The 71,007-nt window shown below is 50.7% G+C and overlaps 2 long non-coding RNA genes across 2 annotated transcripts; both read left to right on the forward strand.

Annotated features, from left to right (window-relative positions):
* Nucleotides 1–250: 250 nt before the first annotated feature.
* Nucleotides 251–36,015, forward strand: LOC121233732. The gene is made up of 3 exons (XR_005933790.1): nucleotides 251–891; nucleotides 21,530–21,599; nucleotides 35,935–36,015. It is a non-coding gene; the product is annotated as an uncharacterized LOC121233732 (long non-coding RNA).
* A 32-nt stretch (nucleotides 36,016–36,047) lies between these two features.
* Nucleotides 36,048–44,850, forward strand: LOC115350493. The gene is made up of 4 exons (XR_003926460.1): nucleotides 36,048–36,374; nucleotides 38,719–38,803; nucleotides 42,556–42,736; nucleotides 43,326–44,850. It is a non-coding gene; the product is annotated as an uncharacterized LOC115350493 (long non-coding RNA).
* The last annotated feature ends 26,157 nt before the right edge of the window (nucleotides 44,851–71,007 follow it).

Consider the following 71,007-nt stretch of genomic DNA (forward strand, 5'->3'; position numbering starts at 1 on the left):
CCTCAGTCATCTGCTGATGTTCCTCGGTCTGAAGCTGATGGAGGCTGGGGTATGTGAGTCACCGGCCTCTGCTGGCCTTTGTCCACGTGCTCCATTTGGTGCTGCTTTGTGTGTGAGAGCGCACTCCCCTCTCCCAGCTGTGCGTGCCTGCCTGCCAGCGCGCGGCTGATCGAATTTGCAGCTGTGCTGGTTTTCGCCTCTCTTCTAGCTCTGAGAGTCTTGTTCATGGATTAGGGGGAAAGAAGGAGGAGGAAGAGGAGGAGGGAGGGAAAATGAAAAATAAATTCATAAACCAACAGAGGGAGAGATGCCTAGTAGAAAGGGATGTCCGCTTTCAGAGCTGTTTTCCTCCCGGGCAGCATGGTGTGCCATCATCCCCACTGTGCCTTCACCACCAGCAAGCAGAAGATGCCACATTCCCACACCTTCCTGGAAGATGAACTGGGGTCCCGGTTGGAAGTCCCCCTGCTTTGCCTGGGGGCTGCTAGCTCCTCTGGGCACCACGTTGATTCCCAAGAAAAATAAAGCCACTGTCTCAAGGCTTTGCACCCAGTTCTGCTGCTTCTGGGGCTGCTTCCGCTCTCTCCATGTGGTAAGGGGGCCACCCATCCTGCAGGTAGACGGACTGGACCTTCCTCAGTAGGCACCATCAGCTCTTGACCACAGTGTACGGCCCGTAGAGCACAGAGGTGGCAAATACAGAGCTGGACAGCCCCTCCAGTGGGAGCTGGCTGGCAGCTGCAGAGCTAGGACACACAACTTCACAACCCTATGCCCGACAGCCTTCTTCACTGCAGTAGGTCCACAGGAGGTCTCCAGCTGTGGCACCTTGCAGGGGAACCATGAGACATCCCAATGGGGAGAGTCCCACGTGTCAGGAGATGTTTGGAGGTAAGTTCTGCTCTTTGCAAAAGGTCGGGGAGGGCCTCAGGGTGGACTGCCCAGGATCCCGATTCCTGTGGCATCCTGCAGACAGCATAACCCCCAGAGGGGTGGGTCAGGAGGTGAACTAAGAGACATTTTTGAGAGCTTGAGTGCCATCCTCCTCTCCCCACTGGGGTGCTGGAGACTTGGGTATGTCAGTCTGAAGCTTTGTTCTGCATATCACAGAAGTCTTTGCCGAGTGATCTGTATGCTAGTGTGCCCCCCAAAAACCTGCAATGGGTCATGGCACCCATCACATGGGGTCTTCTGAGGATGAGCAGGACTATGAGAAAAGGTGTGGACCAGCCAAAACGGTATGGGTTGTGCTGCACACTGTCTTGCTTCCCTGTGTTTTACGGTTGATTTGACGAAGACTCCACAGCCTTCAAAACCTTGTTCCCCCTCCCAAGCCTTTCCTGAAGCAGGCCCAGTTTCTGACAGGGGCCATTTGGATTTCTCATCACTTGGCCCTGTTAATCCTGTCTTTTCCCAGGGAAAAGCGATGGCCTAAAGCTTGATTGTGCTTTAGCTGGCATGGATGCAGATCTCTGGACTCCAAGGGTTCCCCACCTGTGGGACACCTGTGCAAACGAGATTAGACAAGGCCCTGGGGATGTGGGTCAAATCAGGACAGAGCAGTGGCTTCCCAGCGAGGAGCCGGGAGGGCTATAACTTCCTCTGCAGCTGCGAGCCTGCAGATACCATGGGGAAGGCGCTCAAGGGGTCTGGGCCGGTGTTTAAGCAGCCTGGAGCGGAACCAGGCTGACTTTACAGTTTACAGACAAGGTGTACGCTGCAGACAGAGGAAGGTATTTTCCCAGTCTTTCTGGCGGTGCCCACTCACAGCTGGAGAAACACTTTGGACGTGGGAGTCTCCCGGTGAGACGTCAAGCCCATGCACTCTGTGGGCTGTGCTGGGCAGGGGCTCGGGCATGAGGGAGCTGCAGCCGCAGCAAAGACCCCCTCATCTTTCACCGATGTGTCCCAGGCTGGGCGGGAGGGACCTCTCGTGCCCTGGTTCCTAGGTTAATCCCCCACCCCCAACCCAACCCTGCTCATCTTGTAATCCATGGACTTTCCCTGGCTTGCAAAGACCGGGGGTGATTGTGGCAGACCTTCTCTAATCAGGGACTTTGCCTCCCAGTCCGGGTGCAGGAGGTAATGTGGTACTATCCGCCAGCACAAGGCTCTCCCTGGCCTGGAGAGGCTGACATGTGGGGTGGCCCCCACCCTGGCACTGGGGGCAGGCAAGGAGGGGCAGGTTTTTATTGCTTGCAGCATGTCTTGCTGTGTTGTGGAGTAGGGCGAGGAGCGTGGGCCCCATGGCACCAGCCCGGGAACTTGTGTGTGGGTGAAGGAGGGGTAGCTGCTCTGTTGGTGGGGATGGTGGAAGTGGGGAAGGAGTGGTTGGCGAGAGGCGACCCCTGTGCTCTGAGGTGCTCGGCTTCAGAGGGGGATGCTGAGTGTCTCACAAGACAAGCCCTCGAAATCCCAGGGGGCCTTACTTCCCCTCAGGTGCTGCATCCTCTGCCATTGTCCTGGAGGCAGCAGTCTGGGGGCACCTCCGATAGGGACCTTGGGCAGGAGCATCCTTCCCCCTCTCCTGCCCCATCAGAGATGGCTGCCAGGGGGGTGCAGGAGGAGGGTGCCAGCTGGGACGAGAGGCGAGGGCAGCAGCTACCAGAGGTGGCTGGGCAGGAGGCACAGGGAGGGGACAGGGGCACAGCAGCAGGCAGATGCCCCTGCAGGCTGGCAGCACCTCGGTGTGCACAGAGGCCAGAGCTGCAGTCATGGGAATGGAGGGGGACATTGTAGCCCTTGTCCCACCCCCCCACGCTGTTCAGAGGGAGGCAGGGGGGTGGGAGATAGGTCCTCGCCTTCCCTTGCCCCTGTTTTGAGGGATGAGAGAGAGCGCATGGTACCCCACGGGGAGGGGGGTGCAGCTGGCACCCCAGCTCAAGAAGCAAGACTGGGTGCTAGGTAAGGAGCTGCTCTCCCGCAGCCCCTGCTGCTGGGAGGACAGGCAGGAGTAGGAGCCCCCGGGCAGCCCCTGCTGCCTCTTCCCTTGGGCTGCCTCCCTTTAGGCAGAGCCGAAAGCGGGGCACCGCAGCAGGCGCCCAGATTTGCCCTCCCTGTTTGGCAGCCTGGCAGTGGGGAAATCGAGGCAACGCCTAACCTGGCACTCCTCCTAAAGCGCTCCTCCAACACAGCCCCTGACGCTTGGTATTTCCCCTGCCACCTGCAGCTGAGCCCACTGCTCCGCCGCCCCCCCCCCGCCCCGCCGTCCCCATCCTGCGTGGGTGTGGGAGGCACCTTCCTCCCTTCTGCAGATCCTCCGGCAGCCCCTCCTCCCCACCTGGGAAACAGGCTTGCTTCTCTTCCCGGCCCGCTGTGCAGACACCCGGCTTTGCACGTAGCAAATGGAGGCGATTTCCTCCTTAGCAGCAGCACATGGAAAGAATTGAGCCGTGTGTGGTTTTTTTTTTTTTTTTCTTCTCTCCTTCTCCTTTCTTTTTTTTTTTTTCCTTCCCTTGCCCAACACGCTGTCAGCATGCTGTTGGATGCGGTGTTAGATCTCCCACTCTTCTCTGCTCGTGTACATCTGCTCTTGGTCGTCCTGCGCAGTGCCCAATGTCAGGAAATGACTGAATCATACAGCAAGCACAGCTGGACTGACCCAGCAGGGGCAGGGATGGAGCGCGGGACATTGGTGGAGGTACTGGGAAGCAGGGGGCAAGAAGGAGATTTTTTTGGGAGCCGTGGCTTGGCTGAGATCTCTTGTGCTGCTTCTCTCCCAGTGGGAGGAGCTGTGGGGGTCCCCTGTGTGTCTCCCCTCCAGCCTGGTCGGTGTCTTTGGGGTCGGTTTGCTCACAGAGGGGACAGGGGTACTTATTCCTTTACGTTTCCAATGGAATATTATTTCCCGGTAACCAAGGAGGATGAAACCACCAGGCAAACCCTGGAGAGGAGCCCTTTGCCCATCCTGCTCACAACCTGGGGCCAGAACACAAGTACACTGTGTGTATTGATTGTCTGAGATGCCCATCAGCCGGTGGGGCTGGGATGGCCAAGAAAACCTTGTACTGACTGGGAGGGGGTCTCTAAATACCCAGTGCCTGGTGTAGTCTGCCCTGACAAGGAAAACAAAATGCCAGGGACCCAGAAAAGACAGGCGCTATGGGTCATGAACTGAGTGTGTCAGCCAGTGCTTGTGGGCTGCGTTATGAGGACTTCTGCCATCATCATTGTCTTAGGACAGAGTCATTGTCCCCACAGACTGGCTGCAGCACCAGGGAAGGGAGAGCACAAGGCAAGGGCAGGCAACAAGCCAGTGCGAAGGGGCAGGACCTGTGCATGGCACTGGTGGCAGAGCCTAAGGGCTGTTTGTGGAGGGGGTGACTTTGCTCTAGGAAAGGACAGCAGCTAGGTAGACATAGAACATATATAGACACCTCTGAGCTAGCGGTGCCAATAGTTAGTCACCACGAGGACATGGTCCAGGGTCCGTGCTGGGGGTAAATGACTCATATTGAAGTCTGTGGGACCAGAGCTTCGTTGCTCTTGGCACTCAAGCCAGCTAGATTTAATGCTAGATTGGGTATATCCTTCAGGACTGGTAGAGAGGCCTTTGCAGCACGCTGTGCCATTTGCAAGGACAGCACATATGCTCTGTGGAACAAACATCCTATGAGCCCAAGAGCCCGTCCTCTTCATCAGTACCCGGCTGTGTGTTTGAGGGAGATACCAATGGAGTAAAAAAATTTGCTGTAAATTCTTACAGAGTGGGGAGAAGCAGGGCTGGAATTTTTGCACCGGGCAGCTCACCAGCTTGTCTCAGTCCCTGTGCCTTGTCTCCACTCCTCATATTGCACACTGTCCGGGCTGCCTGCTGCGGCTGTGCTGAGTCCACATGCAGACATCACTGGAGGGCAAGGGGCACGTGGTGGGCAGGGTGTTTTAGGACATGTTCACAAGGTGGGTGCCTGGGCTGCTGCTATGTTTTATTAGCCAGCGCATCGAGGAGCTCCCCCATTTCTGTTGATCTGAGCTGAGCAGGTGGAGCAAATCCCTTCCTCCTTGCAGGAACCTGCGGTACGTGAGGGCCAGAGCAGTGTTTCAGGAGAGGAGGTGGTGGCCCTGCTCTCCACCTGACTGTCTGGTGTTTGTCCTCTGGACCGTTTCCTTCCTCTAAGTAAGCGCCCATCTGACTCATGTTTGAATCCCTTCCCTGCTACTGCTCCAAGAGCTTACTGCACGCAGGAATTGCTGTATGTGTGCAGACCTTGCACTGTGCCATCCCTTGGAGCATGCTCCCTGTCCTCCCATGAGCTGCTCTCCCTGAGCTGGTTACAAGCTTTCTCTCTTCCTTGGAGTATTTTACATCCAAGCCTGGTTTTTTGTGTCCCAAGATTTTAACACTGTCCAAGCTCTCCTTAAGATCCGAGCCCTCTTCTTCTGCAAGCTGCAGTCTCAGTGTGGTCGGTGCTTGCAGAAGTTCATAGGCATGCAGAGCATGAGGTGTTTCAGAAAGCCGTGGGGCTCTTTAGCCAGAAGACATCGGCGATGTACTAGCTTCTCATTGTTTCGGTACTGACCTAACCCCTCAGTGGGGTGCTAGGATGCTGTCTGCTAAACAAGCTGCAAAAAGTGGCTGCATCTTGCTTACAAGCCAGAGGGATTTTGCTCTCAGAGCGTGTGGGGGATCTTTGGGCAGTGGTACGGGGTTTTCTTTGTTTCCAGCTCCTCAGTAGCATCCCCAGATGGAACAACCTAGGACAGGCTGATCCGAACAACTCCGATGGGCTCAGCTCTTGGTGACCAATGGTGGAAAAGGCAACCGTGGGGTGACAGGAGATGCAGCCCATCAGGAGCCAGGGGAGGGCCCAGGAGATGGGGCTAGCCTGGGGGAGGTACCCTGCATCACGGGAGGTCTGGGCTGGTTCCCCCACCCCTCACCACCTCCACTGCTGCAAGTGCACAGTCCTGTTCTGGCACCCACGTGCCAGCTCTGCTGTGGGCTCAGGGATGTACTGAAGTGGGACTAAAGGCTTTGGAGGGAGGGAGCTTCCCACAGTGTGGCCCTGGCAGCCGGAGCAGAGTGAACACACCCTGACTTCCAAGCATCCATGTCCCTCAGGATGCGACTGCAGGCCTGTCCCAATACCCAGCATGCAATGCCACTGCTTGGTCCTTGGGGTCCCTCCTTGCTTTGCCCTCCATCTGAGAAGGGCTGATCCAGGTCCTCTCTCCTACACATCACCCCCTGAGGCCCCACTGTCACCCAAGCCCTCAGCAACTACTGTCCCGCTCCTGGAAGCTAACCAGCACTGCCCCAGCACCCCAGCATCCCCAGCTCTGCTCAGCCCCATTAGCCAGCGAGCTGCATCCCCGATGGTCGCCTGCAAGGAGCTGGCACCAGCCCAGAGCAGGGCCCACGGGCACAGGTGAGAGGCACAAGTGGGTGGCTGCCACCGTCCCGCCTGGCTTGCTCCATGGCTCTGCCCTGCCTGCCAGTCTGAGGAGTGAGCACCCAGCCCAGCGGGGCTGGAGGCAGCCGGGGTGTGGAGATGGGAGCGTGCTGCCTGGGATCCCTTGGCAAGCCTTAGTCAGAGCCCTGGTACTGTACGTGCAGCCTGGCACTGAGATGGGGTGTGAGCCTCTGTGAGAGGCAGGGAGGGAGAGCAGTGATAGACGAGCCCGGGTAATTAATTTCCACTCCTGATGCATGTTTGCTCTCCAAAATGTGTGTGTTGGCATGATCCCAGGCTGGGCTTGGCCCTGCATCCAACAGACACCTTATTTTATCTCGGTTATTTCATCAAATCTGCTAATTGTATCTATCTATCTCAAGCCCTGGGCTCAGGATGGAGATTTCACATCAAACAGTGACGGCTCATAAAGTGGATCCTAGCCGGGCCCTGAGCTCAGCTCTGAGGCTGCAAAGAGTAAGAGACCTCCCAGACTGTGACTTCATCCCAGGCCCTCTGCAAACATCCTCCTTGCCCTGCTGGGGCAGATGGGGTCTGCAGAAAGCTGTCAAACCCTGCCTTTGGCAGGCTAGGCAGGGAAGGAGTTTACCCACTGATGACCTCTGCTAAAGGATGTCCCAGCGCTGCTGGTGGCAGTCAGGAAAAAGTGGCCACCTAAAGCTTGGAAACATGTCACATCTGCAGTGGTTTGAAGTTGGGAGCAAGTAAACTCTGTAAAATCCTTATCTGGAAGTCAGGCAGTGAGGCTTATCCCAAAATATATGGGCTTGCTGCCAAAGCTCCTTGCATAGCACTGACACAAGGGTATTACATATGATGTCCCTCTTGCCGGAGCTGGCCACCCAGCTCCAGGAGGCTCCCAAAGCTTTCAGCCTGTCCTGCACATGCCCTGCAGACAGCTCATTAATTTCCATTCCACAGCACAATCTCTTCTTCCGCTGACACAATTACTTAAAAGTTTCTTTGCAGCCCTCCAGGCGTCCCACCCTCTCCCTGGCTTCCCTTTTCACAGCTCTCTCCAGCTCATCTCCACAGGACTTTGCCCTGAGCTTCCCTTCAGAAGAGCTTCATAGCTGGGCCCAGGGTAGAGCTGTACGGGAAGACCATGGGGGTCTTCCTTGCCTTATATCCCAGACCTGTAGCTTCAGGCAAAGAAGTGAGAAGCCCCTAAAAGGGGGCAATGCCTTGTTCCCAGGAGAAAACAGTTCTGGTCTGTGCTTAGAAAGGGCAGCATCTCAGAAACCCTCCCAGGGCTGCTTTTGGATGGGAGGCTTCAGGCCAATGAGCCAGGTCAGCAAACACAGGCTTGCTTCTGTTCTGGAGTGCTTGTCTCTTGGTGACATGAATGATAATAAAAGGCTTTCCTGCCTTTGGTGTCCCGCACCCCTGGGCCATACCTTGTGTCTGGAGTGTAGGAGCTGATGGGGCCATTTTTGACCAAGCACTCCTCGTGCAAGCAGAGTCCCTGGGGTGCTGCTGGGTCCTGCTGAGCTACAAAACTATGAAAGATGGCTCCTTCTCAAGGATGTACATATCCCAGAGCAGCCAGCCAAACAGCACCCCCAGCCACCAGCCATCAGGGAGGTGGGGAGCACTAGGGAATCTAGTGGGACAAGTTCCCAGCTGGGGATAAAGCAAGTAGCTGGGCTCCCTATGCTCTCCAGCACCACAGTGGAGAAAGTGGTTTGGAGGAGGTGTGTGGGAAGCCTCCCCCAGGCACAAGTGGGTGAGAAGGGAGGGAGCATGCAGGCACTTGTTGGGAAAGCAGGCAAGCAGGCAATATTGATCGCCTGGTAGGGCTGGCAGAGTGGAGGCAGGACCTGCTCTCTCCCAGGAGGATAAGAAGGTGGGGAGGGACCACGCAGATTCTGGAAGTGGAGGTGCTGCGTGTGATGGGCGGGGAGGAAGGTTGGCATCTTGCAAAGCTGTAACCACTTGCTATTGTGAGATAGCCCACAGGACATCCACGGCTATCCCACAGGCTCATAAAGCACTTATCAGCTGGCCAGTGCTTGAATCACTCCAGCAGTGCAGCAATATTCTGCGCAGCTTCGTTTCTTCCCTACCCAAACGGGGGCCATTCCCTTCTCCCATCTGCCCTTCCCACACTTGCCAGAGGAGAAGCTGGCCCTTTAATTCCAATCACAAATTCTGGAAATGATTAGCGGGCTGTCATCACTCAGCCCCACCGGATATCAGGCACGGGGCATTTCCGTCCCCTGTAATTAATGGTGTGCAGGGCTGCCCGGCTCTGCAGCGGGCAGGGGAGAAGCAAGTGAGAGGTGGGTGTAGTGCTCCCCCCGCCTGCCTCTCTCACTGCCCGGCTGGGAAAACCGCTGGACCAAAAAGCGAGGCAAAGAATAAATTCATTCATGGCTAAAGGTAAGGACAAGGCAAAAGGGTTCACCAGAGTATTGGGCCACTCCTGTCTGGGAAAAGAAATGGAAAATAGTGTGGTTGGGGTGGGGGGAACAACGCTGGGGCAGCCCCCTTCACTGATGTGCAGAACTGCACTTTGTGTGACTGCTGTCATATCCCCCAAGGGGCCTGGGAACTCAGCGGCCCGTTCGTCTCCTGTCCCTTCCTGGGTACCCAGAGGCAGCTGCCAGCTCCTGCCTGATGGAGAGGATGTCAGCATCACACCCGCAGCCTCTCCGCAGTCACCCGGCAGCCTTTGTTTCCCTCTCTGCCTGCCCCTTTCCCAGGGCGCTCTCTGGCTCTCGGGAGCTGCCTGTTTGCCAGCTGCCTAGCGAGAGCTGCTATCTGCCCCGTGTGAATGTTGTGCATCCATCCAGCAGCCTCCCAGCCTTCCACTGAAACGCCTCATTGTGCAGCTGGCCGGACTACGTGAGCCTGGCTACGTGGAGCATGTTTCGCTTTGAAGCTAACTCTTCCTTTTGAGTCAACAGAGCTGTGTGGTGCAATTGTAAAATTTCCCTTCATTGGCCAACCTCCTGATGTTAACAAAAGCTCCCTGCTATGTAAACAGGCCAGATGCTGCAGGATGCTGTCTGCAGGCTCACGTACCCTCCTCGTGCTGTGGGAGGTGCTGGACTCGCACCTGCAGGCTCCCTGAGCAGGGAAGAGAGGTTCGAGCCGCGTGCCCTCCGACCACGGCGGAGACACCAGTTCACTTGTCCTTTCACCAGTGACCTCAGATGAGTTTCTCCTTTCCTTTCGGATTAACTGGCTCTGCTGAAATCCTGACTGAAACGGTCTCAGATGTGGTAGTAATTATCTTACGAAGAAGGGGTGAGGTTCCAGATGACTAGGGAAAAAAGGCAGAGGGATAGTACCTGTTCTTAAACGAGAGGAAATGGAGCCATGGGACTGCGGACCTACCAGGCTGCCTTCAGTGCTGGCAAGGGCCCTGGAGCGGATGCCCTATTTGTAAGATTGACCATGACAGCAAGGTGAGACGTAATAGCCAACACAGATTTGGCAAGGGCCTAATGTCCTTCTACAGCAGGGTTGGAGGGCAAGGAGATGAGGAAGATGTGTCCTGGCTCTAATGCTATGATCTACTTGCATGATCAGCCTGGGTGTTGGTTTCAAAGATGCATATTACATTTGCTGCCGATGATTGGCCACGTGGTTGTTGCAGGCACTTTGGAGATCAGAATGGGAGTTCAAGCAGATTGTGACATTGGTGAAATGGATATAAACAGGATGCAATTCATAAGGGCAAATGCAAGCCACAGGTCTTAGCAGGAATATCTGCTGTACACATGTATAAGGGGCCAACAAGGCCTTCAGAAAAGGACACAGGTGTTATTGTGGTGACAGGTGTCATTACTGAGTGACTTGACAACACACAGATGTGAAGAAAAGCAAACGTCCCTACTAGGCTATATAAACAATAGTGCTGCATGCACCATGTGTGCTGCAATCATTCCACTTTATGTGGCATTAGGAAAGTCTCATACTTTCTGAATATATCCAGCTTTGGGCAATGCAGTTCAAGAAAGGCTTACACCTATTAGAGTCCATGGAAGATGATCAACAGCTTAGTAACTATGACCTATGAGTAAATGTTGAAAGAACTGCATTTGTTTAGTCTGCTTAGAAGAAGAGGAAAGGGGAAAAAAACCCAACCTTCAGATTTGTAAAAAGTATCTGAAAAAGGAACAGAATGGATTGTTCTCCATCTCCAGAAGACACAAAGTTAGACATCCAGAAAAACTTTTCAGCAATTTAAGTCCTTAAGGGCTCCTGTCCTCTTAAGACAGACTGCCTTGCAGAGACCACATGATCTCCTTCTCTAGAAATTTCCAAAACCAAGGTGTTACAAATACCTGTCAGGCCCGGTTAGATAGCAGTATCCCTCCTCGGGCAGAGAGATATCTAGATGATGTTTCAGGAGCCCTGTTTTTGGTCATGCACCATTACGTGGTAAGGCACAGCCATGCAGTTCCAGCAGTGAGTTGGTCTTTGCAGGGTGATGCAAATGGCATTGCTGAAAATCAATGAACATGTTGCCATGTTGTCCAGACATCACACCACGTTCCCTGTTTCAAAAAGTGGATAGCCTTGCAGGATACATGACAACACCAGCAAGCTGGAAGTTGCCCAGGTGAAGCTTAACCCACTGTTCAGACAACCCTACCCTTCAGCTGACGGAGGACAGGCTGCTATCACTTCCTGCTGGGAAATGCAGTGGTTCAGTTGCACCACGGAGGCTGCTAACTCTGCAGAACTGGCGTTCAACCAGAAAGGCTCATTACATCATTCCTGTCTACAAGAATCAGTTGAGAAGACTTCTCGAATGGGTCCCTCATCCGGTGCTGGCTAGATAACAAGTAAAGATTTAGAGAAGTGGTGGATAAAGCCTACCCTTTATTGTGGCTGAAGCTAAACCACTAATTCAGGGTAAGCATGGAGTAAACATCTATCCTTGAATGAGCTTTCATGATGGCAGGAGAAAGAGGGCCTAGTCTCCACTAGACCTCACAGCAGTCCTTCAGGAGGAGAACATGCTGAAGCTGGTGAGTCCTCCAGGGAGTCAGTGGGAAAGCAAACCCACAGGAGTCCTTCAGAGCCATGCCAGACTTCTGCAGAAGGCTGTTCAAGGCGGACCTGAGCTGCCTTCCTTTTCACACAGACCTGATGCTATAGTCTGTATGGGAAATCCTCTTATGGCTGTGCTGGTTCAGCCCCATGCTGCAGCGTACAAACCGCCCCTTCAAACTCAAATGCTCTGTGAAGGTTGGCTCAAGCAAATGGGTGCCTCTGCCAGAGGGTAAGCATGTTCACAGAGGCTGGGTGGAGGCCACATGGAAAAACTAGATCCTAAGCTTTGTTGACACTGAAAAGCCAACCCACCACATGCATTAGAGGAGGCATTGGCAATGAAAGGGCTGACCATTGCCTGGCTTACAGCACTGAGATGAGAGAGGCCACTGTGGTATAAACATCTGTCAAGAGCAGATGGGGGCTGGAGCAGAGACATTCCCCACAGGTTTATGTGATTTTCAAGGACCTGAGGCCAAAGATCCATTTTCTGCTCCTCGGTGATTTCACAGATGAGTGACCTCAGCAATCTTATGACTCTTTAATAAATAATTCTTCCAAACTCCTTGGCTGAATTGCCCCTGTGTTAACAGTGCAGGATGAAACCAAGGGGAATAGCTTCCTCCAAGACTTCATATTGCAGCTCGAGAGCATTTGATAAGGCCATCCCACAGGGAGTACAAAATCCCCCATGCTTGGAAGGGAGGAGAAAGGGGTTACAGTGGATAACACAGCTGGGATCTTGGAAAGTACCTTCTCTGGCAGTCCTGCTCGGACAAGATGAAACTGCCCCAGCAATTGGTTCAGTTCTGCTGGATGAAGAGGTACATGACCATCCCAGCAACCCTCAGAAGCTACAACTGGCCTTCTAGAAGTTCCCAGCTTTCACTGGAAACCAAAGGGGATTGCATCTACTCTATTGACTTCTACCAGCCAGCACAGCTTTGCTGCTCGAGGACGTGAAGCAGGGAGACCAGCCACACCAGCCAAACATCTCATAACATCTCATTTTGGTATCTGGCAAGTTTGTTCCAGGGGCTGAGCTTGGAGGAGTACCACGACCTCCTCCCCTCCATGTCTGACTGTGGTGTTTGGGAGAGTGAGTCATCCATTTTTCATGTGGAACTCCCCATCGTTCCAAGGGAAAAGGCTGTGCTTCCGGCATCCCTTGGCATGTGGGTTTCCATTCATCTGTTGATGGCCAGGCAACATGCCATCCGCAGGACAAAATGGCTGCTGCTTAGTTCCTCTGCTATTAGTGCATCCCTTAGGATTCTGCTAAATTTCTCCAAGATCTCCAAGTCTTTTTGGAAAGCTGTCTAAGCGGAGAGAGCTCAGCATCTGGAGGTTTTGGTGTCAATCCTTCAATATGCTGTGGCCAAGTCAGAAAGGTTGCCTCTTCTTTTCCCTTGATTTCTGCAAGTCCTGCACAGGGCAGGAGTGAATTGGACCTTTTGTCACTGCAGCTCCGTGTTTTCAGGCAGCAGAGGTGCATCTGTCCTTGTGGCCTGTCAACAGGCTCTGTTAGCAGGAGACCCTCAGGAAAAGGCTGGCGAACACAGTATCCCCTCTTGTCTCCTGGTGGGGGGAATATTAGATGAATAAATATCCCCAGGCAGGTCAGCCAAATAAGGCCCTCCTGATTTGGACAAATCAACCAAAGCAGACCACGTGGTCATCAAGCAGTCCCCTCACTTTCGGGAGCATGTAACACACAGCTTCTTGGTGGGATCAGCCAGCTTTCTCCTTGGTGTGGACAAAACTCCCCTGTTTCATAGGAGGTGATAAACAAGCCCTGGACCTCATCCCTTGGCTCCAGGGCACACAGTTGCAAAGCTCCTCTGATCGGTGTGGGAGGAAGTGCCTCCACCCTCTTTATGGCTGCCTGGTAATGAGCCCCAGCTGTAAGCCTCTCCCTTCCATGCCTGGAAGCCCAGGCTGGCCTCGAGGGGTGGGGCACAGGCTGTTTAACCCATTCCCTGGACAGACAGATGGACAGATGGACGGATGCACGGACAGATGCTCCCCAGCTGCTGCTGAAGCACTGGGAGCCTCTCTCTGCTGGGTTGGCTGGCTGCGTTGCCAGAAAGGTGCCGAAAGGCTGGGGGTGCAGCAGCGTGCGGGTCGTGCAGCGGGGGGAACAGTGATGGTTTTGCTCGCTCCTAGCTCGAAGGCGCACCAGGGAGCGACCTCTTCCCTGGGCTCCTGGCTCTGCTGGTGCCCGAGCATGGCCAGGAGGTGTGGGGCTTGGCAGGGGGACAGGTTGTCCCCAACACCTTCTTCACAGGGCTGTTCCTGGTGGCTCCTGCCACCACCATCAGGCTGGGGACGTCCATCCCACGGGTGCGCGGGTTTGTGGGTTACTGCAGGTTGCCCTCTCCTTCCGCAGCCCAGCATCCCAGCAGCACCTGGGGCTTTGGCTCCTTTTCTTGAAGCAGCTTTTGTCCCTTAGAGAAAGTCGGCGGCAAGGAACCATCTCCGGCTGGCTCTCTTGTCCAGGCGCAGGCGAGTGGCCAGGCAGCCGCTGGTGTGATGCCTACGTAGCACCGCGCCACGGAGACAGGGCAGGGGATTCCTGAGGTGACGGGGCTGAAGTGCGAGAGCGGAGCTGCGCTGGATGGTGAGAGGCTTTCTCTGCTCACATAGCTAATAGACTAATTAGCAAGGAGCTTGAAACTTGGCTGTGTTTGTTGTCAAATGCAGGCCCCTTTCCAAGTGGTGTTAACAGCCTTCCCTTTTCACTCTGGGTGCATTGTACAGCCGGGGCTTTTCTGCTGCTTCACAGAGGATTCTTCATTTAGTAATAGATATAGGCTGAATAGCTGTTGCAGCTATAGGTAACAGGAGGGTCAGGAGCAAGGGGTGGCCGGGAGGAGGCAGGAAGGGGGCAGGGTCCTTGGGCTGGGAGAGCAGCAGGAGGCTGGGAGAGGGGATGGAGGGGGCACTGACCCAGCCATGCATAACACGCAGCTGGGCTGAGGGCAGCGGGGGACTGCGGGCACACTGCGGGCTGCCAGCGTGGATTGAGGGGCTCGGCCAGCTGAGGTCGTTGGGGACTTGGTGGCAGAGGGGGATGCCTATAGGCAAGAGAGGAGCGCATGGGCAAAGGTGTGCTTCTGAGCCAAAGGTATGGCTCCTTGTGCCATTTGCCCACTTCTAATTAAGATGCCAATGTTGAAATGATTCCTTTGAAAAATGCTCCCCTTTCACATGAGAGACAAAAAGTTCACACAGGCGAAAGGCTGCCGGCACGGGCAGGACGCTGGCAGCATGCGGGCAAGGGGTGGGCGAGCTTCCCCACCACCCTGCTGCCAATGCAAATCTCCCAGCGCAGCTGAGCCGAGCCCAGGGGAAAGCGGGAGGGTTTCTGCCGAGTTCCCACAAGCGCAAGAGCGGAGGCTGTGCCTGCAATCACGTCTGCCCACAGGCAGCGAGCGGCCTTTGTAGGCGGCCTGGATAATGGTTATTCACTGCCGGCAGGAGCGGGGACTCTCGTGCCCGCGGGGCCACCCCTCCATCCGGACACCTGGCATTTCAGTCCCCTCCAGCGTCCCAGCTGGTGTGCTCCTGACTCTCCAAATTCAGCTCCTCCTCAGGAGCATCATCCCTTGGTTCCCCCTGCGGTGCCTGAGAACAAAGTGGCCAGGAGCTTCTGAAGCTACCCTGTCCCCCCAGCCTGGTGCTTTTTGCAGAGAGGGCAAGGTAGGGAGGCGAGGGCTTTGCAGGAGATTGCCTGCAACCAAGGCTGGAGGCAGGGGAGATGCCTGCAGCCCTGGCTGTCCCTCAAGTGCTCTGCAGTGCCTGAAATGGTATAATTCACACCTTCACCACACACTCAAATACCGCCCCAGCCAGAGTGAGGTGAGCACCTGCCAGCCACACACAAATATTATCTGGGTGTCACGGCAAATATTAGGCACAGGGCCTGGAGCGTGCCCAGCCTCACCTGGAGCTCCACGAAGGCTGCTCGCCCGCGGCAGGCCTGGCTTTCCCGCAGATGCTTGCAATGGCATGGCAGCGCTGCTGCTGTTTTCTTTGGATTGGGGCCAACTGCTTATGGAAGAGCAGCCGAAGCAGCGCGGATGGCAGGTAGTGCAGCGCCGGGGTGGGGGGGTGCCCTGCCGATGCAATGGCTCACATCCCCAGCATGGCGCAGTGGAAGTCGCCCAAAACCTCAGAAGTAGGATGGTGGTTTGGCAGAGTCATGACTCCGTGACAAAAGCCATGACTGAAAGTGTTTGACATATCCACACTCATTTATGCGATGCTCGAAGCCAGAAATGGCTTCCAAAAACATGTCCCCTCCTGCTGCCAGAGATCCAGGAGGAATTAACTCCCTTTAATAGCAGCCAGGAGACCTAATATCAAACCAGGTATTATTTGAGCCCTCTTACGCCCTTGCCACTTACTGCCAGGCTTTGGCCCCTGTAAAATCTCTTTGAAGACCATCTAATGAGCACGCCATGCATACCCAACGTTAGCCAGCCCACGAGCTGCCTGGGAGCTGGTCACAGTGTGTGGAGTGCGACTAGCCACCTAGTCACACTGGCTGTGCTCCTCTTCCCCAACTGAGCCACCAGCCAGGCTGCAACAAGGCCAAAGAGACTTCTGAGATTGCTGTGTAGCCTGCCGAGGTGTTGAACCCCGGCACTGACAAGCTGGGGATCTCACTATTTGGACCTCGGGGCCGAAGTTTTCCATGAACGTCAGCTTCTAGTCTGGAAAATAAGTTTGGCGACAGGGTCAGGTTTCCAGCTGAGAAAAATGAATGATCTCACTACCAAGCGGGCTATTTCCAGAGCGGCATTTCCCAAACGGAGTGCTCCGGTGCTAAGCTCCCCCGAAGCAGCACTGGTGGTACATGGCGGGACCAGGCTGTTTCCCAGTGTGCCAGCTTGGTTTCATCATTTCCTTCGCTTTCCCTCTTTGTGTTAGGGATTTCAGTGCAGAGGCCTGGCTGCTTTTGCATTTCCTGCTTTTTTCTATGTTTGCCTTTCTGGGTCTGGATGTCTCCTCAGTTTTCCGAATGCTGGTAATTCCCACCCATTCACCTCCCTTCTAAGCTCTGAGTTCACACATCTATTAATTCGTTGCTCATTTGGGATCCAGGCCTAGAGGCTGGGCAACCATGGAGGCAGTCTCTGTCCTAGGTAGTTCTTGGTTTAAACAACCCCTGTAATTCCCTTTGAGTGACCTCTTCCCTTCTAGTCCTTATACTTTATCCCTTAACTTGGCTCCTTCCTTCTGCCCCTTCCCCTATCTGATCCCGTCACTTCTTTCGCTTTTCATCCCTGATTTCGACTGATCCCAACTCCTCCCTCTGCTACTTCTTGGCCCCTCTTCTTCCTCTCCCCCAGTGACCTGCTTGCTTCTCTGGAGGAGACAGGGAAGAGGCACGGGGGTCCTCACTGTGCTTGTGCCTCTGTGACGAAGGGGTGAATTCAGAGGTGTAGCATCCTGAAATTGGCAGCAGAGGGACAAACGTGGGCTGAGACGGGAGAAGCTTTCAAGGCATTTGGAGAGACAGCTCCAGTAAGTAGCCTCAGCCTAATACACCCTGCTATTCCCGCAGGCAGCTATCTTGCTGTTTGGGGCGGTGCTGGTAGGAAGGTGAGGAACAGGTGGAGGACGGGTGGGAAGCCTGCCGGTGGCACAAAGCTCCACTGCCACAGGATTCAGCCATCCCCACCTTTGCCCAGAGTGGGGCCCTGGGGGGAATCACTGGGTCCCAGGGGGCTGGGGGTGGGAAATGCCCTGGCAGAGCTGAGGGCCCCTGGGGAAAGCAGGAAAATGGCCAGGCACCCTGGCTGAGGTCTCTACACTGACACAGTCAGAGAAGCTGCTGCTCCCATTTCCTACAGCAAAGAGCAGCCTCCCAGCAGCACTGCCTCAGGAAAGGTCTGCTAAAGGGCTGCTGACGTAGGGGAAGCTGCAACAGCTGACAGCAGGTGGGGATCTGCCCTTGTCACCTGGCTGGACCGACAAGCTTGGCATCTTTTGCATCTCCTTTTTCTGTCGTCAGCAAGATCCAGATTTCCTCACCTGCCTTCAGGTGTAATGCTCCCAGCAGAGTTATGTCTGGCTGGTTTCCAAAGGCAGAAAGGGAGAACTGAACCTCCTCTGACATCCACTTGGTGTAAGCACCCACCTTTTCTGCTGTGAATGGCAGAAAGCACAAAACTGTCAAACAAACAGATCTTGGAGAACATGGGAAGGCAGGTTCTCCGCAGTCCCACTTTCCTGTCTCAGCAGTGCCCCACTGAATTTGCTCCACAGACACCAGAAACAAGTCTCTGCAGTGGCCAGCCTTGCCCACATGCCACAGGCTCTCGCAAATTGGAGTGGGAACTTCCTGCTTCCTCTGCTGCTGCTTGCACAGGCTCTGAGCTCATCTGGTCATGCCATTCGCGATGAAGAACCTGAGGAAGGAAATGCTGGTGGTGTCCATCTTTGACAGCTTGGGCAAGGAAGGGAGGGGGTGTCCTGGGCATGGAGCTGGAAAGCTATCTGCACCAGCCGGCACCTGACACGGGATGGGCAGAGCTGTACAGGAGAGCAGGGCCTTTCCCTTAGCCCCGTGGTGGCAAAGAGGTTGTCACATCACCCCAGTGCTGTGCCCAGTGGTCTGAAATGAAGTCCAACATGCTTTTGTTGGACCTTGCCATGCCTCGGCCAACAGGCCAAGAAGCCTTTCCACCAGAAGCACAACACTGAACAGCCCCCGTGTTTGGAGAGCTCTCTAGGGTTGGTTTGGGCTTGCACTTTGTTTGCATCTCTACCCATCTTAGCTGCTCAGCTCAGGCCACCTGGATCAAAGGCTCACCCTTCCTCACTGAACACTGCAAAGGCAGTTTGCAGGGTGGGGTGAGTGAAGGATGTGATTAGATCTGCCTCATTTGCCTCCTTTGTTTAAAGGAACGTGATGGCAGCCCATCACCAATCTAGCTTTGTCCAGTTTTATAGATACGTAATTACTCATCTGCTTCAAGAAACCTGGATTATTATTTGGAACCCCATACAGAGAAAATTAATACTTTGCTGGGACTGGGAGTATAAATTACTCCCAGTAATGTGTCCTTCAGGCATGCTGCAGGGCAGGAGCAAGGGACAGGGGCAGAGCCAGGGGTCTGGGGCTGGCCAGGACAGTAAGGACATGAAGATGAAAAGTGCTGTCTTCATGCAGCAGTTGTTACATGTCAGACCTGCTCATACACTTAAAGCTCTTTAATGCTTTTGCCCTCTGATAGCCAGAGGCTAGATAGTGGGCTGCTACAGTGAATAACTGAGAAATGAATAAAATATTTACAAGCATAACTGGTGTGAGCTCAAAAGCTGGTGGTTCTGCCTCCCCATGTCATTTGCCTCTCCCTGCCCACGGCCTTTTTCATGTTTCCCATGCAAAGAGCCAGGGCTCTGCCGCAATGCCCCACTGGGCTGTTCTGCAAGTGACACCCAGCAAAGGAGGTAACCTGCTGACCAGGAGCATCTCAGTACCCTGAAAAGGCATCAGCCACCCCCCCCAACACCACGCGCTACCATTTCCGCTTGGGTTTGTCTGCTGCAGGGTGACCATCTTTCTCAGAGTATTTCAGTGGGTCTGCTTTACTCTGAGGAGTAGTTGAAGTAGGTTGGATATACCAAAAGTGAGCAAACACAGGTGCAGATGGCAGTGAAACGCAGCTGACAGCCACTGGCATGACAGCCGTGACCCACAGAGACTGCTGCAGGCTCTATCCCTGCATAGCTGTGCTGCTACTACCTCCCCAGAGAGCTGAAGTAATACGTGCTCTTTGGGACGTAGGGACACTTTGGTTGTGGTGTTGATATATTCTTAGTTGCGCCAAGGATGGGTTTAAGTAGCCAAGTTACTACGTGCCTATTGTCCGGTGCGTGATATTACAGGGACTTTCCTACCCCAGCGGTGTGACCCACGTGTGTGTAACCGTTACTGACAGCTGCTGACTCATGGGTTCAGCACACCTCCGGCTCTGGAGACTGCTCTCCAGCCTCCAAAATAGCTGGAAACCTTGTTCATTTTCAGGAGATGAGGAGGAGAAGGAGACTAACACTTAGTTAACTCCCAGCTGGCCCATGACATAATGCACAGAGGTGCACATGAAGAAACCACATCTTATAAAATGCTCCACTGTGTCTGCTTCTTCCCTTCCCTTCCCTTCCCTTCCCTTCCCTTCCCTTCCCTTCCCTTCCCTTCCCTTCCCTTCCCTTCCCTTCCCTTCCCTTCCCTTCCCTTCCCTTCCCTTCCCTTCCCTTCTTCCCTTCCCTTCCCCTTTGTGTGAGTTTGATATGAATGTAGGGGAAATTGTGCTTGAGTGTGGAATATGAATTTTGGGTGCATTTGGGGAGACATTTTTCAGTGGGGGGTGCAAGTGAGACCTCTTTTTTTCTCCTGAGTTGGTGGGTGAGAAGCAGGAGCAGGACAGGATGCTCCCAAAGAGGGGTGCAGGAGCGCGGCCAGGCTGCAGGGGGTTGAGCGGAGGGAGGAGCCTCACTGCTCTGCGGACTCCTCAAGGGCGCGGGAGCCTTGCTGGGCTGGGAACCGCTCCAAAACTGCTGACACAGGCAGAAGGGAGCAGCAGCAGCGTGATCCCCAGCGCGGCATCGCCCGCGGGCCAGCGGGAGGAGGCACGTGGCCTTGGGACGGAGGAGGTCACCATTTCTCTTTCTTTGGTCAAAAATGGCAGGTGGGCTGGTGTGATAGAAAAGCACACCCGCCTGCTTGGAAACTTGTGATCACCTGGATGGCACCAGCCGGCGGCGGGGGGCCGGAGGGGCCGCCGGGGATGTGCGTGGTGGCACGTGCTGCCCTTGGGGCAGGTGCAGCCCCCGTCGGAGCTGGCTGGGCGCAGGGGGGGGGCCAGGGATGAGCAGTCAGTCACCGGTCACCCGCCCCGCTGCTTGCCAGCTGATGGGGGCTGCGTGCAGGGAGCCTCAGCTGACGGGCACGCCGGCTGCCAGCCCAGGCCTTTTGGCACAGCAGCGCGTGCCTCCCGGCCCCGGCACACACACCGGCTTGCACGTTGCTGACCGCACGTACATGCCCCGCAGCCCAGAAGGCCCTGGCAGCGTCCACGCGTCCCGGGCTCCCAGCCGCCCCTGCCGCGCTCCTTGTCTGCCTGCCAGCCAGTGCCCCAGATCCGCTTCCTCCCTCTCTCTCTCTCTCTCTTTCTCTTCCTTCTTTTTTCCTCTCTCCCAGTTGCAGAAGGAGAGGCCGGAGGGGGGAGAAAGGGGATACTAGAAGTGAATGGGGGGCAAGAGGGGATGCCTGAAGGACCAGGGGCATCACTGCTCCGCCTGTCTGGAAAGGGATGGGTGCTCATCCCGCCACCACAATCGCTTCCAGAGAAGTCACTTCCTTCCCTCCCTCCGGTCTTTGTTTCATGCCACAAAGGAGGAGAGGACGGTCTCAGTGTCAGGTGGGGAGCGTGTCCCCTATGGGGAGGCGAGCAGCTGCTGTGCCTGGGATTGTGTCTTGGTCCCTGCTTCTGCTGCCCAAAGCAGAGGGGTAATGCTGCCAGGTGGGCCTGGGACCCCTGGGCCTCTCCCAGCATGGACTAAGCCATCACTTCCCCTTCTTCCCTGTGTCACCTCAGGGACCTGCTGTGACACACACGGCTGGGTGGCCTGGCCCAGGCTTTGGAGTAGGTGGTGAGCCCATCAGGAAGCTGTACAAAACACAGCAGAAACACTGTCAAATGAAGCTTTCAAGGCCTCTACAATGTCTACTGGGGACAGCTTGAAGGATGCCTGGAGGATAAAAAGGGACACACCAGGACCCTTCTGGATATTAGCAGTGTGCTGGGGGTTGCTTGCATTCATGTTTGTCAGTGTTCCCTGTGACGTCCAAGATGATGTCCATCTCCCCACTGTTCCTTCAGATCCCTGGCTCTTTTCCAGCTTGCACCAAGCCCTTTCTCCCCCAGCTTTCTAACCCAGAGCTTTTCCAGCCTGAGGTCTTTGCACTGATATCAGGGAAACCTCCTCCTGTATTGTCATAGCCCCAGAAAGGCAAAGGTCCTACGGCAGATTCTTGCCCATACTGGTATGCAAAGCCCTCTGATGCATTTTTCTCCATCTCTCCTTGGTAGGTGGCCCAGGGCAGAAGGCAACCAGGTAGGCTCTGACTCCAGGTTTGAGGGACATCTATAGAGTGACAAGGTGAGTGTTGCTTTCATTGACCTGTGAATCCTGCTCACAGCAACAGCACATTTGGCACTGTATTTTTTTCTCTTTTTTCTTTTTTTTTTTCCCTTCCTTTTTTTTCACTTCCAAAAAGTCTGTCCTCTTGAGGTCTCTGACCGGGAACAGTGAACTCTTCCCTCATCCAGGCAGGCTCCAGGTTCTCGTGGTCACTGCCCTAGACTTCCCAATCATCCTACTGTTCATAGTCAGTCCCTCCCTGTTAGTAAGAGGAAGGGCCAACGGCATGATTTTTCCTTTGGACCCTCTCATGGTGAACGTGCCTGTCTGACTGTGCCACATGGCATAACCTTTACCCACCGCGAGAATGTCTGCTCACATCCACATGCCCAGAGATGTCGGGGGGCAACTTGCCTCAGTGACACCTCATGCCAGCAGCGCTTTCTCGTGCCAGCAGCCTCAGTGCACCCAAGGGACTCACTCCACAAGCATGTCCTCCCCAGCAGGTTTGTCCTGGCCACGCTTACAGTGCTGGCTCCTGCAGTGAGCCACATGCTGTGGTCACCTCCCCTGGTGCATGTCTGCAGGAGCTGGTTAGTGACCCTGCCCATTTTATTCCTAATTTGCTTAGAAATCTGAATGACTGTGTTTCCCCAGACACATTGCCTTGTGCTGGCACGCCAGCACTTGTGGGCGCTGTTGGATATAGCCATGTGTCCTCAACGTGGAGGTGTGTCTCCCTTCCCTCACCCATGTTTCTCCTTTGGCATTTACCCCTTGGTTCTTTACCCCTAAGGATTTTCCCCCTGAGCTCTTTGCTGTTGATCCGCCACCCCCCAAGCATTATCAGCCCCCTCTGACTATCTTGTCCATGGAGATAGTGACCAGCTAGGCCACAGGGGTGACTGAGTGATTGTCACAGATGACAATGGGCTCCACCTCATTTTCTCCTGTGTGTGTGCCGACGGGCCTTTTCGATTCCCACCAGTCTCTCATTTCAGAGAAATCTGCCCAGTAACTCCCAGGACTTGAGAGCACAGTTGTGTATGCTTGTATAGCTTGAAGGATACCTAGCCAGCCCTGCCAGTCTTGAAGGTAAGTGTTTTTCATCTTTTCATCCAATCGCTTCCTGTAAGAAAAGACAAGTCCATCCTCATTGAGTCCAAAATCTCACATGTGCCAGCACTGCCTTTCTTCTGTCCTCATTCCTGGAGGAGATGCTGCACATACCTTTGGCTCTCCAAAATCATATTTGAATGTAGAAAATCTTCCTTCAGCAGAAAATTTGTGCTTTCTTAGCAAAAGGAAATCTCTGAATTTGTTGATGTTCTTGGGAGACTTCTCCAAGACTTTTCCCTTGGTACTGCAAGGGCAGTGTGGACAGTGCTGATTTCTTTATGTGACCCCAGAGTATCTCAAGCCATGCTTCTGGCTGCAGGTCGGTAATGAGGCCAGTCATTTGTTCGGGCTTCTGTGGATAACTATGTCGGGGCCAAGCATTGTGCCAGTGAGCTTCTTTTAAGGACTGATTTTCTTCTGCACAGTCAAGACTCAGGCAGCTTATTATTAACCTCAAAGCTTGATGGCTTGCTTTGCATTGACATTTTAGTCTGCATTTTCACTGACTCCAACACACAGCTGCTGCACTTCCACACACCCCTATTGTCTCCTTGCACTTGCTTTGAGCTCCACCTTACCAGACCACCTTTCCCAATGTCACACCTCAGTGAAACTTGTCATGTCCTTCACCCATGCACAGAGAAGAGGCCCTGTGAGGACAACGTTGAGTATTCAATCAGCCTGCCCCAATTACTTGTCCCAGCAACCCAGTGGAGTAGGGAAATACAGCCTTGCTCTTCTAGACGGGCAAAGTGATATGACAGCAGCAAGTGGGAAGCCAGTAGCAGAGACATCACTTGAATGCAAAGCTCCAGAGTGCCAGGCGTAGGTCAGGACAAATGTCACCATCCTGAAGGACAATAGCAGGCAAAAACATGTATTTTGCCCACACCCAAGCAGCTGACACTGACAGCAGGAAAGAATGAGAGGAGATTTGCTAAAAAGGACTAATTATGAGGCTGTGCCTGAGCTCAGACCTCCTGCTTAAAAAGTCCCTCTGCATGTGAGTGAGCATACAGCGGTGACCTTAGCGGGGCAAACCTCGGAGACCGCGGGAGGTCTGAGGGTGCCAGGCAAAAGAAAGGATGAACCTATGCCAGCCCATCTCTGTGGAGAGGTGAAGCAGGAGTCCAAAAATAGCCCCCCACTCTGCTGCCAAGAGCAGCAAGCCTTTGATAAACAGTTTAAAAATAACCTCAGCGGGAAAGACATCGCAGCTCCCTCCATCAGAATTGGATTTGTGTTGTGTTTGCCTTCCCATGCCCCTGCCAGCTCGCCGCTGAGCATGTTGCTCACGTGATGCCTGCTGCCTGTGGATGCTGGCCCTGGCTAGGATTTGGGTAACCATGAGGGACTGTGAAGATGCTCAGCTATATTTTGCTGCTGCAGCAAGAGTTTGTCCTGGCCGGGAGCAGGAGTGGGGAGGTAGCCTGGCAGGGTTGTGCCTGGTCGGGGCTACAAAGTGCTTTTCGTGTTGCAGCTTCCCACCCTCCTGTTGACACAAGGGAACGGATTGTGAGGGTGTCAAGCGGAGAGGGGAAAGCGCGGGGAGGTCTGCTGCAGGAAACTGGAGCCAGACACGTTGAGGGCCAGCATGTCCTGGAGAACCCTTCCCGGGGAAGGGGGGCAGCAGGGGCCCTCAGCTCCACGTGCTCTCACCCAGCGCTGGGACAGAGAGCGGGGGCAGAAAGTAGCCCTCCGTGCCTCCCCTCCACACCCCCGGGATAACAGTGCAGGCCATAGCCAGGAGATCACACTGGGATGCAACTCCATTCCTGTCTGGCTGCCCCAGTACAGCAGCACCTCTCCCTAGAGAAAGTGGGATTTTGTGGGCTGAATCACCCGGGATGCTGGTTCTGCATGGGGGACCTCAAAGCTCTGGTCACCTGCATAGGCAGCCCTGGCAAGCAGCAGAGCAGCAGGGCTCATTGCACCGACACAGGGTCTTGGGCAAGATGGTCTCAGTGCTATATGAAGGGACAACTCTTGTATCCCCCTCAGCCCAGTGCCACTGTGCACCCGCTCCTCCACATTTGGGACACAGACTCTGCACTGCTCCCCTGCTCCGGCTGCCTGGCAAAGCCCCATCCAGAGAAGCAGGGAGCAGGGCCTGGAAAGAAAAAGTCATACACGGACAGAAAAATCTCATACTTTGGAAGGTTATTGTATTGCTCTTGTGGGTGGGGAAGAGTGGGAGGGAGGTGGGGCAACGCAGGGGCAGGCAATCCTTCTCCAGACGTTGTCACTCCAGCACAGTGATCCTTGGAGAGCCCTTGCCATACTGCTGCCAGCAGGCAGGAGCCAATTAAGGGCAATTAGGGTGGAAGCAGAGAAGGCGCCCCTTTAGCTGCCGCCAGAGCGGCCGCTGGGAGCACTGGCAGGGCTCCACACTGTAAGGTTATTAGAGTTCTCCCCCATATTGTCCTTGGAAGAGATGCTTCAGAAGCCGTCTGCTCAGAGCAGCAAGATGAAAGGGAGACCTCCTTTGATGTGCTCGCCCAGGGCCTCTGCTGTGGTGCATGTAATCAACCTTAGCACTCCTCCAGCACCTTCCACTGCTGTTAATTACCTAGGCCGGTTACCCCAATATCTGAGGTCTCCCAGGCAGAACAGGACCCCCCAGGGCACAGACGTGGCCTCTGCCCCACACAGTGAATCCTTTTCCATGAAACAAGATGCAGCAAGCAAGGGCAGAGAACAGTAATGAGGAGAGAGGATCTGGGGCAGAGGGCTAGCCAGTCTCCATTAGGAGAGGAAGAGAGGCACAGCCGAAGATGAGTGAGCTCGCTCACAGCCACACAGGCTGTGGCACGGACCCAGGGCTCTTCCTGGGGGCCCACACGCTCAACAGCTGGATACAGATGATCTCAAAGCCTCCCTCCTATCTGCACGTACTGCCACAGGACACCAAACCATATGGAATAACAGTGGCTGAGCTTGCAACAGCTTTGTTGCTTATTTTGTCCCAACATTTACAAAATCCCCTTCCTTGGCCACCCCTTCCTCCCCTACAGCTCCGGCAGCTGAGGAACAGCAGAGGCACGAGATGGGGCAGCTCTGTTATGTGTCATGAGGATGTCCCCTTGGCCCACTGGAGAGATGCTCTCTCCAATCCCTGTTCTACAAGCCTGAGTACTAAGTGCCTCTGGGCAGCAGTGTCCTGCCAAAACAGAGATCTCCCCACGGCACAGAGTTTCCTAATATGTTGCCCACAACACCCTTATTCCTTTCCCCCTCCCCGTCCTGCTTCTTGGACAGTCCCTCTCCCTCCCTGCGGGTCACACCTCCCCATCTTTATTGTCATGCTTTGCTGCTCCCAATGTCACTGTGCCCATCCTGTGTTGCTCCCCCAACACAGACCTTAGCATGCTGTCCTGCATTATTCTCAGTGCCAGAGGACTGCAGCGGGGGTGAAGCTGGAAGAGGAAAGAAGTGCAGCTTTTACCGTTGGGCATGGGTTGTGATGGGATGGGAAGACAGTCCATGGTAACTTGCCATCCTCCTAGAATCTGTATTTTTCCTGCATCCAGGAGCTGCTGCTGGATGGACTTCAACTTTGTCTTGACGTGGAGGAGAGCAGGAATGCCATCAACTCTAGACATCAGTCCTTCTGTCTCCAGACTCTGGGCATTGTTGGTTTGGGCCAAGTTCCCCACAGTCCTTTGCAAACCAAGTGGCCCTACCTAGGTGATCTGTTGGGCCTGTCCATTGCCCTGCCACCCTCCCTCTTCAGCTGGATGGCTCCTTGCGTTTCCCAGCCAGGCAAGCCTGCTGACTAAAGCTGCCATCTCCAGCACTGTACACAGCAGCACGGTGGGAACGGCAGGCTCTGAGCATGCTGTCTCACAGTCTCCAAAGCAAAGGTGGACCCAGGGCACTTCCATGGGTTTTCCATCCACAGATGCCACCACCCATTTGGAAGGAAGCAGCCAGCCTTGTTTTGAGCAGCTTCCTTGTAAATGCACCCTCTCTGAGCAGCACACAGCTGCCTGACCGGACAAAGCAACCTGTGGTCTCAGGAAGTGAAATACAGCATTGAAAACTCACAGTGCTGCACACAGCCAGAGAGACCAATGCTCTCCACCAGCTCTTGTGACAACTGCTTTTCTGCTTTTCAGTCTCTGTCAGGAACAGGAATGATCTCAATAGTTTCCTTTCCTGCCTACTGATGCTCTTGCAACTGCTGCAGAACAGAAATGCAAGCAGACAGATGCAGACCTTGGTACGCTTCATGAAAATACTTCTAGTGCCGTCAGGTTTGGTGAAGGGCTTTCATTTACAAATGCTACCCACTGACCCCAAAGCACCTAAGATCCCCTCAGAATTTTTACCAGCATCCATGATGCTTTTGTGTAGCTCCGAACAGGAAATAATGCTCTTGGAAAAGCTCCTAGCAGCTCCAGAATGGGTCCCTGGAAACTTGGTGGGGTAGTTGCAATGCAGAGCTCAGAAGTGCTCTTCCCACGCTTGCTACCTCTTGGAAGCCAAGGAGGGATTCCTAGGGCCAGGAAGAGAGAGTGGATGCCACCATGTGGCAGCAGATTCCCAAGTGTGGAGCTCAGGAGAGCTTCAGGCAGGCCAGGCTCATTGCTCAGGCTGGAGGATGGCCTGGCCCTCCACATTCCACTTCAGCGAGGAATTATGACCTTCTGTGGACTGATAGGGAGGTGCTGTACCGGCACCCTGTACCTTCCCCAAAGACACCAGCCACCCACTCAATGGAGATAAGATTTATTCTTCAATTCAGCAGCCCTGAAATTTACCATGGAAGCCAATATTTGTCCGAGAATTGTGTTCCAGCACCAAAGACCCATTATTCACAGTGACAGCCTGAAGAACTGAAAACAAACAAAGAACAAAGTCAAATCAAGTAGCTTTGGACATAAACCACCCTGCCTCAAGGCAGAAGACAACTTCTAAGCAAGAGAGACAACTTCTAAGGGAGAAACTCTTTTGGCAAGCGCAATATCCCACTGCTGCAAAGCCTCTTGCCTTTCTCTCAGAAGCAACAAAAACCAGCCCGCCAGAAAAAATTGGGCTAGATGAAGGCTTAATTTGATCCAGGCTGGCCATTCTTATCTTCTACATTTTCACTACGAAAAAAAGAAAAAAAAAAAAGAAAGAAGAAAAGTTTTGAGTCTTTCTGGCAATGAAGAGAGCCCTAAATATTTGAAGCTAATACAAAAAGATGCAACCGCTTTGTTTGTGGTCTGAAGTATGCTGCAACAAGGGCTCTGAACTGTCATTCATATCAAGAGGCTGTTAACTCTAAAGTCAGCAATGGCAACTCAAGCCTTAGTTTTCTTCACTACTGCATGTTAGCTGAGAATGTTCTTATCCCCTAGGCTCTTTACTGCCCTCCTAGCCATCAAAATGCCAATTTCTGCCTCCTCTACAGCTCTTCCAGGGTGTTGCATGTAACTGCTGTACTGTATTCTGTAGATATAGCACTGTCAGCTTAAAATACATTTGAATATCAAAAAGAATAGCATGGGGACAACTACCTGGTTGGGTTACTTACTTGCATATTTCATCCTGTAAGTGCTGCACTTTAATTTGAAGGTGTGAATGAAGCTATTGACAAGTCTGAGGTCTTTTGCCCTAGAGATCTAGATAGTCCAAAGCACCCCATTCCCACAGAACTTGGAGTAAACCTGCCTTGAGCAGCTGGGTCCATGCAAGCTACTGGTATATAAAGGTTTAGTTGAGTTTGGTTGCTGGGCCCTGACCATCCTAGGTGTTGCCCCAATTCTCCAATTCCTTGCTCTTCAGAGCAAACGAGGCTAAGCAGTTAGACAATGCCAGCAGACCTCCAAGGCCCTGAGCTGATTTACCCTGGTGGAGACTCCAACCTGTTGTTGCTGTCTGGGAAGACCTTGGGAAGAGCACATAGAAGATCAAAGTGTGGACTGGGGCAAAATGGAGCAGATCTACTGCTTCTGCTTCTTTCTGTGCTTGTGCAGGGTAGAGCAAAGCATCGGCTCAGAAGGCAGGGTGAACCTGTGGGAACCAGCTGCAGCACAGAGGAGGAGGAAGGACCGGGAATCTGCAGTATCATAGGATGGGAAGAGGGGACCCCAACTTGCAAAGGGTACAGAGTTGGGCTCACACCAAGGGTATTTATGTGGTAGAAAAGCAGCTATAATCATGCTAGGGTGCTGGCTGGAGCTAGGGTGCTCCAGCTATTTTGTAGTGAGTCTGGACATGCCTGTTGCCTGGAGTGCTATGCTCCCACCATGCTGCCCACCAGTTGCATGGGAGCAGAGCTTGTCACCATGGGTCACCAGGGACGGTCACCTTAATTGACTTAAACCACATCTTGACTGAGGCCCCCAGCTGTGCCACCCACCCCAAGGGAAGGTCTCTGAAACAGAGCGACTGCCATGCAAATTCCTCCTGTGGTCACTTTCATAAACCCCTACTCAGCTTGGAGAGGGATGGGGAAAGCAGTTAGTGGCATTCTGCCTTTAAAGAGCAGCCATGTTCCAGCTGTGATTCATGCATCTGGGGATTTGGCCTGTTTTGATAATTTGCAGAAAGCCCGTTCAGCAGAATTGCTAACCAGCTGTTTGCTGATGCTGCTGGTCTGATGTGAGGTTGTCGCGCCCCCCCCCCCCCCCCCCCCCCAACCTGGGAGACCTGGGGAGTGCTATTGCCAACACAGAGAGGAGCACAGCATCAGGCTTGAGTGAAGCCTTCTGGCCATGTCCTGGTCCCATTATTTCCTTCATAATGTCCGTGGAGATGTGCAGAGATGGGGACCACTCATCTCTGCAGGGCTAGACCAGCCTGGTGTTTCTTGGCCTTTCTTTCTTTGAAAGAGCAACAAACACCTTTGGACCTCCCCACGGAAGGTTGAGTTGTAGCACATTACCCTCACTTTGCCTTCTACTCCCACTGCCCTGTTGTCTTTGCCCCTTTTCTGGCCTGTGTGAGGATAGAGGTGTCTGTCCCCCAAAATTGTCTGCAGTCATTCTGCAGTCCCTTTGACATCTGACAGACCACTTGTGGCCCACAGACCACAGGCTGAGAAACACTGGATGGGGTGATGTCTCTCCAGTTGCCTCCCAGCCCTTCTCTCAGGTTCTCTGAAACATAGAAAGAAGCAGTCCCTGCCCTGAAAAAAGCATCGCATTGGGCAGATAGGCATGGGGGACGCAAGGACAGAGATACCCCAACCACCCAGCTGGGCTGGAGGCCCATCTCTGACCTCCAGCCCAGGGACCTGACTATCCAGAGATGCTGCCTGAGCAGCCCAGCCGAAGACTTAGGGGATCCCACTTGCAGTTGTGCTGTGACATGGGAAGGGGATGCTGACAAAAGGCAGGCAGGTAAGGGAGGTGCAGCATGGGTCTGTGGTGGGAGGGAGCAGAGGGGGAGGAGAGAGCTCTCACCAGCCCCACCACACTCCAGCAATCAAAGCCCAGCCTCTGTAATTAATACTATTTAGCCCAGGTTAGTGGCAGAGGAAAATGTCTCTTGTCAGCCTGGCTTTGCCCACTGGCCCTGATTTAGCAACATGAAAGCATTTTTTCTGATTAACTGTTCACTGAAGGAGATAAAAGAGATGACCATGAAATGTTTTCTTTAATGTGATGAATGTAAAGGGACTGGTAGAGCTGGGAAGGGTGAGAAGAGAGAAGAGAGAGTGCTCCGACAGCAGATGGGGCTGGGATGGGAAAAGGGTGGAGGGCAGAGCGGGGGGGCTGGGATGGAGGGGACTGTGAGGCAGGAACAGAGCTGGAGGGGCCCGGGGCTGGGCTGGTGGGGGCCACCGGACAGGAATGAGTGGGCATCCAGGAGGAAGGTTAGTAACTGAAACATTTCTGAAAAGAGTGACTATGTGACCAACTGTAATTGTTACAGATGTATATATATATGTATGAGATTTTTAAAAGGCTTTTATGAAGTTGCAGTTCGAATGCCAAATTTCACTGCTCATCTCTACTAGTAAGCTAAAAAAATTGTTGGTAGCTAGGAAACAAAGTGAAGTAGTAAAGCTCCGTTTCTAACATGATGTGGTTAGGATATTTTGGGGAACAGTGACGCTGCCTCTACTTTGTAAAACCATACCAGGGAGTTAAAAAGCTATATTTAAAAGCTAAACACAGTTTCCTACCAGCCCTTAAAAGACATTTTGCTGGCGGGTAGTCCAAACTGGCCTTCAATGGCTTCCAATGTGCTTTTAACTATGCATTCTTGATAGCTTAGATTTTAAACTTTTCTCAAGATGGACAATGAAATTGGCCTGACCCTCTTAAGATTAATTTCTGGTTCCCATGTATTATCAAGTAGTGATTGGGGAATTGGATGGGTTCTTGCCAAAATGAAAAAATACTGATTTAGAAGAGAGAGGGAGAAAATCCAATGATCATCCCCAGTCAAGTTAGTTTTTGCAGTTGTTTGCAGAACGGATTTTGCCCTAATGTTTTTATGTACTCCAGGAAAGAAAGGGAAAGTGTATAAAATACAATGGTTTTAGTTAAGAGTATGCTATTGAAAGGTAATTGGGCACAAGGTAGAAGATGAAAGTCCTTATAGATAAGTACCAAGTCACCCAAACTGACATGTCTTGTACAAGCTGATCGTGCCAAATGGGATGTAACTTTACAGGCAAGCAAGCAATCATGCTATCTTCCCAGGATGTGCAGTGAGAAGCTCAGACATGCACAAAAGCATTGGCTGTGTTCAACATTAGGTCGGCTGGTCCGTAAGCAGATCGGATGTCCTCTCACCAAGCCCCCCTTTTGAGTCAGCTCAGCTCCTCTCCCTTAGGTCAGAGGAGACATAGGAAAGGTCCCCGAGCAGGCAATGGAAACACTGAAAGGGAGGTGAGGCTTGAATGCAGATAAGAGGAGTGAAAACTAATTGATCTGAAAAAGCACTGTGATTGTGGGGTATAAAATAATGACTGGGAAGTCCCTTTTGTTTACTGTGAGGCAATAATAGCAGAGGGCAGATGATAACAGTGAATGGGTGACATTTTAGGGCTCTTTAATTTAGCAGAGAGAGGCATAACAAGCAGCAGGGATTGCAATTTAAAGCCAGGCAAATGTAAATAAGAAATGAGGCACATTGCACAGAGGGTGCTGGCACACATCAAAACAGAGCGGGAGGGGTGTGGGGCTCCCCATCTCTTAACGGCTTTGTGTCCAGGCAGGCTGATTTTCTGGGAGATAAAAGCAAGGTACTGAGCTCAACTGCAGTGATGGCTGAAATTCAGCTGCCGGTGATGTATGGCAAAGCATTAGTCAGGCTAAGAATTCCTGCCTTTTCTTCATTCAGGCAGACGCTTGACGGAAAAATACGCTGTTCACCCAAACAAGGTGAACAGGGACCGTCCCAGGGTGGTGGCGAGCACAGTCGCCTTCAAAACAGGCTGTGATGTTTGCATGGCCGAGAAGTGTGCATCTTTTTATCACCTGGGGGAAAGTGGGGTTAGTCTGTGTGGAAGCAGCTGCAGGCAACGGTCTTCGACTGGAGGCCTGGGGCCAGAAGTCATCATGGTGTCTGCCGGAACATGCCTGCTGCTCACACACATCGACCTGGCACCAACCACCGTGAGAGCCATACTGGGTGATCCCTCCTGTCCGTGACAACCTGACCTCCTGGAAAAACAAAATGCTTGAGCCTTTGCACCCCACAAGTGCTTCCAGCAGCTCATGTCGGGGCTGCTCAGAGGCACCGTCCCTGCTGCATGCGAAGCCTTTCCGTGATGACTCTGTGGCTGTTTCAGGACAAGCCTCTGCCTTGGCATCCTTTCTTTCCCCTGCTCAGAAATTTTTCCAAGGATCATTCATAGTGTCTGTGCATGTTTCCCTCGATGGGCCTTTTGGGGTCCCTTCTTGTTGTGCACGCCCAAGGACAGAGTCCTCCCTGTGCTCCCCTTGTCTAACCATGCCATGTGTTCCCAAAACTTTCATTTCTGGGAAATGCCCTAAGCATCCTGTAAGCTCAGCTAATGTGCTGTGACCCCTCCTGCTAATCTTCAGGCAGCTGCTCAGGCTGCCAGCACATGGCAAGGGTTTGGGGTAAGGGGAGTCTGTGCCAAAAGTCCTACCTTGCCTCTGGCATGCGGAGTGGGGCAAGTACTGCACAGCAGGTAGGAAAAACACCTGCAAGTGATCATTAAGTGGTAATGTTTTCCCAGAAAGCAGCAAATCTGTCAGCCTGGAGTTTATAAATGTAAACAGTTTTTATTTTAAAAACAAACAAATAAACAGGTGAAAGTCTCCCAGTAGCAGGTGCTGCCTCCACGCTAAGCCCAGCCTTGCAGCCCATAATTCGCAGTTATCTGTTTATTCTATGCGCTATTTATAGCTGGTCAAATCTCTCCATCCCACCTCATGTTTCCTACTTGCTCTATCTTCCTAATTAAAGTATTTACTGTGAGTATTTTAATAAAACAAAAAAAAATATTTGAATGAAAAATATAGCCTGTGGCCAAGGTGCTGCTGATGTGAGGTGTTTGCAAAGGCACAGGCCAGCCTGGGAGGCTTGTGCCATGATGGAGGTTGAAGAAATGGTGAGGTGGGAAAGAAGGTGGCATGCAGATAAAGCAAGGGACAGAGCTCAAGAATAATGGGGCAGGGTCTCTCCCCGTGGTATGAAACACAGTATTTTCACTGGCTTCACTGGAACCACTACCCATGTCGTGCCAGCTGTGGAGGTTGACCCAGATCCCAGTTAGAGCAGCCCCTGTCCTAGCTGCAGGAGGTTGGCTCCTGGCTGGGTATGGAGGGACAGGCGTGGGAAAACTGATGTTGTGTCAGTCCAAAGGGGAAGCTCTTTAATGAAGAGACTGGCCATGGATTTGGAGGAGTTTGGCTGTGATGCAGATGCTGCAGTTGATTGCAGGCTGGCAGCCTCAGCTGTCACTCTGCAGCCGAAACCACTCTGAAACCCTGGGGCAGAGAAGAGCCCTGAAACCTCTTGGGAGATGAGACACCAGTCAACATGGAATAAATGGACTGAACAAACCGTGTATGAAAAAACACCCACGTACCACTGAACCTTACTTGGTCCTCCACTCCTTTGCAGATGTCCTTCTTACTACACGTCGGCTTCCACTGGCTACATGAGCTAAGACTGCAGCCACCTTGCTGTGTCAGCTTCGCTTTTTCTTCAGTAGGCTTATATTTCTTTATGTATGTGCAAGTTTAAGCATTGCATTATAGCCTCAAGCAGACACCAACCATGTCTCTCCCTTATTTAAATTAATTTTACCTGCCAACACAGCACAAGGTTCTGTAATGTATGGGTATAACTGAGCCCTTGTTTTGTTGGGAGGTGTTTTGTTCTGTGTTATGAACTATATAACCCTCATGGGTCTTAAAATACAAAAATTTATCACACTCACTGCCACTGCCTTTCTGAAAAGGGCAGTATCTTACATTTCATATTGGGTCATTTAGGCAGCAAGCTCTAAACCAGAAACTTGCTTCTCTTTCATGTGTAGTCCATGATAAACACTTGTTCTGGATTTTTGAACAAGTGTGTTTTGCACCCCTTTGTGGAGGGAGTGTAGTCCACCTGGTTATTGCCTGAGTGGATATTTTCTCATTTTAGAGAAGACGGTACTGTGATCCCACTGCTCAGCAGGAGGGCCAGGTCCACATCCCAGCATGATCCCCTGAATGACTGCAGAGATGCCTCTCTCCTCCCCAGCAATCTCCATGTCTGGAAAGTGGAGAGAGCCTTGCAGTGAAATGATGAAAGTGGTGCTATCTGATGGGGTATGCCTGTGCTCACAGAAAAACCTAGGCAGCTAAGTGAATTGGGTATAAAGTGTAGATAGAGAAAGCTCAGTGAGTTTTCCTTTTTTAAGTGGTTCTCTACCCGGGATGCAAATTCTGAACCCTTAAAAGGGCCAGTTATAACTACTTGTTTATAAAAATAATGCAGCTGATCTTAAGAGGAGGTTTAGGGTGTGTTTTGTTACTCTTAGGAGGTCTGCACTAAATTAGTTTATTACATTTTTTTACACTGGATAAGTTTCAGGCTGTTTTTTTTACAGGGCTGCTAATGTAACAATAGGATGCAACCGAACTGTTAGCAGCCTCAGGCAGTGTCCAGTGATTCACCAAAGCATTTCACTTGTACCACAGCTGATATTTGTGTGTCGTTCAGCATGCCAGACTGGAACATTCAATATTTGGGACTCGGATTCCTCCCAGACAGAAAGGCGCTTGGGAGGGGCTGCAGCCTATCTCTGGGCTTCTTCCTTTAACAAAAAAAAAAAAAAATCTGATTAAGTTAATTATGTTTTTGGGAAAAAAAAAGAATAGAAAAAACAACTTATGAAATGTCGGGAAAAAGAAATAGAAAAAGCTTTCTGAGAAAATGGCTTGAAACAATGGATTTCTGCCATCTTAGCTGTCTCACCTTTCCTACTGGCTTGGCTGTGATTTCCATTTCTATTGATGAAACAACGATCCTGATGTGAAACAGCTCTGCAAATAACCAGAGCAAAATCCGTGCATCCCTTCACAATATTCCAGCTCAATATTTTAGTGGAATGAAAAATAGAAGAAAGGGATTTTTTTTTTTTTTTTTTAATTGACATTTGCTTTGGAAACTGGGCAACAGGATGATCTCTTCTGGAATTGCCTTGGCAGATGTAGTAGCACATGGACTGAACGCTCCAGGACGTGAGGGCAGGCTCTTTCCGTAAAACACCACCCTGCATTCCAGCTTTCTCACCTAAGCAATTTTTTTAATGCCAAATACTTTTTCTGACAAGATTTACAGGGGTCTTAAAGAGTCTTATCAAAAATCAGATTGGAAAAAGGTCTAATGGCCCTTCCTGGCTGGTACAGAAGGGAGTTAACAGCATAACGATGTAAGAACGTTTAGCAGTTTATGTGATTGCACAAATATTTCTTTTATTCCTAGAAATGGGTCCCAAAAAAAGGATTTTATGAGTTTGACAGATTCCTCCATTCTACACTGTCAGTTGCTTTTTTTCACCTCCAGCGATACAGAGCTGCAACATGTTTGGTGTGCCTGTGAGCCCAAATCAAAGCAGTGAACATGTCCCTAAATATTTCTCTAACAAAACCTGCTCAAGTAGACTAGATTATCTACAGAAGGAGTCCTACAGGAAGCACCTGCACTTGGGTATTTAGTTCAGCATTATGTTACCTAATGCTGCTTACCTGTTCTGTGATCTTGAAAAAAAAAAGCTTTCTTTTTGTTTCCTCTCTGATCCCATCACTCTTTTGTCTCCTTACAGGCTGAGTGCTTCATGGCAGAATCTGCCTGTCCCCTTTGTTTGTAGGAGGCTCTGTGCGGCTCAGTCTAAGCCTATAAAGAGCAATGTTGTATGAATAGTGCCAGTCACCTGGGCAGAACAGCGAAGAGATCTGTCTCTTTTGCCCCCTTGTGTGTTGTGGCACAGTACTATTTTATGGTGTTGTGCAAGCTGGTGACATGGGTAGAGAGATAAGACCTCACCTTTGGATGCTGCTGCAGTTCCTGGTTGCTGGCACAGTAATGCAGCAATGCAGAATTTCCTGCTCTTGCCTGCCTGAACTAGGTGCAATATAAAGCAGCTTAAAGGAAGATTTGTTCAATTCCAACTTCAAAGCAGACCTGAGGATATTTTCGTTGGAAGAGGAACACCAGCATGGTCTCCTGTAAAGCTGCAGCTCCTGCTCTGAGACATGAGCTTGGGTAAGTGAAGTCTGTCAGGAGCAGCAGAGTTATTGAAGCCTAGCTTTCAATGACTGGGTTGCAATGCTGTAACTCCCTTCCTGTGTCTCCCATACTTACTCTTACAATACCCTCCAGTCCACTTGAAATCCTCTACCTACCTCTGGGCTGTCTACCAGACAGCAAAGGCTGGACATGGTGCCTGGACAGCCAGACTCACCAATGCCTCTGTGTGCCTGAGGGGGAGCCCATCAGCTCCTGTTGCCCCAGTCCATGTGCCCATAGGACATGGACAAGAGCACTTTCCAACCACAGGGGCTACTCTGAAGAGACAATGTTTTGGGCAGACACAACATGCACTGAAGGCAGGCAGATCACCAGAAGAGAGAGGAAGGAATTTCATACAAAGATGGTCTCAGCTGTAAATGAAAGAAGAGCATATGAAAAAGGAAGACAGTTTTCTGTAGCTTGGATCAGCCCGAGCTGTTAAGACTTCCAGTCTGTACACTTCAGTCCTGGAGAATTTAGGCTTTTTGTGTAACCAAGCTACCTGGCTTTGTGCTGTTCTGTCTCATGGGGCTTCTTGCAGTTGCTGGACCAAAAACTTGGTTGCATGTAGTTTTTCTTTGCAAGTTTAATGGGGATAAAAACCACATGAAGGTAATGGAGATAAAAATGTTGTGACACCTGTTTGCACTTTAAAAATTTGCATAAAAACTGAAAACACACAAATAAGCCCAGCATTTGATGAGTGATGAGCAGTCTTCCCTCTGCTTGTGTGACGGCGTGGAGCTGCTAATGACTAGACAGGCTATAACTACAGCTAAGAGAAAGCCACAAGAAAACACTTGATTAATAAAGCAAAGTGCCAGCTTTCAGCCTTGCTGGAGTCCCCAGACAGGTGGGGAATGACAACCCTGAGCAGTCCCTATAGCTGTTGACCTCACCAGGCTGGCTCAACACACAGTCCTTGGTGATTCTGGAGGAGGCAGTCATCTGCCTCTCTTTCAAATCACTCTGCCACTACAAAACCCACTTCCTGCACCCTGAAGGTCCGGGTGGTACTCCAGACTGTCACCATGACAGCCAGGTTACCCCCAGGCTGGTAGCTGGTGTAGTCAGGCAATCAAATGCAGGATGCTCTGGGTTTCTTTTCAGGTGCTGCAGACAGTAAAGCTTGGAAAGTCATGGAGGATGTACTAGCCAAAGCCTGCAACTGTTCTGGCAGCACCAGAGAAGAAAAAGAAAGGGCACTGCTGGAAATATGCATGTGGGATGAATCCCACCAGCCACCTCTTTCCATCCCATGCCCAACACTGGCCAGCACCAGTGCTCCTAGGAAAGAGGTCAGGGCTCAAAGGGGGCAAGTGAGCACATCTCTGCCCTTCACCCTCTGTCATGGGTATCCATTCCAGCTAAGCAGCTCAGTCAATGAGCAGCCAAAGACAGGCCCTGGAGCAGGATGATTCATACCCTTTCTGACATGTGGTCATTATTTACGATGTTCCTGAGCCTTGCTGACTGCCTTCAACATTATAGAAGTTGGCCTGATGGTACAGAGCTAACTTAAATCAGACAGTACTCCCCCCGCCCCTGAGAGGGAAACTCACTGAACTCCCCAGGCCAACTCTCAGAAGCCAGCAATAAGAATGGGAAGAAAAATTGCATAACTTACTGCTATTTGCAATGGCCCTGTGCCTTCTAGCTACCCAGGCCCCTTCTGAGTACTGCTAAGTTCAAGGCTGGTGTTAAAATGTGTGTTATTCCACTGGAATTCCCCATCCTTTAACTTCTTTTCCTCCACCACTTTTGTGGTTATGAGGGAAAGGGCAGGTGTTCCCAGCTGTCCCCTGTGAGACCATTGGCACACTGGTATTGACGACCCCCTTGCTCTTCTCCTTTCTGAGGCAATGCATGCCAGAACTTTCAGGGTCTTGCCAGACAAGAGTTAGCCCACAGTCATTCTCATTGCATTATCTCCCATGTGATGGGTGAGCAGACCTGCGTCAGGAGCTGCATACCAGGTGATATAAAGGTGTTGTGACCGCAGCAGTATGCTTTCCTAGCCCCTTTTATACCATGCCCACAGTGCCAGCCTCCTCCCCGAGCATTGCTACAGATGACTTAGAGCCCCATAAAGGCCACAAGTCAGAGAAGGGTTCCAGGCTGCCTTAATTTGTTTTCATCATCCTGGGCTTTCTCCTGCAATGGGGATCCCTCTTTGCTGAGCCACTGAGGGATGTCTCCCTGAGCTTCCTCAAGTCCCTTCTTGTCCAGCAGGCATCTGCATGACTTTTATCTCATTATACAACTTCCTTATCTCATTACACATCCTTCTTGTATTATTGTACATCTTCCTTTCTAGATCATTAAAGAAACCAGCACGTGGCAGCGAAGAAGGGCTGCTGACCGCTGAGGCAGCCTTGCCGGGGAGGAAAGTGGAATAAAGGGTAAGTATTATTGTGTCTGGGTGAGAGTGTGTCAAGCTCCAGATCAGGGAAATTCGGGAGTGTTGTATAATGCAAGGGATCTCAAGATGCTAAAAATACAAATTTGCCAACAAATGCAACAGTACAGATTTGCAGCAGAGCCCGGACGATGGGCAGACAGAAATCCCAACAGCCCCAGATGGTCCCATCTGATCAAATCCACCGGCCACTGCCTTTGACTTCAGGGCTTTACAAAGGGGATTTGAAAAACAGGGTATATCCCATTACTTCTTGCTGGAAAGCTCTTTTTGAGTCCACTGACTCTTCTCTCCTAGGCCAGCCTAGCAGAGAAAACCTCCTCCTGACTTGTGGGCCTATGTTAGCAGCTCTTTGGTTCTGTGTCAGGACTGAACTGGTGGGATGGGAGAATGTAAGAGAGGCTGTGTTAGAGTCCAGTACCTATTTAACTGTGGATAAAAGAAAACCCAGAAAACATATGAGAAAATGAGGAGAGAGCCATCGCACTCCATGGATAGAGAGCTGGTAGAGCCTCACTCCAAGATATCTGTTAAGGTCAGATGGATTTAAGCACTTTTTTTCTTGCACGTAAGCATAAGCAGTTGTCTGAGTAAGATCTCGGAAGCAGGCTTGGGCAAGGCCTGACGGTACAAATGTGACTGCAGTCAGAAAGCACTCTCCCTTTCCCTCGAGATACAAACTCACTAACCTCTGTGGAATGGTGGGGGGACAGCACTGGGAATGACAGCAAGGATTGCACAACACACTATGTTAGAAACCAGGCTTGACTCCAGCCAGTGTAAATTTGAACTAAGTGCGTGCTATACTGGGTCAGATCCAAAGTCCACCTAGTTCATCCTCCTGGCTTTGACAGCAACTAAAGCATAAAAACTGGGCCTCAACAGGGGGATCTTTTCCCTTGTGGGCCCTCTTAGCATCTGGCAGCTAGCACTGCAGACATGTCCAGAGATGGAGCTTTGGCTAGACGATTATATTTGACAATGAGAGGCTTCTCATTGTCTGGTGCCTTGTTGGAGCCACTGAGATAGTTGTTTTCCATGATATTGTGCAGCAGTGAGTTCCACGGGGTGGTCACTTACTGTGTGAAAGGCGGGACCATAACCGAGTGGATAGAGAGGCCAAGCGAATGTACACTGCGCAAAACGCCCCCCACCTACCACTTTCTCAACATACACAGAATTGAAGACCATGAATCTTTCAATCAGTGCTTATGAAGAATTCCTGCAGCTATACCATACCAAAAAAAATGAGGAAGTCCAAATTTGAAACGGGTTGTTGGTCACTGCTGCGTGAGGGACATCTTCATGGGAATTCTGCCAAGTAATTTTACTTGTGATGCTGTAAAAATGTTGTGTAAATAATGTTTCTGTGATACATGTGTTGCAAGTTATTACCAAGCCATAAAAGAGCTAGGAGAGAAGAAACCAAAACACAAAATGCTGTGTGACGCCAGAACACTCTTCTGGTGAGTATCAGTTTGCAAACTGCAATGTAAGTTTATGCCCACAATTCAACTGACCTCCTGAAAGCAAAGATAAACAGGAATAGAAGGGCGGGCATCTGCAGTTCCCTCTTCCCTCCAGAGAAATTAATTCTTGATGAAGCTCTGCCCTATTTCACTGGCATTCTGTCTGCCCCTGAGCAACTGAAAACAAAAATACCTAAAAAACCTACTCCTAACTTAGGTGTGCAGGGAAGGGCCTGTGAGACGTGCTTGGCAGTTTTGAGAGCAACCACACAGCTCCCAAATCTAACAAGGAAACCTAACACCCACCCCAAAACCCACCCAAACCAAAACAAAAAGATGGCTTAAGAAAGCAGTCTGTTCTGAAAGGCTGCACTGCCATGGTGGGAAGTGTCTGAACCAAACCCTAGCTGGCCATGGCTTAGAAAAAAACCCATGTTATCTCTCTTCCCAAAACATGCAAACAAATGTTGAACCCTTCGGTTTGGCAGAACTAACTAGTTTCTTTTCTTTAAATATGGTCTGGCTATAGAAGAGTGTCAAAACAAGCTGAGGAAGCATGAGGTGTATCCACTCCCCCAAGCGAGGCAAACTGCTGTGCTCAAGGGCTGCTGCAGGAAGGCAAAGCCTGTCACCTACACCATGTGGTAGGACCCCCTGGAGTAAGGATGTGGGCTTTTCCCCTCACTACAGTGGCTGGTGGTGTGAAATTCTGCTCTTGTAGAGAGAAATCTCCTCTGGGAGCCTTTTACCAGCACCTTTTTGGCAAACAGCAGTTATCTGCTGTGTAAGCTGAGACATACATTAATATCACAATTATACAGCCCTGGTCCTTCACCTTGTTTGGTGTGTTAGCACCTAGATGTGTAGAGTCTGAGTAATGGCATTTAATGGGAAGAAAGGTAAGTTCTAGGATTAAGCTGACCTCCAGGAGTAGATACTAAATAAAGAAAAGCAATCACCAAGAAGCCAGAGGCTGTCTCAGCTCCAGTGCCTGTTCCAGCTCAGCCTCTCCCCTACACAGATGCTATTCTGCTCCTCTTGCACATTTGTGTCTGAGGAGCCAGGCTAGAAAAAAGGCAGTAGGGCTGCTTGCATGTGCTAAGGACTGGCTGGAGAGCTGCAGACCTGCTTGCTCCCACCTGCCTGGGGTGTGGACAGGAGATGAAGGCCCCTGGATGTCACCCTCTGCCTCTGAGGCTCCTGCAGGCAGGGATGCTGTCAGCCTGCTGCTGCCAGGCTCCCAGCCCTCGGGAGTTTCACTGGGATGCTTTCTAGGCTGCAAAAGGAGCGGAAAAGGGCAAGTGGAGGGCAGCTTGGGGGTGCATGGTTCCCATGGTGGCAGAGGCACTCTGTGACCCCAAATAGGCTATGGCATGGGAAGGCAGAGTGAAAGGGATGTGCTCATAGCTCAGCCAAACCAACAGGCAGATGCAGTGTGTAGAGAGACACTGTCAGCTTCCTAAATTAAAGCTGTCAGCAGGTTTGGGCCACCCAGTGTATCAAGGGAGATGTGCTCTTCAGCAGTACCTCCCTGCCATTTTGAACTCACTGTGTCCTGCAACATCAACGCCACCACAGAGCTGGGCTCTGGCATGGGACAACATAGCCCAGCTCTCTGGGAGCTGCAGTCCCAAATCTCACATCTGCTTTATGAGAGGAAGCGAGCCTGGCCATACTCGAGCCCAGGGAAATTAGACAGGGAGAAGAAACGCAGCAAGCCCCGAAAACAGAGAGGCGAGTGGCGCTGGTGTGAGTCACAGCTTCGGTAGAGCCCATTTTCCCTCCTGGAGCAAGGGGGTTGGTGGGGAAGGGATGTGCTTTAGCCCTGGCCCTGCAGCTCCCCATTTTGCATTCCTAGCTGGCATGAGGGATGGCAAAATGGCCTGCACTGACAAATTGCGGCCACTCATCAGCGGGGTCGCATCAGTCTCTGGCACAGCGGAGACAGGAGCAAGTGCGGTGGAAGCCAGATGGTGGTAGGGGTGGCTGGCTGGCTTTGTTCTGTGTATACACGTGCTCACATTCACATTTACATACATGTCCACCCACACAGAAACTGAACTGGAATCAAGATAATTTGAAATAACAGAGTGGGATTTCTGGATGGCAAATCTGATCCGAGTTTCACCCTGTGGATGCTACTCGTATAAACCTGCCATCACCCTTTCCCACTGACCCCCATCCCCCTGCAGCCGAACCCGCCTTGTAACACCTCCACTTGCCAGCACTGAGGCGGCTCAGTGCAGTATCCCATTCTCCCACACAGGAACGCTGGACCAGTTTGGTACTCCTGCCTGCAGCACATGCTACTCACAATGCAGTAAGAGCCCGGTGAGCGCCTGGGAGGAACTGCCGGCTGCAGCCTTGCTCCATCAGCAAGAGATGTGCCAAGAGGCTTGGAGCTGATCAGCCCCAGAAGGCAACTTCCTGATGCAATTAAGATAGAGGTAACTTCAGACACATCTTGCCAGTCTTCTGGGACATATGCTGCTAATTAAAAGTCAGCCTGTACGTTTAGGATTAAGGACAGGGATGCGTACTCTGGTGGTAGAGAACATTTCTGCATGTTCTTGTGACACTGGTGTCTGAATCTACATGGTTGTGGCTACCTGTGAGTGAGAGGTTTCCCTTGAACTCTTTTAGCTTATGCTGCATGCTTGCTCCTATTTAAAGTTTCCTTAGAAAAATCAGAGAGGCAGGACTGTCCCACAGATCAGGTGCTGGAATGGGGCTCAGGAGTTTTCAGTTTTGCTCTTGAATCAGCTGGATTTGAAGCATGATGTTGGGAAAGCCACCTTACTTGTGCCTCCGTTCACATCACAGAGGCCAGGGAGCGCAGAGTGCTTCCTCCAGTGGGACCCTGCCTAAGCAATAAGTCTTTGAGTCAGGGACTGACTCCTGTTCCAAGTACACAGGATGGCAAGTCCCTAGTCTCTCTCACCCTTAAGACAGCTGTGATAGAAATGGTCGATCATCAGAGGACTTTTTTTTCCCAACTGTGAATTAAGCTTTAACTGGGCATCATTTTCTCTGCAGCTGACAAGCATTTCTGCAGGAAGTTTTGTGACCCCAGCAAGTGAATAGGGTTCATGTCCTGACAGTAATTAAATGACAGATTCACTTTTGGGTTGAGGAGAGAACATGTGCTCTAGGGTGGTCCATCAAATCCAGAAACAGCACCACGCAACTGAAAAGACAGCTCGAACAAAGGATTTCACAATGAAACTTCTACAGCTAAAGCATTTGGGATCATTGGGTCTGGATCCAGTTCCCAGCTACAGCTTTTCAGCATGAGCTGAGGCTCTCAGGTTCCTCATCTGTATAAGGGCAACAATACTCCATCCCCTCTTTACAGGAAGGTTGCAAACAAATGTGAAGCTATCTAACAGCCCGGTGGAGCCTCCAGCAGAAGAAGCCACAAGCGCATGGTGAGACCACATGCCTGACTATCTTGATGGTTGCCTGTGTGATCTCAAGAGACTAAAATCCCTTCTCCAAATCATGCAAAATCGCAAACTGTAGAAAGCAGAAAACCCAAAGGCAAATAATCTGTTTGAAAACAGGACATGAGTTAATGGAGAGTTTTTATTGTGCAGAGTGAATATTTGGTGTGTATTTATTTATATTTCTCTCTCCTACCTTCCCCTTTTATACTTTAAAGCAATTCAGAAGCAAGATAAAGATATGTTTCACACCATCACACCAGCTTCTTCAGGTTTGTGATCAAGTAACTTTTTTTCCTCCTTCAGCTGTTGAAGGAAGCTGATTGCTGGGAATTGCCAAAAGGAGCGGATTAGCGTCTGCTGAATGTTGCTAATTCCTAGGACTGATTGAAAGCCAGGCAGTGCCCTTGACAGCTCCCCCCCAGCCATCTCTGATGGCCACCCAGCTGTTCTCCCACTCCAGCCTTCAGATTTACAGTCTGTCACGGCTCACAGCTGTGAGCAGGACTTGAACAGGGCTGGCCCGCTGTGGTTGGAAGGACTAGCCCTCATTTCTGGGGGCTGCTACCTTGCTTTCCAAAAAATCCTAGCATTCAGAAGAGCAAACAAAACCACACAGTAAATTCTTCAAATGGATGGGTCCCAAAGCAGTGGATCTACCCTAAGCATGCAAACAGCTGGATACAAGGGCACCAAGAAACATAGAGTTGCTTCTTAGATATTTCAGAGGACTCTTAACTATTTGGAAGGTCAGCAAGGCCAGTTGTTTTGCAGCTGCTCCAAACATATGAGAAGAGGGATGCAGTAAAGATTTGATACATCACCATTTGGCCATTGGGAAGAAGACACAATTCTTCATCAGCTCACTCCTCAGCCCTGGGTCCATTCTCCAGAGTACTGTCTTTTAATGCTGGTTCTTCAACACCAAAAGATCAGACTATTGCCTGCCAATGGCTGCCAGTTTACAGGACTGATCTGAGGTCTGCAGTAGTGCTCCACTGATTTGATGGCAGGCTGATGGCTCTTAAAATGGCAGAAAATGGATGCAAGGGTTGTTCCATATATTTTTTTTTATGCTTCCCAGCTGGTTATATTCAATCCTGGACCAGATACCTAAAGGAAAAGGTCTGCAAACAGCACTGGGACATCAGCTGCTGTTATTTCAGGTCTAAGCCTAGGCATATCAGCTTCCCTGAGGAATCTTCAGAAAACCAGGAGACCTCTACAAGCCCACAAGCTCCAGAAGTGCCCTGCTCATGCAGCTTTTCAAAGCACGGCCAGTGTATTCATGCCCTTGTTGCCCAGGTCTCTCCCTGTTTAGCTCCTGAAGGCTGGGAGATGTGGTACCAGGCACTCAGTCTGGAACAGCAGTGCAGGGATGCAGTACAGCCTGAGAACTCCACACCACCATCATCCCATGGAACCACGACGTGGTCTTCTGGCCTTGGAGCCTCTTCTCCCCAGCTGCCAGGGGCTTGCTCACCAAAGATGCTCTGGCATATTTATTTGCTCTGGTTTCAAATCCCGTCTCTCCAGCCCATGTTAATGCTCTCGCACTGCTGTGCACCCAACCTACTGCATCTACAGGTTGCTGGAGCAGTCCTCTCCCCTAGCCCTTCTTCTCAGTTTGCCAGGTCTCTCTCTCTCTCCCCCCCGCCATCTCTAAGCTCCTTTTTTTTGTTGGGAGCAGACTCTTAGACTTACTGCCAAGCTCAGCATAGGGCTTGCAGTTCCCCCTTTCCCTGCTGCAGGGTCCTGCCAAGCTCTAGAGTCACTGCCTGGGGAAAGGGTGATCCTCTGTAGTCATTCCCCTCCCCTCCACCCAGATGCTGGGAGCTGCTTTAGCTCTTTCTGTGCTTTTATCCCTCACACCAAGAAAATTAACCACTAATGAGAACCATTTGGCTTGCAAGTTCTCACTGCTCTTTCATATCAAGGTCGCCTAAAACTACTCCACTAGCTCAGAGACATGGAAAGTGCTGGTTGTATAGCTTCTGCTCCTCAGATCCAAAAGCTTTGGGCTTCATGGCCAGCCCAGACTGCTGTTTTCCCTCTGGTCCAACCACAGAGGCTATTGGCCACTTCTGTGTGGAGATGCTGCAGCTGGCTGGGACTCTCCTGAACAGTTTCTCACACCAGCAGGGCTTTGCCAGCTCCTAAATTCATCAAGTTTCTCTCCCACTCCCTGGAGCTCCAGGGTGCATTTCCCATTTCTGAGCTTTCTCCCCTGAGCAGAGATTCCTAAAATTCCTTAAATGAAGAAGTTGGTTAAGTAATTGCAACAAATAATTTACCTTCTCCACAGTTGTGGTGTCTGTCATTCCTAAGGATCCCAGCACACACCTCAAATGCACTGTGATACAAAAATGCAGCCATGTCCAGAGTAGTGTCTCCCAGGTGGGACCCACCTAATGTCTTGCAATGCTCATCAGCGTGTTGTTTTCTTCAGAGAGCCCAGGCTGTGTCCCCACACCACCAAGCAGCACAGAGGGATCATTATTATGCTTTCAGAGCTGGGAGAAAGCTGGGGCTGCTTGGTCTGAGCTGAACAATTGTGTGACGTGTACAGGATGATTTAGATGCTACAGTGCCGGAGCAGGAACTGTGTAGGAAGTCTGATGTTTGCAACGAGCAAGACTATGAGAACTGGGTGTGTTGCACAAACCATGGATAGCTCCAGGACCAAGGAACCGGGAGCTGGGGAAGCTTGGAGCCCTGCCTAATGGGGATGAGGGCGGCTTGGTGAGTAGCACCAAACACTGTTCTCGCAGAGGGGGCTGCATAAACACACTCCTTGGCACTTGGGCAATGAACAGAGAAATTTTTTTTTCCTCCCAAGAATGCATGCAGGGTGGGATCTTGGAGCCTGGCCTTTGAATAACACTGGTGGGGAAAGGCATGCTGCATTCCTCCTCTGCTCTGCGGGGCCAAGGGGTGTGCAGGGTCCCCTCAGTGCAGGGATGCTGTGCATGAGGATGCTTTTCCAGTTGCTCCCCTGGGGAGTGAACACTAAGATGTGGCAGGATTCAGGATAAAGACCCTGTGCTCCTGTCATTCCCAGGAGTTACCAGGATCAGCATCAGGCCTGACAGATACTCCTGTGTGTGTCTGAGGCCTGAGACCATTCCCTCAGGATCACATCAAAGGCCTTCAGAGAAGGATGCAGGCATGGATGGTTCCTTCAGTGCCTGGAAACACTTCCATACTGCAGGGAGGCCTCTCTGGGCAGCAGGGGGACCGGTTTGACCCTAGATACAGCCACAATGAGAACTTCAAAGATCTTGTGCTGCCCCAGCAGAGCCCTACCTCCCAACATTTCAGAGCATCCTCTTCTCCAGCAGCCTTCCTGCAGCCAAAACATTTGGCACCATTGACAACCCGGGCTTTCCCTTAATGGATAATGACTGTCTTACCTCCCATGGGCACTGTGACGATTAATGAGTTAACTGCTTCGGAAATGTGCAAGTGACTAATAACAATAATAGGAGTGGCACAAATATTTTGCAATGAGCAGCCTGTCAGATTCAGCCTCCTCATTCTTTTCCTTGAACTGCACTCACTATGAAGTTGTGGTCTCCTTCCATTTGTTTGTTGATTTAATCGATGAAAAAATCCCATCAGCTTTTTTTTTTTTTTTTTGGTGTTTTGTTTTGTCCTGCGACTTGACAGCAAATATTTGAAATTCAGTGTGTGTTAGTGGGGGTGGCTCCTCACGAATGGTGGGTGTTGCTGATCCCTGAGCAGATGAGCAAGTATGTTCTTTGAGAGGCAAATGACTGCAAAAATCATTCTCCCTATTTTGTGCAGGGGACTGAAATGTGATGCCTAAAAGTATCTTGAGCAGTAAAATACAGTTTCTCATGGAAGTGAAATAGTATCATACTCCCACAGGTCATCCAAAGATTTGAACCTTGGTGCTATGGAGCATCAAACAACAAACCTTCTCTGACTTCAGCTATGGAAACTGCCCTGTCATCTGGGTTCTCCAAGGGACTGGGTAGCACTACAAATACAATCCTTCCCAGGACCTTTATTTTCATCTGCTGCTTAACTTGAATTGTTCGTAGTGCATGGTGCTGTACAAGGGCTGTGTGTTATTAGATAATCCTGAGGCATTTTGGTAGCAGTGACAGCTCCATCTCCTGGGAAGCTGGCCACCTCATGGAACCTTGTGAAGGTCTAACATTCAAACAACACTGTATAGCTGTGTCCAGCTCGCATGGTACATTGTCTGCCTTCCCTGCTGTGAAGCTATATGTTGTTGTGGTGATGCTGGGATGTCATCATTGTTTCCACAGCAACACACTGTGATGTCATAAGGAGAGGATTAGGATGACTTTGTGGCCAGATCAGGCAGAGCAACTGCTGTCTTCAATTACAGCAGCAGGAAATGGAGCACATCCAGGGACGTGGTCATTGCTTTCTCTGGCAAAGTTCCTTCCCCTCCTTGCTTGCCTCCCCCTGCCATGGTCACCTGTGCCCTGACAGGAAAGTCCTGTGCCAGGGGGCAAGAGCAAAGGCCAGCAGGTGACATCCCTTCTCTCGCTGACCTGAGCAGGGTTGCTGCAGGAGCACTGCAGAGCCAAGCCCTGCCAGCAGCAAGGAGGAGGCAGGGAGTAGGTGCTGGTACCAATTAGCAGCCTGAATGGGGTTATTACAGGACAAGCTCTGTTTAACTTAACTGCTAACAGACTGGCCCTGTCAGTTGGAAGAAATCACAGGCAAATAGACTTAATGGGGGCCCGGAGGAGTGGGGGCAGGGAGCTTGGTGGCTTCCTCTCCTCTTATGAGCAGTGTATTTTGTAAAATACAAATGTAATTGTCCTTTGAAACACATGTACAGCAGGATGGGGAGGAGGGTGAGAGACAGCGAGTATCACTGATCAGCTCAAACCTATGGAGCGATCTGTGTCCCGAAGAGCCCGAGTCTCGGCACATCTGTTTCATGGGTTCTTTTTGTCACCAGAGAACAATAGCAAGGCTTTTTCCTGTGCTGCTGCGCAGCTCAGGCTGCTCCAACATCATCACCAACCAGACCTGCACCCAGGGGACAGCCTCTGCACCTTCCTTTCTCCTGCAAGCCTGACACTGCCATGGGTTGTGCCCAGTGCACCCCACTCCTCTGGCAAGCCCCCGCATCTGCTTCTGACCCCCTGGCACTGAGCTACCTTCCAGCCTGGCCTCGCACTCTGCAGCAGTGCTGGCAGCTTGAAGTAGCCAAGCCTGACTCCAGCTCTGATGTGGGGCACGGCATGGTCTGACAGGCACTTGCAGTTCTCACAGAGAAGCTGCATGAGCAGAAAATGGATTGAAAGCCCTACATGCGTCTGGAGCTACTGTCTGCAGATTTCGTCAACCCAGATGGACTCTTTCCTGAATGCAAGGGGGGAAGAGCAGACAGAGCACCGTATTTTCCTTAAGCACAGGACTCTGGGTCATTCGGAGCACAGTTCAGTGGCCACAGAGGTCCATGGAGATTCCTGCAGAGGTCAGGTGGCTCTGGTGGGAGCCCTGAATCCACAGGTCTTTTCTGGACTGGGAACACTGGCAATGTCTGTTTTCACAAGGGAAGGAATGCCACTGGCATGTTAAATAGATGGTTGGGTGGGGTTCTGGAAAACCCACGGCTGTTAACTCAATAGCATTGCTCACTGCATCAGGATTGTACTGGCTTAGATCTAGGAACTTTTTAAGGATGAAGAAGATCCTCTGCCTTCCTAAATTCTGCATGTTGACTTCTGGGAAGCTGGGCATGGAGGAGGAAAACAAGTTACACATCTTGTCTATGCAGACACTGCCTTCGAGTCCTGGATCATAGCAAAATCTTGCCAGCCCCTCCTGCCCAGATTGGAGCAGCTTTTCAGCCTATGCCATCTCATGACAGCAGCAAGTGTGGAAAGGAAAAGTGAGGGGTGGGTGAGCAAGAAAGCCCTTTCCTGGTGGGAGGTAGCAGGGGCAGCCTGCTGGCAGGCTGTCAAACACAGTGAGCAGCAAATTTTGCCCGCTGCACTCTGAACTTGCCTCCATGAGAGAACAGGGCTCTCAGCTTCTCATTTCAACATTTAGCTAGAGCTGGGCACCCGCTGCTTCTCAGAGAGGGCAAGATGCCACTGATTAACTGCATGCTCGCAGTAACTTAGGATAAGAAACTACAATGCAGCATGCGGCCTTTCAAAGATTGCTGACCCCTACCCTATGCTACTGAGTTTCTGCTTCTAAGCAGACACTTGACATAGGTTTTTTTTTTTTTTCAGTGTCAGCTGGGTGTTTCTTGTGGAAGATGGCACAAGAGACAGAGCAACTGCAGTGCATTAATTTAGTAAAGATTAAGAATTTGCAATTGAATAAAATTACAGCAATGGAGAGAAAAGGGCTTTGGCAGAGCTGAAAGAAGGGCATAGCAGGGGCTGTGGGACAGGAGCAAGGCGCAGGGCAGGGCTGGGGGACAAGGGCTAGGCTAACGGGGAGGCTGCAAGGCAGGTGCAAAGGCAACAGTAAAGCTGAGCAGTTCTGGACGGCACTGGCATTGTGAAACCATGGCGCGCAGTGATCTACTGAACACATCTCCAAAAGCAAAGCACTGGTTGCGTTAACAAAGCACACATGGCCTCCTCCTGAGCAGCGCCCCTTTGCATGGTGTGGCCTTTTAAAATGTGCCAAAGGGATTGAGTACAAGCAGCACGCACATAATAAATGTGACACAGCAGAACAACAATACCGCACTCCCAAAGAATGCTGGAAATGCCGCAGAATTCATTGAAGATGCCCCAACTCCCCCCTAACCTTTGTGCCAGGAACTATTATTTCTAATGTTAATAACGCCTGGTAATAAGCAGTGGCATAACTCCAGGTCCCTGTAGACCAGGGGTAATGGGATTGGACTGAAGCAATGTAATCAGCAGCAGAGCTCAGCTTGGATTTCAGGCTCTTTCTTTTTGACAACACATATCACAGCTGGAAGAAAGAAGCCACCAAAGACAGGCAGATACCAGGTAGGTGCATCCTCCTGCAGCCATTCCTCAAGTTGCTGGAGTTCAGAGCATCCTGGAAGAAAACGGGTGGCAAAAGACCCTGAGGAGTCACACAGGCTTTGCCCCTGCACCAGGGGTAGCGCTACCTTGTAGGGGTTGGGCCAGTGAAGTTTACTTGGCTAAGAAAATGCTAGCAGCTGGTGATGAGGTGGAGGGGGAGAGAGGGAGCTTTTCCCTGCCGACCTGTGTGAATAATGCACATAAAGTAAAGCAGACAGAGCCTCTGGACAGGAAGGTGCTTTCATCCTGTTTTTTTCCATCCCTCTGTGTTGTGCCGATGCCCCGCATCCCTTTTGGATACATCTCCCCTGTCTGGACATGGGAGCCTGGAAGAGCTGCTAACTGAGATGGGATGGATCCAAATATCTCAGCACAGATATGATCTTTTAAACAGGCAATACTGTATCCCACTGTAACACTGGGATACTGACATGATACAGCATAGCCCTCTATGCAAAAAGCTTGGACTCCTCGCAATGGCAAAACCAGTCTCTGGACCAGGGCTTCCTCCCTTTGCTGGTCCCGCTACACAACCCCTTCTGGGAGTGGGCTGGGAGGGGGAGGAAGGGGTTAAAAAAGCCAATGCGGCCCTGACGACCCATCTGCCACCTCATCTCGTGTGACACCAGTCATTCGATGGGGGGGGGGGAGGGCAGGGAGCAGCTCTCTTTCTCTCCTGTTTACTGAACCTCTGATTATCATTTCTGTGCAGCCAAGGAGGTGGCATGCCATTGTGCGTCAGCTGGGAAAGCCTGCTGAAAGGGGGGCTTCTCCTTTTCTTAAAGGAGACAGCCCTTCCTAATCCTTCCCTGCTCCGAGGAATCGCCCTCCTCCCAGAGAGCCTTCCCCACCAGGAAAGGACCCTCACAGAGCTCCAGTCCACCCAACCATCCAAGCTCCAGCCCTGGGGGCACTGGGCTGATGCCTTGCCAGGGATGACCCCCAGGAGGGAGCAGGGAGTTGGGGCATCCTGTCCTTCTGCCGAGGCTGGTGACCAGGGGGGCCAATTAGCACCAATTGCAGCGGTGGGTTTTGTGCAATAGAGGCACTTGGCCATGAGGAACTGGTCCAAGCTCCTCACCTCATTTCACACAGGCAACAGCAATCAGATGGTAATAACCATGGGTCACTAGAAGGTGACCTCGAGGTGAAAGGCTCCATATCCCATTACTGGTTTACTGAGCTATCAGCCTAACACGTCTCTCCAGCGCTTTGAATCAGAAAGTGGTATTGAAGCTCTTTGAGAAAGTCCCTGCTGGCTGGTGTTTAGCATTGTGCATTTCCCAGCAGACATGTGGGAACTGTAATTAAAATCCTCCATGACTACCAAGCACTGGGACCTTGCCATTAGTGTTGTGTGACTAGGCAGGAATTTATTGATTTCTTTCTTGAGCTGTGCATGCTCACAGCAGACACCAACTCTGATTTTCCTCCTGCTTTATTATATGTGCTTGTGTGTGCTCATCTCACTCTAGCCATTGAACTTCCCATTAGCATCTGCTGGTATTCCACAACATGTGGAAAGGCCCTGAATGGGAAGTATCATCCCTGCTCCGATCTCTGTCACATCTAAATAGATTGCATCCCACAGCACTAACAATCCAGTCAGGTCATTTATCCCACCCAGGCCCTGTAATGCTACTTTAGATCTCTTGCAGCACGACTTTCATCCATTCTTTTTTATTCTCCATCCTCATAGGATCCAAGAGATTGTTTCCTTTTATCTGGCCATTTGTGTCATTTTCTTTTCCCATCACAATCAGTTTAGCTGGGGGAGGGCTGCATGGAAGAGGCCCTTGTTTCTGAAGCACTTCCCACCACACAGTACGTGTTTTCTCAAGTTAAATGATGTGCACAGAGTTCCTTTGCCCTAGTCACCTGCTGCCTTGTCACTGTGTGCCTGCATCTCTGCCTGTGTTACAATTTTGGCCCTCATCATGAACTCTGGGTTTTCTTCACTCATCTGCCTTCTTCAGCAGATAAGTCACATTGGCTCCTCTGGTGAGCACAGCTTCTCCATGGCACTAGCAATAACACTGCTGCAACCACCAAGCCCTAAGAGCTATGAAGCAGATAAGGCTTGTAGAGAGGGGCAATTTCTTTTGATCAAATAACATAATTTGAAAAAAATGGGAAAACTTTCAGGCACAAAAGCCTCCTTTTCAATTTTGAACCACAAACAGCAAGGTCCAGCTAAGCACTGGCTGAGAACAAATGTTTTGAGTTTAGTTTGGTTTTGGTAATCAACTGGGCAGTTTGAGAAAAAGGTGGTTAGCACTTGTGAAAGGGTGAGGGATGACAAGAAGTGAGGAATAAGCAGTACTGTGTCATAAAACAGTGTATTTACTGAGTCCATGAGTTTTACCATCCAGAGGGACTGTGAATTCTAGCTCCCAGCTCATCCTTTGGAGGTATTTTATAAATCTCCCTGGGGATCAGGTTGAGAAGTCAGTGGCTGAATGGCAGTTTCTGGGGAGAAAGCCAGCTAGGTGTTTCTGTCTCTCTACCAGTTGCCAGTGTGAGTTCATTTGGGGCTGTACTGCTTGCTCAGCGGTGCACACAGTTTCCAGGAGGATGTTGGGTGCAGTGGGGAAAAATACTGCACGCTGATGGCTAGGAAATGGGGTGTACATATAAATACATATATACATGTTCAACTGCATGGAATGGTCTGTGTCCAAACCCCAAATGGTAGCTGCTTCTCACACCAAAGGCACTTCTCAAGCCTCTACTACTCCCTGCCTCTCCTGGCTTTTCTGCCACCACTACCAGAGGCATGTGCTCTGGAGACACTGAGGGCAGGAATTTCTTTCTGCAGCATGGCGACCTAAACAAAAGGTGATCCTAAGGGATTCTAAAACCTAGCCACATTGGGATGTAGGCTATCATCACTCTCTGGGGTGGTCTGGCTCCTTTTTGAAGAGCAGGAGGAGTAAAAAAGAGGAGTAGATTTAGGCAACAGCAAAGAGCAAACCTAGAGGGATTTTCTATATGGCCAGCAGACACTTATGGAGCTCAGCGTTTGTCTTTTGCCTCTCCTTTCTGACCATCGGGGAGTGTCCCTCCAAAATAATCCTGAGAGTTGAGGTGGCTCTGGGACCTGGTGTACCATGTGTTAACTGTTTCTTTCCTGTGAGGAGGAGCCTCTAGGTGTATCTACAACACTACACTGCCACACGAGTTCCCCAGGAGAGGATGTTACCTAAATGCTTTGCAAGTGTCCTGGCATAGGAAGGGAACAGTAATTTATGTATTTGTGTTAATTTCATTCTCCTGCTATGGAGATTTCATTGTGTTAATTTCATTCTCCTGCAGGCCTCCTGCTATGGCAGGGGGGAGCATGGTCATCCAGGGGAATGAATACCATGGAGCCAGGGATGGTACCGTCATGCATTTGAAGAGCTATGCCTGCATGGGCAGCATGACCCACGTGGTGCTTCCCTGTGCAGGACATGGTGTCAATCCAGGCTCCATCACTCCCTGCTCTGGGCTGTTCAGGTGGTTTGAGGGTGTGCAACAGAGACTGTCAGAACAGTCTCTTAAGCTTCCACTGTGCCGGGAGTCACGTGGGCTTCTCTAATGAGGCTCCCCAGGTGATTCAGGATGGAGACAGCATGAACTGGCAGAGGAGATTTTGAAGTTGCTGCAGGGTGCTGCATAGGGGACTGTGACAAAGGGAAGCATAGCTGGCTCCTACAATTACAGATCCATAACTCATATAATAGTTTAGGTTAGAAGGCACCTCTGGAGGTCATCTGGCCAAGCCTTTGCTCAAAGCATGGCCAATCTTTATGTTAGGTCCACCTTCAGGGCTAGATCAACTTGCTCAGGGCTTTGTCCAGTTGAGCTCTGAAGATCTCCAGGGCTGGATGTCACACAGTCTCTGGACAGCATGTTCCAGGGTTTGACCACCCTCACTGTGAAAAAATGCTTCCTAATATGTAGTTATAATTTTTCTAGCTACAACTTGTTCCGTTGTTCCTTGCTCTTCTGCTGTGCATTTCCAGAGAAGTCTCCATTTCCTATATAATTTCTAATTAGGTATTTGAAAGGATTATGCCTGGGAACAGATACGTTCTTTTGGCCTCTTTCAGTGTGAAGAGGAGAATAGAAGAAGCAGTATCACATCCTGACGTTGAAATCTTTTCATGCTGCTCAGTGATGCACCTGCCACTGAGATCAGAACAAGCCAAATGATTCTTTTACAAGCTATTAAAAATTGTGCTCAGGAAACAGGTATGATCTGACCCAGCCTGGAGGATCAATTTACTGAATTAACCCTTGGACAGTCCACTGCCTTTTGCTGGTCTGTGCATAAGAGAAGAAGGAAAGGTAGAGAGGAGAGGCAGCTCTGGGGAAGTCAGTGATACAGGATAGGAGGAGGTGATAGGGAAAAGGATCAGAAGTCACTGGCCTTTAAATACTGCTTTTCTGAACAGGTTTTCCTGTGCTGGATGAGCAGCCTCTCCATGCTTGGGGGTGCCACCACACATGCTGAATGGTTTCCCTCCTGCAGAGCATGACAGTCTTTTTTGCCTAGTAATGGCTGAGTGTTTTATGCTGCTGCTGCTTACCCAGTGGCTCTGCCGATTCCCAGGGTAGCTCTGAAAAGGCTGAGAGAAGGGGCCAAAGTGTCTTGTCATGGCTGGGAGCTTGGAAGAGCAACATAGGATGGGGTAAGCTTGTCAAAGCTAGAAAGAATATTGTGGGTAGTATGTGACTTTCGTAACAGTGACTTTCCTCCAGCTATTACAATTTCACAAGGAATCACAAGTGAAGAAGGCAGCCCAAGAGGGACTGTGATCCTTCCAAGCAGCCCAGGAGATCTGTGCTATATAGATAAGGGCTGTCATTGCCTCAAGGGCGCTGACTCCTTAACTGGTGTAAATCAGCACAGCCTCTCTGGAGGCACTGGAACTGTGCTGGTTTGTCTGGCTGATGAAGAGGCCCGTGACATCCAGGCTGAGACTGCATGATGTATGCTTGTCCTATGTGCACGTGAGAGGTATCCTAGGAGTTTGGGACAATATAGATTACTCCAAGGAATCTATAGCTGTGGGGTGAGGAACAGAACCCACCTGGATTAAATGCAGGACATGTACGTCTTGCCTAAAAATCAGTAGCTGGAACACAGCAAACCTCACTGCCCTGGGAGAAGAGCAGCTATCTGAACTCTAGCTAGGCTAGAGAGCCAAACAATGGCATATAGATGGGGACAAAAGGTATCCTGTTTCTTGGGAGGCTTTTTTCACAGGATTATGGCCTATCAGTTATTAGGGAGGATGAAAAGCTACAATGGGAAAATAACAGTGTCCAGAAACACTTGAATTCATCCCACTTAACACTAGATGGGGGGCTCATAAGGCCTTGGCTTTCCTTTATAGTCAATGGAGAGAGATGAACATCCAGAGAAACATCCAGGTCACCTAAGGCCTGTCTTGCTTTTTCTAGAGGTATGTGTTTGTCCTGTGACTACAGGGAGGGTAGAAGGTGCTTATTAGAACTCTGCACATAAGGCATGGTATTCCAGTAAGATCCCACGGGAGGAGCGCTCCCTGGTAGAGGTGAACTGGCATGGCAACGCCTGAGTTTTGCAGCAAGGCCAGGGCTCCAGACTTCATGCCAGAGTGAAGGAGACCAGACAGTAATGAAAGGATCGTGACTGTAAAATTAGCATGGAGTGTATGCTCCTGACATAGTGTGGTGTAGTGTTGGCAAGATCTCCAGGAAAAATTTGAGTGGAAAGAAAAGTTAGAGAAAAGGACAATGAGATGCAGACGACTAGAGCAGAGCGCTGGTAAATGTTTGGACTAGAACAATGGCTGGAACATGGGTGGACCATAGAAGGATTTAGGCCAAGCTCTGACTTGCAAACAGAATTCATGTTTGGATTTGACCCTGCTGATTGTCATGGGTGTTGCTGAGTTTACAGTTTTCCTCGCTGGAGAAGGAACACGTAGGGATGAGAGCAGCGGGGTCAAGGGAGCCTTCACACTTCTGGCTTGGCAGATTTTCCTCTGTGGACTTTTCTCAGCCTCTGGGGAAGTCCATTGTTGCTACAGCCTCATTTACCGTAATTTTCCTCCTAATTCTCGTTCATGCTCAGGAGGATGCAAAATTTGCAGTTGGTCAGAGGGACTTTGACAGTGGAGTTTGTCAAAGATATGTAAAGCCTGGAATCGCCTATGTGTTTATTTTTATTTATTGAAATATGTTGCTTATATTGGGATGTGTCCAGGTGTGTATATCAGGAACAGTTTCTATTGCTTTGCTTCATTTTAGTGGCACCAGTTCTAGCTTCCTGTCAGATTCTCCCATTTGCTGCAAAAGATATTAGGAGATAAAATTCCTTTCCTCTATATGCCAATTTGTCTCTCAGGGTTGCCAAGGCATAAACATTATTGATACAGTTCCTTCTTCTCCTTAGGCCAGCTACCTTTTTAAAATTTTGTTTTATTTTAACACTTTTGCTTTGAACATGAATGTTCAAAGCCAGTTCTCAGGTGCTGTAAACGTAGTCCCACTTTGGGGCAGTCAGCAGTTTCAGCAGCACATTTGCAAACAGCTCCCGATGTTCACACTGAGCTCTGCTGCACAGCTGTGGTGCAAAAGCCCGGCACAGATGCGCTACAGTAGCATGTGGCAAGTCACAGTACTTGACACCAGTAGAGTGGCCTAAGGCTTTGCACTGTGACTGCAAACCCACCTCTAGACAAACATGTTGGAGGGGTGAAGCAGAGACTGGTAAGGGCAGAAAGTTCAGTGGTGATGGTAGTAAGGGAACTAACTCAGGGGAGCGGAGTCTGTGGAATTGGTGTAGACTTATGAAGTACTTAAAGGAAGGTAAGAGAAGATGTGACAGGCTGGTATGGCAACTCTACAATAAAAATGATAAATTGAGAGGGACCAGACTGACAAACAGGGGGATGTGGGAGATCCTTCACTGGTTTCAAGTAGAAAGAACATCATTGTCAAAGTGAAAGAGCAGAAAAGCCACAAGAAGGAGGACGAAGGAAAGGTTTTCTTCAGAGTTGCAAAGGCCTGGGGCAGATCCATCAAGAGAGGAGAGGGAGATGTATATAAGAGAGAAGGGAAGGGAAAGAAAAGTCAAGAAGAGATTGACAAGTAGAATCTATTGTCTATGGTGCAGTCATAGCCACAGCTGCAGTGAACCGTGGGTGTATCCAGGGTAGTATTAAATTAGACAGTGACACTACTGCCATGTAAGTAGTACCAACGCTATTCATGGTGTAGCTGTGGCAGCAAGGGGTGGCAGCAGTCCTGGAGACGGGCCAGTTGGCTACATCTCCATGTGCTGAAGAAATCATTTGGGGAAGAGAACGAGAGCTGCTTGGGGAGGCAGCAGCAGAACAGAATCACAGCAGAGATATTTTCTGTTCATTGTGGATCAAACGCAGGTCTTAATTCCCCTCTTTTAAGTCTTCCATGGTCCTGTCCCTTTTAACTGGCAGACGTTCTTCCTTTGTGCAGGGCCAGTGTTACCAGTATCTGCACTACCAGTATCCTCCTGTGGCACCATTGCCCTCAAGGGCTTTCAGGTAGTCCATGAATGACAGCTCTTTCCCTCCAGTGGCCACAGGCTTCAGCACTTGTGGAGCAAAGGAGTTGGAATAACCTCTCCCTCCACAATGAAAATGAAATGCAGGAGCCCTCCACCTCCTCCCTACAAGCAAAGTCCTGGCCTATTAACTGGGATGGAGGGGAGAGAGGCTGTAAAGCAGGGGAGAAACATATCTTTGTTTCTGCTCGACAACTTTGTAAGAGGCAATGTTACCATGGCAATGGGTGGTCTTTAGTGAGAAGGGGAGTGAGCTATAGTCTTAGGGTGAGGAGAAGGGGGAGCAATGCTAAAGGGAGGCGGCTTGAAAGTTTAGTGGGAAGGGAGAGAAGGGACTGCAGAGCAGGGGAGGGAAGTGATGGCCAAAGAACCACCTTTGGCAAGGGACAAGTGACTGTGACAGCAAGCCTGACGCCTGGCATGGCTGCCCCACAACATGGGCCCTCTCATGAGCTGCTACAAGATGGGCACCTCTGGACTGAGCCTACATATTTCCACTGAGGCCATCGCCCCTGGCAAAGAGGGCACTGCAATTAGCCCCCGAGGCCTCCGGCTGGACAGAAAGCCCCCACCTGGAAGTGCCCATTCTGCTCTCCCCCATCCCCACCCCCAAGTCTTTCAGTATTTCAGCAGAAGCCCTGTTGCCTAGCCCAAGATGATCACACAGTGTGGTCACCAGAGAACGGTCAGCTGGCAACAGACACCCGTTGCCTGGGTCGGAGCCAGAGAGATACTGCAGCCCCACAGAGAAATACCACTGAAAGCCCAGTATTGCATGGGAAAGGTCTCCTCCCTATCTTTCATCGGATGTGGATGGGAGAGGAGTTTCTTTGGTCTCGTGTTTTTTGCAAGGGGAGGGGCTGAGTGGCCAGAGCTGTGTGTGCCTGAAACAGTCAGACGATTGTACGGTAGGTGGGGAGGAGAGGAAACAAAGAGCCAGGGCTGACAGCACAGCACTACCAACCATTGCAGAGGAAAACTCTGGCTTCTCCCCTCCGCTGCCTCTGCAGCATGAGGTGGGCGATGCCCCTTCCAGGCGACCCCTCGCCCCAGTGCCTTGGCCCTCGGCGGGCAGCTCTGCAGCCCCGTGGGTTGGACAGCCATGGGCAACCTCTGTGGTTTAGTGTTAGGAAGAGCCCTTGGGCTCTGGCCCAGGGTGGCCGAGCCGGGCATACAGGCGAGGCAGGCTGGGTCCCCTTCCCAGGGGACAGCGCTGAGCCCTGCCTTCCTCGTCGGCGGGCCCACCCCTGCCCCCCCCGGCTCCCGGCCCTGGCAGGGCCTGCGGATGCGGGGGGGTTCACGGCCGGGGGTGGGGGGGTGTCTCTCACGCAGGCCCGTGGGCGCTCCCGCCGCGCCTCACCCCCAGCCGGGGCCTCGCACGGAGCCCCTGCTGCCGGCAGGTGGCAGGGCAGCCCCGCGCCTCACCCCGGCCCGGCCCGGCCCGGTCCCGGCCCGGCCCGGTCCGGCCCAGGCCCGGCCTGGCTGCGCGGGGCGGCGGCTCTGCCCAGGGCCGCCTCAGCTCTGTGTGGCGCGGCCTCGGAGACCGGCTGGGGAGCTTCCCCGGGCGGGGAAGGGACCCTTCGCCCCCTCCCCCCGCCCCGGCAAAGCACAGCGGCGCTGCCGCCTTCCCCCCGCAGCCAGAGCCGCGGAGGAGAGGGGGCTGCCGGCTGCCCAGGGGATACCGGCCTCCCCGGCCAACAGGCCCCTGGCTGGAGTGGGGCTGGTCCTGCTCTTCCCCTGTCCACAACCGCTGTAGGGTGTGATGGGCATTTTTATTATTATTAATGGCAGTATGTTTGCACAGAGGTTAGATTACAGCCCCATTGTGCGAGGCTCCACAGGAACGGGGTCAGAGACAGTCTGTACTCTGGGGAACAGGCAGTCCAAACAGAAAAAGGCAGCAGAAAGGGTGGGCAGGAAAGAAATGCAGCTCAGGGGGAGGAAGCGTTTTTTCCCTCTGGTTCATCCAACAGGCCAGTGGCAGAAAACAGGCTTTCTAGGCTGCTATGGGCCCCCTCATCCTTTGGACCGCGTGGTCCTCTTGTGTAAGTGGAATAAATAACCTGTGGCTGGCTGGTTTTTGGCAGTTCAGCATTTGTAAATGCTGACCATTTACCCCTTAGTTAAAGCTAAACCTGCCTTCTCTTTCCCCAGCTGTTTAACATAGATACAGGGATCCTGGAGACCATGCTGGTGTGCTGGGTGCTGTGAAGGTAATTATTAATTGTTGGGGCTCCTGGCTGGTCCCGCTCCCTGCCCTGCTGGTATCAAGAGATTGCTGCCAGGGGACCGTTGCCCACCCTGCCTGCTGGAGCTCACCCTCCCTGGCTCATCTGAGGACTAGCTCTGCTCAGGACAAGGGTAGGCAGCCCTGCAGGCAGTGGCTTACGAGGTTGCCAGCCAGGAGGAGAGAATGACCACTCCAAGCAGCTGAACTTTTCACTCCAGCTTACACACAGATTTCCAGAGATGCTTCAAGAGAGGGGAGGGGATGGGAAGCAAGATTTGTAGGGGGACCAGCCTGGCCTTTTTGAATTCAGCTACAGAGTTAGTTAACAAAGTTGCAGGTTCTCAGTCTCTTTTTCTCTTTCCTTGCCAACTCTTTTTTTTTTTTTTTTTTTTTCCCCTTCCTCAATATAAATACCCTGGGGCGGTTTCTTTTCTTTTTGGTATGAATGTGATGATCTTTCGGGGCTGTGATTGGCTCCGCGGCTTGTCATCGGGGACACACCTCCTGGCGTGGGGCCACCGCCTCCCCCTCTTGTGAAAGCTTCCCCTTGTAACAAGTGAGCGTAATTACATCAGTTACTCACTAGAGCACAGACCTGCGTTAAATTTTGGCCTCTTACAGACAGCGAGAAGCTGAAGGACTAGAAAATGCAGTTTCAAAGGCCTGTAACACTGTGGACCATACAAGTCACGCTGTGCTCTTCACTCCCAGGAATTAAGCCTCCCAGTCACACGTGAGGAGGAATGAATATCCGTACTAGTCATGGAAATGGCTACCTGTTAGGAGAACAGAGCTGCCACACCAGAGGAGGATTTCTGCTTTGCCACAGCCTGGCCCACCGAAAAAAATACACATCAGCTCCCTTTTGAATTGAGCTTTGGTGTAAATGAACCAGAAAAGGCCACACTTCCAGGGGCACCAAAAAAGAAGAGAGAGCTCAGAGTGAGAGCTGCAGGGCTGTGGATGATCCCTGGAAAAGAGCAGAGCCAGCTGAACAAAGGCATCTGTGTGCCAAAAGAAAATGCATTTCACCCAGCAGCAAGGGCCTACAAGACAGGGCCAGACCTGCTGGGGGAAGAGAGTGGCCCTAAAGAGCAGCATTCATGTGCCAGGTGGATATTGCAGCAGCAGCTTGACACGTTTCTGACAGGTCAGGATAGGAACTTGCAGTGCTTCTGTGGGCTTGTTCCAGAAAGGGCTGAGTGCTGGGGCAGGAGCATCCTTGCTGTGCTCCAGAGGCCCAGATCCTCCAGCAGGGTAAATTGGTGTAGCATGTAGGATGCCAGTGCTCTCACAGCTGAGGGCCTGCTCCATGCTGGCATGGCAGAGTTTGGCTCATAAAGAGGAAAGTTTCTGCGCAAGAAAGTGGTGCTCTGACCGGAGGAGCGGGCTCACATCTTATGCCAGGGTATTTTGTTCTTGTAGGGATGTGACCCTGGTGTATGGCACAGATGCCACTGCTGCTTGGTGAGCTGGAAGGATGCAGATGAGGTGTAGGAGAATGCAAACCATCGATCTGGCTAGGAGAGCTGAGTCCTCATGTACAGATGTTTGTAGGGTGTCAGAGCTGCTATTCTGACATGGGACAAACCCAGGCCTTTTCAAACATGTCTTGCAAAAATTATACAGGGAGAGACACCTTCCCCCCTGTCCCCTCCAGCTGTTCTGTAGCATGCAGGTGTTTGCTCAGAGCACACAGCTGAGCAGATCCAGCCCTGGTTCTGGATCAGGCAGAGCAAAACTTGAACTGGCTCTCACATTGCTTGACCAGTGGATTGAATATGGATTGAAGCCTCTTTTCCCCATCTGTCTCCTTCAACTCTCTGCCCTCCCCCAAAATAAAAATAACCTCTGCTTTCTATCCTTCATCAGAGAAACTTTTTCCTGGAAATGTCATGAAAACTGATGTGCCCCTATGAAAAATGTGGGGTTTGATGATTCAGCATTTTCCCATGGGAGAAAAAGCTCCTTTGTTTCTCTGACCAGCTCTCAGCAAATGGCTCAATGGCATGCGGTCTGTGTCTCCTCCCAGGGACCTGATCCTGGAGCTGCTGAGAAACTTCCTAGGTCAGGCCCATTTAGTAGGTGGCAGGTGTCATCAGATCAGACAGTCTGAATACAAGCAAAGAGCTCTCATTTGTTCCTACAGACCTGAAAACATGACAAATAGTGTTGGTGTTTTCTGTGGTATCAGGTGTTCTCTGGTCGTATGATCTTCAGTGAGACCTGGGTTCTGCCTGATTTTGGGGAGAGCTCTCGATACAAGCGGCTCTGCCCTGTCACTGAGCCAAGGTTGCAGAAAAGGAGCAATGTATCACAGGAGCCAAGGAGAAGGCATGAAAAGGGACAACAGGCTTCCAGTTCTGACAGATGAATACTGCCATTAGTAGCTTGCGATTTCGGTACCCGAAACTGAGGGTGCCCTCACTGAGATGTGAGAGCTGCAGGGTGCCTGGCATCCCTGTAAGAGAGGCCTTCCCTGCCCCATGTATGCCAAGGGCCAGGGAGCTGGGACGGAGTGGGCAGTTTTTAAGATACGAAGCTGGATTTCTGGCACAGGAGGAGCAGGCAGAACGGAGGAAGGTTGTGGTGCTGGGACAGGTGCGTCGGCAGGCCACAGGGTACCTCCATGTTCCCAGATGTCATATCAGCCTTTTTGCTGACCTCTGGGCCAGGGTGAGAGTGTCAGCTTCCAGCTTTGCTCTGCAGGATCCCAAAGCACATTTGCCTGTTTCCCTTGCCTGTATACAACTGCCAACCCACTTTTCTTATATACCCTTTTCAGGTGGCTCAAGCTTTTGTACTTACTGTTATTATGATCCCTAACATTCCCTGCAAGCAAACTGTTGGCAAGTGATGAAATTCCTTACGTAGAGACTGAAATGCAGGGATTGCAGGAGAAAAATAATGCTAGTCATAATAATAAACAACAGCCCCATTTGCTTTAATCCGCAGCTCACAAAACAACAGCCCAGTCCAAATTCTCATCTGCTGTGCAGATAAAGAGTGTGATTTACTCTGTCAGCTATGGAGAACAGACACACCACAAGGCAGTTATCTCTGGCCATAAACAAACTGGAGTGGCTTTGCCTTTTAACAGGCTCCCTTCTCCTCTCCTGTGGAGTGCTACTTTCCGCCTTACGTAACCCTCTGGGCAACTCCACTGACCTATTTTGTTTTAATAAACTTGAGCAGTTTGAGTTATGCACCCTCCACTTTTCAGACGCCGTTGCCACTCCACAGGGCTCCCTTTCTTGCCCTGCTCTGCAAGGTTGCATAGGTAGTATCTTGGGAGAAGCTAAATAAACAGCTTCCAAGTTCCGACACAGCCCATATGTGCCAAGCTTCTTTTTGAATGTTAGCCTTGGAGGTGAGAAGGAAAAACTGAGTTGACTAGGAAAACGCATAACCCTTCAGAAACAGTTTTATATTGCCTTCCTTATCACCCCTTTAAGGTCATAAAGATTATGTCAAAGAAGCTATTAAGTTTTCCAGGATTGCAAAATATTTTATCAATGATAGAGATGAAGCATGCCATTACACTTTTCAATTTTTTTCTTTAAATTTCCTTTTATGTTTGGGAATTTGATCTTAATCTTTCCTCCATACCTTTCTGTTTCCATCCTGCTTGGAGGCAGTCAGACATGGTTAATGGTTTCTTCTAGCCAGAACCCTACACTGAGTTGCAAACAGAAGACCTCTCAGGCATTAAAACAAGTTAAAAGAGTGAACATGGAAACTAAAAATGTGGGTACCGTGGTTCCTTAACAGACTGAGCTTCTGGCTTTCCCTCTGTATTGGTTCCTGAGGTGGATATAAACTTCTGGACAGCAATGACTGACAGCAGTGGTTTTCCATACTGCCTCATCTGCTTGAGTTAATTTAGGAGGCAGGATACATTCCTCCACTGAAAAACATCTGTGAAAACTTGACACAAGAATGTTTCTCGTGGTTAAATACTGGGGTCTGGGCTGAAATGGCTGCACATTGGTGTCTCCACCAGGTTATCCTAGGGAGGAAATGGGGATCAAGTGCCATAGGAGGCCATCTGAGAATCCCTTCCTGACACACTGCAGTGGAGGAGCAGATTAGTGTCCTGCTCATAATGAGTCTCCTGCAAATCCCGCACTGGAGAAGGATATCCAGAGCTTTGGAGAAACACTGAAAAGAGGCTCATGAGAGGCCCAATTCTTCACACTGAACGAGAAAGTGTTACGAGTGGACTGCAAAGCTCTACTGAATATTGAGTTAATCCAAGATTTACGTGCCATAAGCCTCCAGAAATTGGGATGTGGTGGGCTTTAGCTAAAGCAGTGTTAGCTAACCTTTTAAGAAACCTTGTTTTTCCTTCCTGTGCAGTCTTTCTGATGGGCCTTGTTTTCCTGAAGGAACAGATCCTCAGCTGGCATAACACAGATTCAGCTCACTGGAGCCAGTGAAGCTGGAGGCTAGGAGGATCTGACCCCAACACAATTCCTCTTAATGGTGACTGTTTGTCACCACCAGGCAAGACGACAGACTGAGCACTGGTGATGGAAGTGTAGCAGACAGGCTACTGGCGCAAAGATCCTCCATTTGCCTCTCCTATGGCATTTACTATAAAAAGAGGCAGAAGCAGGAAGGTGAGACACTTCAATGAAGTTGGCATGAAGAAGAAAAGAGTCTTACTGAAGCTGAATTAGAGTGGAAAAGCTTTTATCAGGGAAGCACCAAGTATAAATCACTAACAGAGACTCCTTGGTCGAGATGATTCAGAAAGAGGACAGTAGTGAGCTAATTAATGCCAACTGGCAATAAAATGGAACAGTATTATGACCTTTTAAGACAGCATGTGTCAACCTTTTCCACAGGGTCCTGCAGGGAGAGGCAGCCCCTTTTCCACAGGATTAGACCTCCTGTCTGGGGTGGGCAGAGAGGCCAGGGGTGGACAATGTTCAAGCTATTGTTTCAGGTGCCTTGCCAATCCAAGCAGGCATCTCACCATCGATTTATGCTCTGCTCATATTTTCCAGGTTCTTTCTCCAGTCATGCAACAGTATGGAAAGACATCCCTGGTGATCGAAACGGGAAAAACAGGGGTGGGTGGAGGAGGATAAAAGGAACGGGGGGACGTGCCTATTCTGACAGCTTTGTCCATCCTGGGGGGAGCTCGTAATTCCCAGCTGGAAACTTTGTCTCTGGGGCAGTGATTTGTGATGCTGAAGCCATCCACAGCTTAAAGTAGTGTGGTCACTGGGCAGGGAAGGTAAGGCCCATACTATTCTCAGCATCCATCACAGACAACACACAATATCAATGACAGACTTTTAATCATTTCAAAAATTTTAAGCTAAATACATTTTCTCTCTTTTGAAGTAGGGCTATTTAAAATTAAATGTGGAACAATGGCCATCTGTATTAGGAATGAAACAGTATATTTGATAAAAACTTTTTGTCTTGTTTTGTTTTAAATATCAAGTTACACATGCTTCCTGCCAAAACATTTCAGAAAGTTGAACCAAACCACTGCCTAAGCACCTGGAACCAAAGCTTGGTAAGTGCTAAATCCACTTTTGAGAGCAATTGCTCTTCAGTGAGTAGAAGACGACAATTTTTTTCACTTCAGTTTATTCAACAACTTAGATTCAATGACTTGCTCATTCAAAGTTGAGAAACTGAATGAGGTTTGGAAAAAGCAGACAAGCTTGTTTTTCTCCTCTGGTCTATGAGGAAAATGAGGATGAGAGGACAAGATCCAGCAGATCTACAATGTTGGGGTACATGGTGTCCTGGAACAACCTGTTTAACTCACTAGCCACTGATACAACTTTCTTCATTTAATATTACTTTTTCTTTTCTGTTTTGCAGTTAAGGTGGTTCATTTAAGTAATAAACTAAGAGTGTAATAAAACTGTTTTTAGATATTTGTAGTGGTTTCAAATTTCATTCTAAATGCAGCCTGATATGAATCAATTCTAAAGAAAAACAGTCATCCTATAACAAATTAAAAATGCAGAATTCAACATTTTCCAGCATAGAAAAATGTAATAGTCAAGACCTAATAAAAGCATGTAAAGCTGTAAGTAAATATGTGTAGATAAAACTGTCTGCTGGTAACAGTAAGTATCAAAGTTAGTAGACAGGCTGTATGTGGTTTTAAGTCAACAGAGTCTTACTGGTTACAGCCTGATGAGTGTCAACCTTTCTTTAGGGAAAATAATTTAAAAGGATAAATGGAAAACAAGTTTTGATTTAATATTTAAAATTAAGCTCTCCTGCTTGCTAATTTGAATGGGTGATTTAATCTGTTCACTGAGGCTCAAATCTATCCGTTTTAGTCCAGTTTCCCTGTAGTTACTGCATGGGTGGGGTTTTATGCATCTGAAGTTTCAGTTTCAGGCTTTCTCTGTGAAGCTAAAGCCAAACCTCCCTGAATTCAGTGAGATTTTCCCCACCAGTTTGCCAGCAGTCTGGAGCAAGCTTTCAATGGTCCTGATTGGTGACTGTTCAGTTGCTCAAAACTAATGCCTAGTGCGATTCCTCACAGGTCTATCGCTGCCTGATGTGTGTCACTAACAAGTGTGCTTGTAACATTCTCAGCAGAGGAGCGAAGAAACAAGATGCTCTGATGATAACGTGCTAGTAGTTTGTAGTGTCCCCACCTATGCTGTACCTCTCTTTCAACCTCCTGCCTGTTTACTAGATCTTTCCTAGCTCAAAATTTGCTTTAGACAATGTCGGCAAAGCCCTTGTCAGTACCTGTGCAGAGGCAAAAAGCAATAGCCATGAAGCAGGTGAACCCAAATAAAACCCGTGATTTGAAAAGTAAAGGCAGAGTGAGCACATCTAGTCTGAGGCTAGTGGAGAATGTTGTGAAAACAGTGGAATCATCTCCTTGAAGAAGAAATAAATGACATAACAATATATTGCAATACAACTGGAAGTGTCAAGTCACTTATTAGGAGTTTTTCTTCTGCTTCCCCATCCTTCCTTTCCCCTTTCCTTTCCTTTCCTTTCCTTTCCTTTCGTTGTCCAGCCCATTCCACCCCATCTATTCATCTGGGTACCACAGGACCTTAAAGCTCCATTTCTGTTAGGCTCCATGGGAAGACCAAATGAATTAACCTCTTTCTGTCTCCAGAAGTGTGCAGCCAACCTGGCACAGAGCTGTGCTGTGCAGGGATTGCCAAGCCAGCTCTGTGCACAGCTGCACAGTCTCACTCCTCGTCTGAACTCGTTCAGACCTCGATGTGCACCACAGAGCATGGTGCCACCCAGGCGTCTGCTAAGCGTAAGGCACAATGCAAGTGGTAGTGACAGAATGACTTGCAGTGTGCGATAGGATGATGAGGCAAAAGCAGGCAGCGGGCAAGCAACTTTGTGCTATGTCACATACATTCTTAGCTGGTTTTGTGTGCAGACAGTTCCCCTAGTGCAAGGTACATCCTGCATGTTTGCATCTCTACCTATCTGCTGATCAGCCCATCCATGTCATGAATCAGCTTCTCCATCAGGCAGAGGCCTCTGGAAAGACATGTGCCAGCTATTTAATAAATTTATTGCAGTGTATTTACTCTGCTTAACTAGTAATGGCAGAGTTCGTGGGTAACTCCATCAGGGAAAATGTTTTCCTATGTTCCATGACAAACATATGGACACAATTGTCTAGCTGGGCTCCAAAATGACCCATACTTGTCATCCCTGAATCAATTTCTGTTTTCCAGCTCTCCCTACCAGTTAACAGTTCCTAGTCTTGAGCTCCTTCCTCTGGCTGTAGATGCCTATCAGCATAACTGGAATTCATGGCATGACCTTTGATGCCTTCAGTCCTCATGCCAGACTCCAGCAGGTCTCTGTTATCAGATACTAAAGCCTATTATAACATGAAGTGCATGCACAAATTTACCCAGGCGGGTATGCTGGCATCCTTGCCTGATAGTTCCTCCTTCCCAGAGGAGCACGGGCATCTCTCAGCCTCCTTAGGGCCGCCAGGGCCTCTCTTTACATTAGGAAAATATGTTGGCATGGAAGGCAAACGGTTACACATGGTTCTGCTATTTTCTCTTTCCGAGGGTAAATACTTGTTCATATCCCATGATGTCATCTTTTGACACCACACATTGGTGGTGTGGCAGGCAAAGATGGCATTCTCATCCACTGTCTGCCTGAGCCTGCAGGGACCCTCTGGCCCTGGAGCCCAAAGATTTGTCCTCATTATCCTCCTTCTAACTCAAGAAAGCAACATTTCCCCAGGTGGAGGCACAGACGAGTGATGTGACTTGCCCAGCATCACCTTGTGAAGGCCATGGCGGAGCTGGGGACAGAAGCCAGGCCTCAAGAGTCCCAGTGCTATCATTCTGCAATACCATAGCTGATTTCATGACATACATGAGTTCTTCCAAGCAATTCTGTCTCCTGTGCAGACACCACAGTCATCAGCAGGGCTGCCGCCTGGGCCCTTGGGCACAGCAGGGTACATCCCTCCTTGGCTTGACCTGCAGCAGAGCTCCAAAAACTGCAGTATGGGGAGGTGAGGGGCTGGCTGACCTCCTCCTGTCCTGGGTAGTTTGTCAAAGGTTGGGTCACATCACAGGCCCTAGTCTCTGCAGAGCTGGCCCTGGACGGTGCATAACCAGAGCAAATCTTGCGGAGACAGCAGGACTACCTCAGCTCACCATGGTCACATGTATATAGCAAGACATCTCTTTACTAGTAGCAGATAGGATGCAGAGAGTGCTCCCAGTCTGCATACTTCGTGAGATGCCTCCTAGGACCATTTGAGCCACAAAATTCATTCTCATTTCTTCCGAGACCCTCGCACGGTGCCCTGAGCTGGTTCCTCATGCTGCATTCCTCGTGTGTGAGGACCCGGCTCACCTGTCATCTGCCTTGGCCTGCCATCAGGCTTTGGTAGCTCTGCATGAAAACTGTCCCACCTGGTTGTTCTGGATACACCGTGCAAAATCTCCCTGCCTCTGCCTGGCCTCGTGCACGCTGGCTGTGGCACGTATTTTGGATTTGGGCACTCTAGCTGCAGGCAAACTCTGTTCTCCTTCAGTGGCGTGCTGGGTTTGTTGGAGGGTATTAGGAAATGTTCCCATGGTGGGTGGAAGCACATAGTGCATCTGAGGTAATTGCTGTGGCTGTGGGGGACAGCTCTGGCCTAGCCCACGCAGTCTTTCCTGCCCAGGTCATCTTCTGCGCTGTTTGCAGCAGTGCTGCTGTGAACGCCACTCACCCATGCTGGCCTCGCACAACTGAGCCAGTTGCCAAACTGGAGTGCCTCAGCTGATCCAAGGGAATTTTAACTGAACCGCCTTTGCCCACTGCAAGCGGGTGCCAGTTTGTCAAGCCTTGGTGACGTTAGCTGGCACCAGGGAGTGCAGTGGGTTCACATGCATGCTCTCTGTGGGATTGCAGAAATGCTTCCTGCTAAATGACTACATGTGTGCCTTTGCAATCATTAAATGTAGGAAGTGCCTTTTGTGTGCATGATAATACACCATTACAGTCATCCCGGAAGCTGCTTGCCCCAGTGTCTCTCAGCTCATCACACAGCAAAAGTTTTGCATGTGAGAGGAGTGAGATGGGGCCAACAGCAAGCTTAGCAAATCCAGCTTCAGCCCACCAAGGGAGAAGCAAGTTCTGATGCCAGGTCCATAGACGTAGGGAGCTCTGTTAAATGTCCTCCCAGACAGACTCCATACAGTGTGGTATGGGGTAAGAGACAGATTTGGTATTAATCAGATCTTGGGCAACTTTCAACAGTGCAGATTAAAACCAAACACCTAGAAGGGACGAGTCTTAAGTTCCTCTGTGATGTGCTTGGCCCTGGAATGGGCAGGCAGCTGCATATGAAGCTAGCTTCAACTTGAGCTCTGCAGATACAGTTCTGCAAAAAGTACATTAAACAACACTCCGCAGCAGCACAATGAGGCCACCTTATGTGCTTGCTGCTTGTTCTCACACTGGTAGTGTGTGCTGTTCTCACACGCAGCTTCACACTCCCTAGTTATACATTAGCAACAACACATTCTTTAGCTCAAGTTTGAGTTGGACGTAGATTGAAGCCTGATACTACAAAGTACGGTTGGGGAGAAAGAAAACATCATTCAGGGTCAAATATTTTCTCGTCTCAGGTTAGTAGGCAGAACATGTGACAAACCACTAATTACTGTTATTGATGAGTATTTATTGGGTACCAGTAGTGCAAGAGGAGATGAGGTCCTTGGGTCTAAAGGCCTTCTGAGACAAAGACACCAAACAGGCTTTCCGAGTGCAGGAGTTTTTCCCCAAGATGCAGGGCACTTCTGGGGACATGAGGTGGCATGGTGTGCTTTTGCTGAGGGGATTAGGGTCTAGGGGTCCCAAGGATGAAGTGTTTATTGTGGAGGAGCCAGAAGCTTAGCAGAGCAAGAAAGGAGGTACAGGCATAGGCAGAACAGGAAGGGGTTGC

Source organism: Aquila chrysaetos, chromosome 13 (assembly GCF_900496995.4).
Source record: "Aquila chrysaetos chrysaetos chromosome 13, bAquChr1.4, whole genome shotgun sequence".
In the NCBI taxonomy this organism is placed as follows: Eukaryota; Metazoa; Chordata; class Aves; order Accipitriformes; family Accipitridae; genus Aquila; species Aquila chrysaetos.